The 56,339-nt window shown below is 45.2% G+C and overlaps 1 long non-coding RNA gene across 2 annotated transcripts; it reads left to right on the plus strand.

Annotated features, from left to right (window-relative positions):
* The first annotated feature begins 237 nt into the window (after positions 1–237).
* LOC129784158 (uncharacterized) lies at positions 238–54,942 on the plus strand. Of its 2 annotated transcripts, XR_008746591.1 has the most exons (4): positions 238–374; positions 494–554; positions 37,890–37,962; positions 54,405–54,942. It is a non-coding gene; the product is annotated as an uncharacterized LOC129784158 (long non-coding RNA). The 2 variants fall into 2 exon arrangements; XR_008746592.1 differs by lacking the exons at positions 37,890–37,962; positions 54,405–54,942 and adding an exon at positions 23,546–23,768.
* Positions 54,943–56,339: the final 1,397 nt, after the last annotated feature.

Consider the following 56,339-nt stretch of genomic DNA (forward strand, 5'->3'; position numbering starts at 1 on the left):
ATTTGGCTTAAACCCCCTTAAGCAAGTGAATAAAATTAATCAGCTGTCTTTTAACTCTGATTCATTTTTCCTTTAATTCAATTTACAAAAATGTGCAGGCAGAGTCTGAGCCTCTGGGTATATTAACATTAATAAAACACAATTAAGCAAATGTTATTATGTTGCCAGCAACAAAAGGAATGCCCCTGAGTATACAGCTTCCCCTTGCCGTAATAAATATGCAGACACAAGAACTGTGTCTGCAACCCATTGCTTAAGCTGTCTTAAAAAAACCAAAATACCCACTTTGGTTAATACAGAGAAACTAGCAGGAACAGGCTGAAAGTTAACACACCAAGATGTAGTTGTCTGAAGAGGAGAAGTGAGAGGGACAGGTAGGAAAGATTTGCCTTTTGTAGTCAAATTTAAAGGTTTGGACTTGATTGATTAGTGTGAGTCGCAGAGCAATTGACTGAGACCTTTGAGGATGATCACATTTTTTCATTGCTTCTAGAGCCAGCCACAGTCAAAACTCCACTCCCAGCAAGAAGAACAGAGGAATAAAAACTAATAAGGTAAGAAATCAGTCACTTTAATAACCAAAAAGGAAAACTGCTGAAAAGTGAAAATTCTAGTAGAATTTTTTGGGGGTGAAAACTGACTACTTAATGTGACAAAAAAATATAAAAAATAATATATATGTATGTGTATCCTGCATGTTTCAGAAGAACCCCTGATAAATCAGGATATATATAAAAAAGTTAACTTCTCATGTGATAATGCAGACTTTACAGCTGCAGAGTAGCTATGCACATGCTGTGTATGAGCTAGGAGGACTCTAATTTACCAAACTCTGCAGTGAAGTCTACTCATAATTATACCAATAGAAAAACTTCACATAGTGATACCCCTTTTCAAAGCACTGGATTAAGTGTTGTCAGGTAATTGTTAAAAATATCAACAAAATGCAAACATCTGGTCAAAAGCAAAGTTGGTCCTTTGGCATTTCATTCTGAATTTGGAAGTATATATTTCAAAAGATGGGATTTCACAGCTTGTGTTGTGTAGGGAATGTTTTCCCAGTGTTTTGACCCCAGGTACTGAGGTTATCTATTATTTATTCCTTTCTTGGACTCTTTTCCTCATTGCTTGTATCTCTGCCAAGTTAGGATAAATGTTTGTGCTAATCCACTGGATGACTCTGAGTCCTTTTATTGTTTCATCAAAAAAAGCACAATTCATTGTTCCTGAGAAAGGACTAGGGACTTTGTTTTGCAAGGATGCAATCCCTAAAGGCTTTCAATTGTGATTCTTTAATGAGTTATTCCTTTGGGGAAAGCAAAATTAGTTTGAAAGAGAGATGGTGGATTTTCCCTTATGATCAAGGTGGGATAAGCTGTAAGGCTCTTGGGTGCTCCTGCCCATAGCCGTCACTGCCAAGGGCAGCCAAGGGCCATCATGGTCTCCTGGTGCTTTGTGTTGGGCTGAGGTGGGAGGGTCATGTCCTATCTGGAGCCCAGGGCTCCACCTGCAAAGAAGCGATGCTCTGTTACCCAGAGGATAAGCTGGCCAGAGTGCATGTAAAGCCAGCCGCAATGCTGTTGGTTTGGGCACATTTTGTTGCCTGACCAGGTGGGGCTGCAGGGCTGGAGGCGAGAGCCCGCCCAGGGGCTTATTGCCTCCAGCCTCACGTTTGCCCTTTGCTGGGGTGAAATGGGGTCTTGGCACAAGGGGAGGGTCAACTTCGCGTGTGCACCTCTGTCTAGTTCCAAGTTTTCTGTAGCAAGGCCAGTGGTGGTCACTGCTCAGTGACATGAACAGCATCATCCACAAGAGCCAGGTGAAGCCAGAAAAGGATAGGAAAAGAAAGAGAAAGGTCACCTGGGTCCTGCAGTGCCTGGGGAAGGGATGGCCGCAGACCTAGAGCTATCACTGCTGACTTGGACTGAGAGCATGTGTTTACTCAATATGCAAGGCAAAAGGGAGTGTAAGGAGTGGGAGAAATAATCCAGAAGAGATAGGAAGCAATTCAGTAACAATGTATGAGCTATATAAGGAAAGCCTGAGAAAAGCTGGAGTTGTTTACTCAACAGAAGACTGACACATGGTAGCCATTTTCAAGTACGTCAGAAATTGCTAAAAAAATGTTTATTGTTCTTTATGGCTGCTCCGTTACAACAAGCAGGATTGGAGCAAGGGAGGTTTAGGTTAGAGAATTCCCAATGTTTTCTAATTGTTGGGAGAGCCAGGCAACTGAGCGGAGTGCCAAGGGAGATTGTCTACTGTTTGGACTTAGAGGTTTTGTGAAACAAGTAAAGTCTTATTGATCTGGAATGGTTTAGATATAAATTATTCTGACTTGATGCTTAGGGATGGACTAATGACTCCTTGAGCCTGTTCCAGCCCTATTTGCTGAGATTTCTACGCTGTATAAACTCCAGTGTAGGTCTGACCTAGCTGGAATGTTTTTGCCATTAAACAAAACAAAAGGCTTACAGATGGAATAGCAAATTACGTACTGCAAATTAAAGTTTTAAGTAATTATGCATGGCCTTTTCACATTGTATTTATACTTTATGAATGTTATTTTAGCTCACTGCGTATAAATAACAAGTTGAGAATTGCTGCCCTTAATTGAAACCATCTCTACTTTTCTATGAGAGAGATTACCATTTTTAACAGACTCTTTGTGATCCAGTGGGGGTTATTGGAGGATTTTTTTGCATTGTTGCTAGGCAGCTTGCTCCATGCCAGCAGACAGACACTGCTGGGTATGTCACGGCTAATTAAAAAAAATCTCTATATTTTTGAGTACACGGCAGCCCAAGTTTTTAAAGCTTGCTGCTCGGGATAAGGACAATTTAACTGGTATGCGGACCAATGAGACAAAATAATAGCAGTTGTGCAGTGTTCTAAAATAATTTGTTGTTTACAGACTCCTGGATCCACTGGGTGAATGAAGCAGCAAATATCTAAATACTATTTATTTGTGAGAAAAGAACACTGAGCTGAACTATTCTGGCATCGGTTTTGTTCAGGCAATTTCAAATAATCAAGTATCACATTCAAATACAAGAATAATAAATATAAGAATGCTTACCATGGAAGAACGTGGAATTTTTAAAGGAGCCTAAATTGTTTAATTTCTACAATGTTTTTTGCGGTTAAAAAGCTGTTCCAAGTTATTACCAGCTCTACCACGGCCTTTTTTTTTAGAAGGTTAGCCAACAGACTAGGTAAAAAGGCCTCTGCAGAATAAGCTGAGGAATTTTTGTAGCCAGACAGATTACTGCTAGGTGCTAAGCAGGAGCAAAGGCAGCATCTCTGCCTGGATGGTCCCTGGGCAGGTGCAGTGTGATATGCTGCTGCTTACCTGCAGCTGCTGCATTGCACATCACTGGAAACCATCCTGTGCAGTGAGACAAGGCTGCCTGGTTCAATAGATTTAAAGCATTTGGTAGCTTTTCTTCAGGTGACTTACACAGGGTATCAGCAGGTGCAATTAGCAAATATGAAAGAAGAGTCTTTGTATGATTTAAACGTGCAGAGGATCAGTTACGATTGGTTCGACCTCCGTTCACCCTCAAGAGAGCATCAGAAATGTATCATTTCTGCACAGAGGAGTACAGGCCAAAGGATTAATCTTCATTTAGTCTCTTAGGAAGTTACTATTTAAAAAAATTATTGAATGGCAGGCAGAGGTACAGGGATTATAGAAGCTGAGGACACCTGATACAGATATGGAGATTTATTGGAGGGAATAGATTTAACAGGTACTTGGGTTTTCTTTTTCTTTAGAGGGATTGCTTTTAATCTGGATCTAGTTCAGGGAAATGAACAGACTGAAAGAAGCTTTAAACTGCTTCTGCAGCTAGGCAAGAATTACACCTGTAGGGATCATTGTGGAAACTTGAACTTTTTCAGATGCCTTTTACATAAGGTAGGCAAATAGTCTTAGAGGGAAGCTTTGAACTGACAATGGAAGCTGCCACCTTCTTCTCTTCTTTAAAACCTTGTTTTACCTGTTTGTTTTTCTTTGCCCTATCCCTTCCTTCCCAACTATACTGTATTTCTTTTACTTGTTCATGTAAAACAGTTTTGAAGGAGACACTGGGGCTTATCATAATCATATGGCAGTTGGTCTTTGTGCCTGGCACTTCTTCCAGGGGTGCAGGTCTGGACTGGTGACCTTTCTTTCCTTGACAAAGGTAGATTTTTTTACCGTTGTGTCTGCTACTGGCCTCTGAGAAAGAGAGGTTCTGTTCAGTCTCTATTAAAAGAGGAAATCTGTGTTGAAGCAGAGATGTTGTTGGTTTCTTTGGAATCCCTGATGCCTTTTATAAATAGGATTCATGTGGACTGTGTCTGTAGAGAAGTGGTATGTTCAGTCCCAAACCTGGACTGGCCACGACTGACACGAGGATGACCTGAGCAGTGGCAGACACAAGGAAGCTGGATGTGGTGAAGTTCACGGTGAAGGTATGATGGCTACCTGAGAAATAGGAACAGCCATAACCGGTGGAGCAAAGGATTCACTTATCTTTTAGGGGGGGGGGGGGGGGGGGGGGGAGTAAAAAAAAAAATCTCTATCCTTCCTTGATCAATGGTGTTTTGGAGAAATGGTGTGTGTCAGGGCTCTCTCACCCCTGTACTGCTATAAATACAGCGTGGTACACGGCAGTGCGTGTGCAACCCAAGGTGAAGGTATTTACACTGGGAGCCCACTGAACATTTTAGAAGCCATTGCATTCCGTAGGAGCGTGATTATATTTGTAAGGCTTGAGAGATGCTCTGCAGGCACCTACAGGACTTAATATAAAAAGGCTGTGGTGGCTTATAGCTGCCTGGGAGCCCCTGCCTCTGTTTGCAAACTGGGGTAGCCCTGCAGGAGCTGGCAGTGCTGGGGATGGGAACTGTGAGATGGGGCCAAAGGAAAGCCTGGTCTCTGCTAGGAGGATGTTTGGGCTCTTCTGTGCCATAAAATACGTCACCAAATATCCGTGGTGGGGGAAGGAAGGGCAGATGGGGTAGAAAAGTATGATGGAAAAGATCTGTGCTGTTGAGGGTTCTGCGTGTCTGTTGAATTGTCAGGAATGCTGAGCATATACAGTTCCTGTTGCCACGAAGAGACTGTACTTACAGTCACTATTTTTAACACCCAAGGAAAAAACATTCTTACGATGGCATATTCCATTTTCTGTGTTCCTATAAACATACCTCATCTATCTCTACCAACATAGGTAATCTGCTTAGTGTTTATGTTATTTATTCCTTTGAATTCTGCTTAAAATGGCATCTATTGTTGCTTTCCAGTACTCGTCCTCTCCTTCTCAAATACTTTTTCTTTCTCCCCTTATTGTTCCCATGGAAAAAAGTAAAACAACCCCATTTTGTGCTGGGATTATTATCTGGATCCCTGCAAAACTCTTTTCTCAGCGATGAGGCTGAGACCTAGGAGCTGGAGGATGGTTTCTTGACATGCAGTCACTAAAGCACTGGGGATTTTTCATGCGGAAGGGTTTTTTTAAATAAACGTATAAATCCTGTTAGTATTAAAGTACTGTAGAAGATTCTCTCAAGTTCATTTTAGGACAGTCTCTGAAGATCTAAATCTCCTGGCAGAGATCTTTCACATCTACTTAGCAAGTCGGTCTGTAACATTTTGGCACTGCAGTGGCTCTCCTGTACACCATCTTTTCAATGCTGCATGGTGTGAACTTGCTCTCCAGAAGATGCTTCTGAAGGAGAGTTGGGTGGAATTGACTTTCTCCAGCGTCTGAGGGCGGACCCCAGAAATAACACTGACCTCAGCAGTGCTGTCCACCGGCCCCAGGCAGCTGCAGGCAGCACTGGCACAGCCCTGGCAGTGCTCTCGGCATGCGGAGGAGGAGGAGAAAGGTTAGACACCCCATCACTGTCAGCCAAAATGGGATTTTGCCTATTTCTGTGAGTGAAATAGATCCAGCACTGCAACCCTGCTACTGAAGGGGTGCTTGTTGTCCTTAAAGTCTCAGTAAGAGACAGAAAGTAACCTGATTACGTTAGGACACAATTAAATTACAGGAGGAATGCTGTCCAAAGTCAAAGATTGGCTATTCTCAGTACATTTATTTAACATTAAGGTCTGTTATAACTTTCACTGTGGAGTGAAGGATGGGTTCAATTAACTCCCTGATTTCTTGTATTGAAAGAGATTAGATTTTCCTAAACGCTATGGGAAAAAAGGCTATCATTTTATACATCTCCAGAACAGTAAACTATTCATATCAATTTCATTTTCATCAAAACAGAGGTTTGCCCAAACTGGAGATCAACTCACATTTTATGCACTTGCCTGTGTTTACTGGGATGCACTGGGCTGTGTTATATACCCAATGAGAGCAGTACTTCTCCAGCTCTTACCGTGTGTTGTGGCACCAACCTGTTTGCTGGCAGCCATGGAAGTGCACAGGTTATAAACTCAGATCTGCCCGCGTGCAACGGCACGCGTGTGTGTGCACCTTGAAGGGTCATTCCACAAGGGGGTGGTCTGGACTGCTCCTCTGAATGATGCCCCCAGGGAATATCCTCAGGTTTGATTTTTGGTGGCTTGTGAAGCAAAAGCATGATGAATACGTGTCCACCAGCCACTGCAACTGAGCTTTCAAAAACTGTTCCATAATACTTCTTTGCAGTGGTATGTTCAGGATCAAACATCAGAACTCAATTTTCTATAATTACACAGGTTTATGGAGCTGTCATCAACATGTCAAGACAGCTAAGAAATTAATTTGGCTTTTATTTCTAAAATAAGTCTTTTAAGGAGAATGTTGCCTTTCAAATATTTAAAAAGAAACAGAACATGGCCAGGGTAGAATGGGCTGGCAGTTCTTTTAATGGCTTGATTTATGTTTAATTAACTACTGATAAGAATGAAAATGCTCTGTCCAGATTTTGTGACTTACATACATTTCTCTGCATTGGCTATACCTTTGCAAATATACAGTTGGCATATATTAATTACAGCTTTGTGGTATTATAACTGGTGAAACAGAAGCCTGTGCATTTTGTGGATTAAAACATAACTGAAAAATTTTAATGGCTGCTGTTCCGTCATAAAATGGGAGCCAATGTCCTCTTAAATATCTACCTGTATCTGCACTTGGTGATAGAACCAGCAGAAGGGTGAATGCTAGAAATAATAAATAATTCTCCACAGAACTGCCAGTTTTATTTATTTTTTAAAAATGCTTTTGACACATCATTGAACTCTTGATGAGGGTCTTTTTTCCTGATTTTCTTAGGTTTTTGAATTTTGCAGAGGATCATATAATTTAGGAGAACAGTTTGCTCCGCATTGAAACAGTTTAACATGCAGAACTAGGGCAAACAGAAAAATATCAGCTCTCCAGTGTAGTGAGGGTCATAATCTGAATCTGATACATGGCACCCTTCCCTATTATCAGTGCTCCTTGGTTGGTGGTATCTCTCTCTAATTATACTGCAGCCTTTTCCCTCTTCTTTTTCATTTAAAATGGCCATTGCAGTATTTACAGAACAATGAGATGCCATATACTTGAAATGCATCCTAGGAAGGACACCTCTGTGAAAAGATGCAGCAGCTGGAGTTCCTCAGCTGGGGGTAGTCCACTGGTTGGGCCAAGTGGTGGGATTTGCATTCACGTTAGAAAGCCTTCAGGTCGTTAAGGATAGTGATGTGAGGAGAAAGGGAAAAAAAAGAAACAGGAGAAAAAGAGAAAGGTACTGTTACACCAACAAGTTCCTCCGTTTGGTGAAAGCATTTGGATTAGGAAGTTCAATAGGGTTACAGGTATGTGTTGGATGTCCTGCCCTTGGCTGGGACAGAGTTAATTTTCTTCCTAGTAGCTGGTGCAGTGCTGTGTTTTGGATTTAGTATGAGAACAATGTTGATAACACCCTGGTGTTTCAGTTGTTGCTGAGTAGTGCTTGCTCTGCATCAAGGACTTTTCCGTTCCCCATGCTCTGCCAGTGAGCGGGTGCACCAGAAGCCAGGAGGGAGCAGAGCCAGGACAGCTGACCCAAACTAGCCACAGGGATGTTCCATACCACAGAACATCATTCTCAGTGTATAATCTGGCGGGAGTTGACTGGAAGCTGCTGGTGGCTGCTGGGGGGCCAGCTGGGCATCGGTCAGGGGGTGGTAAGCAACTGTATTTGGCATCACTTGGGGTTTTTTTTCCCCATTGGATTTTATTCCTCTCTTTTCCTCTCTTCTTTTCATTATTATTATTATTGTTGCTGTTATTATAATTATTACTTTTGTTATTATTATTATATTTTATTTTATTTAAATTATTAAATTTTCTTATCTCAGCTCACAAGTTTTGCCTTTTTTCCGATTCTCCTCCCCATCCCACTAGGGTATCTGCGGGGAGTGAGGAAGCAGCTGTGTGGTACTTAGTTGCCAGCTGGGGTTAAACCTCAACGGTGGAAAAGTGACAGGGATCTTTTCTGTCCTCCCTTCTCTCCCCACTTCCAAACTGCTTCTTGCTGTTCTGTGCTTCTGCCTACTTCTGGAATGGAGGATGCAATGCAAGATGGTTTTGGAGATGCTGGGACTACCTCCCTCCGTCAACCCTCACTCAAAGGCTGCAGGACCATGGCAGCAGTGTACCTCATCCACTGTCCTCTTGAGACCTTCAAACCTACTGGTCCTTCCTGCCCAGCAGCTCTGCTTTGCCCTGGTGCACTTCTGGGGAGGACAGAGCAGAAGGTCCTCTCTGGGTCTTCTTCCCCACTGCCCCCACAAATGAGTCTGTGCTCATTGGGGCAGAATAAAAAAATGTGGGAAGAGAGGGGGTGCTGCAGACGGGTGGGAATTGGGCTGAAGGCACTGACACTGCAGGAGCAGCAGTGCCTCTCAGTTTTGGTGCAGTCTGGTACCACATGCCCAGACTCTCAGTTTTGCCATGGTTCCTCTCATACACTCTGCCATTAGTTCCCACACCGAGGGGTGTGAAGGAGTATGGGCACAGGTTAGGTTTTGCAGGCACATACACAGATGAGTTTTCAGAAATGCAAGTGTGTAATACTGCAGCAGAAAAATCGTAGCTGTGCTAGCAGTGAAGTAATCAAAGAAATGCTTCCAATTATTTATCTTGCTGCTTTTTGTCACTACATCTTACACCACACTCCATGGAGGTGCCTGACTTAGAGCCAGACCTTTAAGGTGCTGCCAGGGATAACTGTTCTCATGAAAGGAAGAGATCTGTAGAGAGATGCTTTAGCAGAAGAGGAGCTGAGCTGTAGAGCAATGATGTGAAGGGGAGGGCAGAGGGCAAGTGGATGGAAGAGAGGAGCTGATATAAGCAGGGATAGAGAAATACTTCTAGTGCTGTAGAGATGATGTCGTGTGTTTGTTGCTGCAAACAGCAGTGACACTAACACGCTGCTTCAATACCCAAAGACAGTGCAGCTATGAACCACAGACTTTGAGTTCACTAATATTGTAGTCAAGGGGTCCAACAGAATTTCTGCAAGCAAAGCTCCTTAAGCGGAAGTAATTAAAGTGAGGAAACAAGAGAGCTTAAAGTAACATGTCAGTACAAGGAGATATATTAAGAAAGTGCTTCATTAAAGGAGTGCTTTTTATGATGTAAATAATGTATTTTGCAAGTGAAAATGTATGTTTGCAAGTGTACCAGCAGAGGTTAGTAACAACATCAGTGCATTTTCCCATTTCTTTACCTTGGTTAGAAGAGTGACTTCAAGAAGTTATTTGTGGGTCAGTGGAAGCACACACTTTGCATTTGTGTGGGAGCTCCTATGCAGTCATATTTCCATCATGTCCTTGTGTGCCTGTGTTTTCATGCCCTGGGCCGTCGAGAATGACCTGTGAGCATTGCCTGCCACCCAGGGCCCCCAGCTCCTGCCACTGCGCTCCTGCGTGACCTTCTGCAGGTTGTCTAGGGTTGGCTTTTCAAAATTACCCCTGAATTCCAGCTGTTGGATGTCAGATGACATGATATGGTTTTCAGAAATGCAGATCCTCTGTGCCTATGATTCATAGTGTCAAGAACAGCCATGAAATCTGGAGCTACCATTGAACAAAAATCCAGTTGAAGCCAGTGGTTGTGGGTGGGTTTCACAGCCTTGGAGGTTAATGTAATTTTTTTAAGATTGATTCCCAGAATTACAGCCATTTAATTAAAAAAAAAACACAACCAAACACCCCAAACCCCCAAACCCATCAGAAGTAATCTTAACTTTTTTCTGCATTTCAGATGCCTCCCCAGCATAACAACCTTCTTTGGGTTTCTATTGGGGTTTTATTTGTCAATGTTTGTTCACTGCTTTCCAATACTTAGGAAAGTGCCTTGTAAACAATGAGAGCGCACTTCAAGTAGAGCTATTTGCCCTTCAAGTATCCCAAAACATTCCGCCAAACAATACATAGGAAATAATTTAATTACCAAGCTAAACCAGTTGCTGTACCTTACAGGAAGATTATTTGTCTCTTGCTACATACCTCATGGATCTTGTTATTGGGTAGCATTAAATGGAAATTGGTACCGAGGTCCCAAATTGTCTTTAATCAGGACATTATATCCCAGTATCCTGGGCTATGTCTGCTCTGAGTAATGAGATGCTCCTGGGTTAAACTTCCTTGTGCAGTTTCAGTGGAATATCACTTTCCTTATGTCTAACCCTGATTTATCACTGAGTGTCAGGGATGCTGCAGTCCCTTGATGTTCGTTGGCAGGATGAATGCGGTGGGAGGAAAACAAATTTCTTATCTAATAAGGCCTAATGTAGTATATGATTTTTTGAAAAGCTAGCAGATTACAGCATGTTAATTTAGAAAAACATGCATGATCCTTAGCTTCCTGTAAGAAAAGGGCAATAGGAAATGTGCTAAGATGACAGGTACTCTTTCAACAAGTAAATAAACTGATTGAAATAGGTCACTTATGCAAGGAAGGAATTAGACTTTGGAAGCACTTTTCCTCTAATTGTGAGTTATGTAATGATAAGTAACGAGTGCATCTTTTAAAAAAATATATGGGGCTAAGAGTTGCTCCAAGCTTGCATATTTTCATAAAAATACACACACCGGTGATGTGATTTCTCCCTCCATGCTATTTTTTCTGGAAGGATGTTTGCATTTACAGCCTTTCCAATGATTTTTTCTTTCTTTTGCATATTATTAATCTGCTAGTGATTGGATTAAATGTGAGAGAAGCAAACTGCTGCTTCTAGGTATAGAAGCATGGCTAGAGGTATCTCTAATAATTGTTTTACATACAGTTACCATGGAGACTTGTCTATAGGTCTTAATTTGGCACGACTGGTGTAGGAATTTTAGATTTTATAGAGGCTTGCCTGGGCGGAGGCAGGGCTGAGGGTTTGGCTGGGGTCAAGGCAGATGGAGAGCTGAGCCTATGGACTCAGGTCAGAGAAGGACCTGGAGAGGCAGTGGCATGGCTCAGGCAGGGACCAAGGTTGAGAGCCTGAGCTGAAAAGCATCTCCCAGGTGAGGGGTGGAGGCCCCGAGAGGGCTCATTGCAGCCCCTTCTCATGCATCTCCTTCCCCACGGCTGATCCCAGGTTACAGCTGCACCACACACCAGAGCTGCCTGTGGGCACAGGCAGCCAGACCCTGTTTCGGGGAGTGGACACAGCTGCAGAGTCCTGCTGTGTCTCTGGTTTTGCTTATGCAAGAACTGAAACCCACACAGGGTGTTAGCAGACACTCTTGCACCTGTAGGTTTTACCCTCTTACACTCCACTGGAGCACAAGCCTCTGTCCCTCTGCCCTCTGGGAAAAGAAATGTCTATTGCCATAGGCAAACTTGAAAAGCAAAACTAAAAACCCGAGCTTTGGGGAAAGTCAACTGGTGGAAGGATGGGATCAGGGATAGGTCTGGAGGTAGCTGGATTTTATAGGAGAGAAAAATCTGGGCTGAGAGGGAGAAGGAAAGGAAAAACCATGGGCAGGAAAGTGGAAATAAACTGTTTGCCAAGGAAGAAAGCAGTGACTCTGTGGAGGATTTGCCTGAAGCTCCCAGACCCCCAGACCACTGAGGTGGTGAGGGGTGGTGCTCAGCAGGAGGAGATCCAGGGGGCTCTCCTCCCTCTGTAGAGGACTGAAGGCAGTGGGTTGGTTAGCATTGATAACATGCAGCTGTGGCCTTGCCTCAAAGGCAGTGGGTTGATTGACATGGATGATGTGCAGCTGTAGCTCGTTCCACTAAGTAAATAGCACTGAGGGTGGGGGTTGGATGGTGGAGGAGTGGTGTGGTCTTGTCTCTGGAGGAAGGAGAAATAGCATAGGTAGTAGAATCTGACTGATGGTAAAAGTCTTGTTGCAGCCTACTAGTTTGTTTGTGCTGCAGCAACTGGTGTTTTATGTGAAGCTAACTGGGTTGGACTTGGCTACAATGTCCCTCCTCACCTGTGTTTTCTTCAAACTGAAGCAGTGAGTGACTTGCGGCTGGATGCAAGAGTTGTGTGACAGCCTGATCCCACAGGCTCTGGAGAAGAATCATAAATTTGCTAGGTGTGCTGGGCTGCCTGTTGGGTGGTTGTGCTGCCTGGAGGTATTGCTGCTACCTCTGGGGTTGTTTGCTGCAGCTGGGCTGAGAGGATCAACCTTTGCAAAAGGGTAAGAAAGAAATAAATAATCTGTCTTGAGGCAACATGAAGGGCCTCCCTGAAACAAAAGAAAGAGGTGCAAGGTGTCTGGGGACCTGAGCATTTTAGTCAGTAATGGATTTATGGTTTTGGAGCTGCTGCCTTCCACTTCACCCCAATGAAAACCAAAATGCTGCAATCTGGAAAATGTAATTCCTTTCCAATGTAGAGAGAATTATTTTTTCTTTTTATTACTTTTCAGCAGAAGAAAAACCTGAAAGAGATCACTTTGGACTGATATGAACTACATCGCTCAATCTAAATTAAAGTATTTGTTTCCATTTTAAATAACTTATTCCCTTTCCATAATTTAGAAGTAAAATTTTAAGCAGAAATTACCATTTTGAATCAAGTCAAGTCGGCTTTGTAATTAATAAAATTGGTCATTAGATTCTAGAAATGCTGAAATGAAATGTTCTGACACTCAGCCTTTTGGGGTGAGTGATGCTTCTGTTTTTTTCTCTCCTACCCTTAATTCCCTTTATAGTTGTTTTTATTGAAGTCTTTCTATACGCTCTAACTGGACTGTAACACATTGGTCTCTTGAGTGCCCAAATAGCGGAGTATTACTGATACTGTATGACAAAGGTATTTTTGTTTCTCATTTGTTGCTGGAGTTCCTAAAACTGGGCAAATTTGGTTCTTGCTTATGACCGTACTGTGCAGTTACTCTGTATTTACATTGTTTGCTTAAATGGTACTGAAATGCAAGCTTTTGAAATTGCTGTGGTCCCTGCCTTTAACAGAGAAGGAGGGGAAAAAAAAAATAAATCAGCTGAAGGTGATGCTATTAATGCCAAAGTCCATCAAGGAGTGGTGGAGAAGCATATAAATTATTTTCCAAGTAAGGGAAAAGGGAATTTAACAGTAGAACAGTGCCGTAGTACTTTGGCACTGTATACAAAAAACAGGAAAAAAGAAATAAAACACTCCAAGATAGAAAGAGAGATGATGAAAGATTCTAGGGCTTGCTAGGAGATATTTTTCACTAACAATTAGTAATGCATCCAAAGTAGACTTGATCATTTATTAACAGGAAAGAATGGTTTTATAGTTGAATAAAGTGCCATGAGTTTCGTGATCTCAGGTTAATTACTTAATCTGTGTCCCATATATTCCCTTTGTGACTGAGAGGCTTCATTAAAACTTTATAATCTCTATGATAGAGATAATATTTACCTTTGAGGAAATGCTCTAGAACTGAATTAACCATTTTGTAAATAGATTTGAGGCTATTGAGGAAGATGTGTTATGACCAGCTCTGCCAAACTCACTGTTGACTTTAAGAGATCTCAAGGCTTCATTTTTGAGGAAGCTGGTTTCAATCTAGTGCACTTGGTCTTAATTCATGAGTGGCTCCTAAATATTGTTATATGCATTATGAAGTTGTTACCTGCTTCCTGCCTGTAAATTAACTTTAGAAAGTTCCTGAAGATATGAGCTAGGTTAATGGTGACCAGAAGTGGCATGAATTAATATTGGTAAACTTATCACATCTACAACAGGCAAATCTGGAATCAATACAAAATACTAGTAAATATGCTGCAGTGGGCATAGCAGGTGTGGCATAGGCAAAGGAACATTTAAATACCTTCCAGCTGTAAACCATCATGCTACTGAGGCTTTCCCAAACATGTTCAGGTAAAGGTGAGCCATAAATGGTGATGGAGAAGGATGAGAGGGACCAACAATATAACTTGCTTGAAGGCTGCTTCAGAATGGGAAGGGTGGTACAGTTGGCCCCTTCATGGGCAGGTCTGTAATATGGACGTGGAGCTGGTGTGTGCCTTTGTCTGGGAGGGGGTAGGAGATTAGGGCAGAACAAAGACTCTGAAAAATTAGCCAGAAAAATAAAACAGTCCTGGAAAAGACAGCTCTGAAAACGTGTTTGGTAGCATCCAACCCATGGGAACAACAGTGTTATGAACTACAGCCTCATGAGCAATGCTGGATCTTCCATGATTTCATGGATCTTCATCTTCTAAGAGGAAGAATGATCTTGAAAAGTCATGCTGATATGCTGGCTCTACTCTCTGTTGCAAGTCAAATGTTGTGATAGGCAACAGGCACAGTAGGGAGAAATGTGAGCAGCAGCAGAGTCCAGACCAGTTTTATTCAGAGCAGATTCTAGCACAGGCGAGCATCTGGGTTTGGGGTTGTGGATTTTTCCAGTGGGGAAGACAGCCAGCACCCTGGGCACACAGGGAAGCACCTGTTGCCCTCCTCTCCTGAGCTGTCAGCAGCACAACTGTTCATGGGCTCTGTGAGGGCCACTGCAGCCGCCTGCTCGGACAGAGAGTGACCAAAAGAAGACAAGGTGCTACCTTTGGTGCAGCGAGCAGCAGCAGTGGCCCCACTAACCAGGCACAGACAGCACAGGCAGCTGCCCGCACGTGTGTGTTCTATCAAGGCCTTGGCAGCCCACCCTGTGCCCAGCGATGCCGGACTGTGGGCATTCGTCAGTCTCTGGAGTTTGATTCACTTGTTCAAATTCATCTTCAGGACAAATCCACCAGCCAGGTTATATAAGAACAGAGCTTGACTGGCCATCTGGGGAAATCTTGCTTGCAGAAGTAATTCAGACTGGCTTTTGTATGAGCAGTTTGCAGTTTCTTGTTGATTGGAAATTGGCTGAGAAATTGTAAACAATGCGTAGTGATTAACAGCAGTGAATCAAGCCACAAAGAATGGCCAAAGGGACTGGGGTTTCTTCTTCCTCTGCATCTTTAATTGTAACGAAACCCAAACATTTCAAATATTATGAAGTCAAACTTTCACATGATAATCAGTAGGTATTGCATTCTCTTACTAACAGAATAATAAAAAGATTAAAAGGTGGGCCAAAAATTGAACAGGATTCATGTCTGAAAACAGTAAACTGGCATCTGGCAGTTTGAAATGCTTATTCTGGGAGAGGGAGGAAACTTAGAAATGAGTAATTCACCAAACACCTCCTTGCAGGGGCATCAAGAGTCTGCAAACTAACGCTGACAAAAATCCAACATGATTTTTTGCTTTATATATATACATGTATATATGTATACACACACATCCATCATATGGGAACAAGTACACTTTCTCTGCAGGGCTGTGAGATGCCTTTTGTGCATGTGTGGGTGAACGGACCCTACCTTGGGTATCAGACCTTCCTTGGACGCTGCCAGCTAGCTGAATATGAATTATTTCACTCAGTACTTTTGGTTTGATAAACATCAGATAAAATTAAGACAAGTTCTGAGAGAGCTTTGCCTAAATCAGGATAATTTGCTTGGGAGGCCACTGCATCCTTCCTGGTCTGCCTCCCCTGGCAGTTGCTGTGTGTCCGGGTTCCATGCGTAGGACCAGAATGGTGGGCATGCACTCATCCCTAAACACTCCTCCTGTGTTCCCTGCAGTGAGATGTGGCAGGGCTCAAGCAGGTTCCTGAGGCACTAGTATGTGTAGCCTGCCCAGAGGCAAGAAACTTTGTTTCTTCCGTGGCCTGCAGCTGCAGGAGAGAAAGCCTGGAGTACCGCCTCTAGCTAGGCATGGCCTCTGGCTCTTTCCGATCATAGAGTCATACAATAGTTTGGGTTGGAAGGGACCTTTAGAGGTCATCCAGTCCAACCCCCCTGTCATGGGCAGAGACTAGATCAACTAGATCAGGTTGCTTAGAGCCCTGTCCAGCCTCATCTTGAATGTTTCTGGGGATGGGACACCTACCACCTCTCTGGGCAATCTGGTCCAGTGCTTCATCACCCTCATGATTAAAAAAAAAAAATATTCCTTATATCTAGTCTGAATCTACCCTCCTTCTGTTTCAAACCATTACCCCTTGTCCTGTCACAATAGGTCTTGCTAAAAACTCTGCCCCCATCTTTCTTGTAAGCCCTCTTTAAGTACTGAAAGGCTGCAGTAAGGACCCCTGGAACCTTCTCTTCTCCAGGCTGAACAACCCTGATGCTCTCAGCCTGTCCTCATAGAAGAGGTGTTCCACCCCTCTGATCGTTTCTGTGTCCCTCCTCTGGACCAGCTCAAACAGGTCCACCAACAGGCCCATGTCTTCCCTGTGCTGAAGGCTCCAGAGCTGGACACAGCGCTGCAGGGGGGTCTCACCAGAGGGGAGTGGAGGGGCAGAATCGCCTCCCTTGCCCTGCTGGCCACGCTGCTTTTGATGCAGCCCAGGATACGGCTGGTGTTCTGAAGTGTTCTGAAGATGGTCTCCTAAACCCCTCAGAACTGCTGAGCCTGTCTTGCAGGGCTTCCAGGGGGTTTGGCTTTGAGACTGAGCATGTTATGGTGTGCTTCCATCACCTGTGTGTGGCAGGCAGCTGCTTTGCTCAGGCTGTCACAGCACAGCCGCTCACAGTGCTGGCTGGCTCCCAGGTAGCTTGTGAGGGCTTTCTCAGAATTCCTGATTTGAAGGAAAGGTGGACATTTTTACCTCCGGTTAAAAGTTGACATTTTATGAATTGGATAAAACACCGCATCAGTGGGCTCCCAGAGTGATCACCATTTGGTTCTGGGTACCTCATACTTGGGAGGTGCAGACAAGCTCGTGGGGGATTTGCTGTGAGGGTGGTCAAGCACTGGCACCAACTGTCCAGGGAGGTTGTGGGGTCTCCATCCTTGGCAAACCCCAAACCCAGCTGGACATTGTCCAAGGCAACATGCTCTGGCTGAATCTGCTTGATGGCTCAGGGGGATGGAGTAGAGACCTCCAGAAGTGCCCACCAGCATCAGTGATTCTGGGAGTCAGGAGTGGCTGCAAAAGGGCTGGTTTCTGTAAAAAGACTAAGAGCTTCTCTGATCACTGGCTTTAGCTGCATCTTCAGGGGCTGGAGTTAGTCCCAGTTCCTTGGCTAGAGAGGGAGGGAATGCCTGGTGCGTGTTTCCTCTCCTGCCAGCCACCAAAGAAACAAACTGCAACAGGTCACTTGCTGTGCTGTATTTCCCTGCCTTTCCCACCCCAAAGCACCAACGGTGAAGATGGGCCAGGCATGAGTGTGAGCTCTGTGCAAACTCATGGTGCCTCTAACATAGGAGGCACAAAGACTGTAGAAGATGGTGTGTTGAATGAGAAACTCCGTGTGTGTATAAGCCCATGTACATATGGTTTTAAAACGCTGCATGGTCATAGGCTGCATTCTAGCGCATCAGCACCCCTCCTGATTTTCTGTTGTGATATGTACCAAGCACACTGACAAAGTGTGGTAAGTGATAACGCAGTGCTGCTTCATATTTGATGAGTGTGTTGTATGGAAGCTGAAGGCTGTGACACCAACGTCCTTTAGCTGGCTGGCTTTCCCCAGCCAAGGAGAAGACAGCTTGGGCTGGAGCAGGGAAACCCGTGTGCTACATGAATGAGGGCTGCAGCAGAGTTACACTGCTCAGTGGGTGAGCCGGCGTTCCCTGGCATGTTGTCTGCCATCCAGACTGCACGTCCCTAGCCACAAGTAAACCGTGACATCCTATTGCACCATTCTGAATGAATTTATTTGAAGGATGACTTGTAAAAGGGCAAAATTTAAAATGGAAAGTAAAGGATAAAGGTGGCAGAAATCCAAATGCTCATTCCTAACGCTGGCTGCTGGAAGTGGGTGGAAGCTTGTTCGCTGAGCCACGCTGCTTCGTGATTTCAGTGCCTGCATTTTCTCTAGACATCCAGTACCTGGCTTGTCACTTGACATGGCACTGCAGCATATGCTTCATGCACATATTATCTCCCTCTTTTTCTTCCCCTCCCCAGTGTGAAATCCATCCCTAGCTTTACTTGTCATTGCAGTGGATGGAGATCTACAGCCATGTGCAAACACCATCCATGCAGCAGCGTAGGGCATGAGGTGAAGTGCCAGTACATATGCAGCCCCTGCAAGGAGGTTTCAGGTGCTGACTGCTGTTGGCAAAGGAGGGAGGGACAGCAGGTGATGGAAGTGAAGGCATTTCCCACTTCAGAATGTGTACCAGGCACATTGGTGTCACCACTTGCATGCCTTGCACCTGCCTTGCAGTGCAGTTTCATTGGTGGGTGCGCGAGCTGGCTGTGGTCCCTTAGGGTTTGCCTTGACAAAGCAGCACAAGGGGTAAGTGTAGGAGGTCGGCAGCCTCCTCTTCAACAGCAGCTTCTGTGGCTGCTGCTGATTCCAGATATTTTATTTTCAAACCTCATCCCTGCCCTCTTCTCTCCCACTCTCCTGCTCTCCTGTCCCCAGCCATGAATATCAGCCTTGGTGCCTCTGATTTCTCTCCTGCACCCACACAGTGGAGAGGCCAGACCATGAAAGTGTTAAGACAGACATTGCAGGGATGCTTAGGGGGCTGGAAAATGACACTGGCAAAGGAGATGAGGAGCTGGGATGGGTTAGAGGAGGTAAAGAAGAAGGAGAGGATGAGGAGCAGGAATGAGAGTGGGACAGGGAAAGGGAGGGAAGGATGGGTACATCTAAGCCAGAAAGCCAGCAAGATAGGAGAAGAGAGCTGGTACAGGCTTTGACTGCTGGTCACCAATGCTGGGAGATGGGAATGGGCGGTTTAATGCTGTGGGGATGAAATAGTAGAGCTTCTTAAGAGCCAAAGTGATGTTTGACAGGACGTGCCCTGATCCTGGAGAGGTCCCATCTTGGCCACTGCTGGGAGAAAGAGCAGATGGAGACAAACACTGTCCTGGCAAGCTCCTTGGCATGTGTTTTCCCTTGTCCTGTGCTGAGAGACCCTCCTCAGCATCCCTGGTGGGGTTCAGGGAGCAGGTCCTTTTGTGCACCCCTGGGCAGCCCCCTCAGAGGTGCTGGAAGGTGCTAGGCAGTGCGCTGCTCTGCCCCAGCCCTGGTGTGCTGATGCTGTGCAGGCACTGCTGCCATGCTGCCACAGCAGCATGCTGGTTGGGATTGTAAACAGCTAAAGCAAATCTTGAAAGATTAAAAGGAGAAGGTGGTTTTCAAACAACACAATTAAATAAATGTTGCAAAATGAGCTTTAATGCTATGGTTCTGTGACCTCCAAAATGAATTAAACCAATTGCTTTTACACCCACCCATGGAACAAGACTTGATCAGTTACAACTCTCTTCTGTTTCACTAAATATTATGATTGTCAACAGCATGAGTAGAGCTTTTGTTTGATGAAGAGATAATCAACTAGTGAGAAGCATTTGCTAAATACTGAGACTTTAGAAGATTCATTTTTTTCAAAGCCTGTGGTACTCATGTGCTGGAATTAATGGTTTTCGGGTCTAATGAATATGTAAGGTTTCCCGCTGGTGGAAGGATGCTGAGATGTGGTGCTGGAGGAGCATGTACATTTGCAGCCAATTTCCCTGTGGTGTCCTGGCAATGCGCTAAGCATGGCACCATGGAAAAGCGCTACGCAAGGTATCAGCTGGAAATGGGAGCACTAAAAATTGATGTTGTCAAATCAGCGCTAGCAAGCAGGGTCTTTTCATTGGTTGTAAAGCCAGAATTAAATTTATACCTGTAGTATGCACTATGGTATGTATAGTGTATGATATAAGAACACCATCAGGTAGAAGATAACCGTAGGTGGTCCTAACTTCTCTTTTGACATGCAGATCTGCTTGTCATGCATTTCCAATTTACCTGCCCCACTGAAAAGTGGCTAACGGGACTTGCTTTGCCAAGAAAAGCCAGACTGTTTCTGATCTGAATAGCAAATCCAGCAGCCCTGGCAATCTGTGGGTCTGGTTTGTGACTTTCTTTCTTGGAAAGGAGAATTAATGAAGTTCTCCTCTCTGAATTTCTCTTCTCCTGAGCCTCTGTCCCCAGCTGTTTGCCACAATCTGCACTGGAGAGGGCTGTGCTGTGCCTGCCACTTATGGGAGGCCTGTGGGAGGTGGTGAATCCTCAGAGGTACAGGAGGAGGCTGTGTGCTGCTCCGCAAGTAAGAAATGATGTGAAAGACTGTTTTTATACTTCATCAGGTTTGTTTCATAACTTTTTATGTTTGTTTGTTGTCTGTAAGAACATTCTGCTCGATGAAATGGGCTCCATAAGGCATAGTAGCAGCAGGAGGGTTGTGACCGCGTTTCCCCGTAATGTTGTGCCTTCATGGGTGAACTTCCTTAAGATTCATAAGTTGCCTTTTTGCATCCCTTCTTTCCCCTTTTCCCTTTTGTATCACTGGGACTTCTGAAAATTAGTACTACTGACATTACTGGAGCAGCCAGGACCTGATGAAAACACAGCTCCGTTGTACTGTCCAGAAATAAAATAAAACCGGAGTGGTACCATCAGCCACATACTGCTCAGCAGGGCTGCGGCGTGCATGTGAATTCACATGTCTACATGTTTCATAGACTCTGGATGATCATATAATATTGGTAATTTGATGGGGAAATCGAAAGGTGTAATGGGCAACATGACATAATGCTATGTTTCCAGGGTCCTAACGTTCAAATAAAAAGCCTTTGTTCCAGTTGGGTGGTTTTTATTAAATTAAAAGAAAAAGCAAAAAAGACCCCTCCTTCAGTTTCTCAGCAAGGAAGGTCAAAGCCTCTTCAAAATTAGATGAGATAGAGATATTTTTAACCAGTAGAAGATTTCCTGTTTTTAAAGGCAGTAGTGCAAATTTGAAATAAGACAACATAAAATGTAAAGTGACTTCAATGAGCTACTTTGTGACCTTGGGCTCTTCAGAGCTGCTGAGTTAACTGTGCTTCTGGTGGGCAGCTACACAGCGGAAACGAAGGAAAATATGTTGTGGGGGTGAGGGTGCTCGGCTGTTTTGATGGTTTTGGGGTAGTGAGGTTGTTCATGTTGCCTTAGTGATGGCTTCCTTGGAGTTTTTGCTGGCATTCACAAGCATTTAGATTGGGTCTTCGCATGGGGCTGCTGGGATAGAATATGCTGAGCTGCAAATCCAACAGTAGGATGTGGACATAGTCACCTGTATTTATACTCTGCTGAACACTTCTGGTTGCTTCACGTGCATCCTGCTCAGTTTAGTTCATAAAAGCTTCTGTTCATTGAAAAAGCTCATTCAATTCAATCCATAGCCTAGATGGCTAAAGCATGGTGGAGCCTTAAACTGCTCAGAAAAATGTTTCTGGTGGTGTTACCTCAGACAGTGTCCCTTTTTCCAATATACCACCTTATCCCCCACATCCAGCTCGAGCTCAGCTCCTGAGAAATCACTGATTTGGAGCCCAGAGGCTGGTGCTGGCAGTTGGTACGGATGTACCACAAGTGTGGGTTTGCTGGTGCAGCAGGGCCAGGTACCTGGGCACTGGCTGGGGAGGGGCCAGGGGGGTCCCGGCTCCCTGGGAGACGCAGGAGCAACCTTGGTGCCTGCCGATTGCTGTAATGAAGCTTGCTTCGCTTATAAAACACCAAGATCTTGGCTATTGTTAAGTACAGAACATTTTTCAAAAAGACATACGTTGTTTGTTTTAAGCTTTTAATTGACTACTATTTATAAGATTATACATGAAGGAAGGAAGGAAAAACTTTAAAAATGCCCCAGGTTCATACTCCATAGCATGGAAATATGTCTCGACTGTTTACAAGTGCTCCTTGTTTTGTGTTCGGAGGCCGGGTTTTTTACTTCCTTTTGGACTGTTCTCCACTGGAAATGAGAATTTGCTGCCAAAATAGTCCACCTTTTCCTGAAAGACTTGGTATTAATAGTTTTGACAGAACATCTTGTTCCTGTGTAATACAGGAGTCGGTCTAGCAGTTGGTCCTGAACAGGGGTACAAAATGTGGTTGCGTAACTCTTTTATTTTGAGATGAAATATCTGCAGTTTAATAGAAAGAAGTCTGAGCTTATGCCAGCATACATCTTCTGAAGTTAGGAGGAAAGTGTTGGTGTAGCAGATTTCTGTGCTTGTTTTTGTTTAAAGAAGCAAGTAATTTTTATTAAAATGCAGTGTGAGGCTTGGAGCATTTCAGAAATACAGTTGTGGTGCTTCAAGTCCCCCGAAAGGGCTTTTCTCACCCCTGCCCTGACCCCCTGCCTACGTGGGCAGCCCCGGTGCTGGCTGCCTGCTGCCCTCACACCACCTGCCTAGCCCACCCGTAGCTCTGCTGCAGGATGGGGGCTGAACAGGGACCCCAGCGTGCCCACAACAGAGAAGCTCCGCAGATGCCTTTGCTGAAATATCATCAAGCTTAGACTCTCTTGACCTAGCACACATAATAGGAGTGATCCCAGACTTGGCTAAAAGCTCCTTTGGAAAGCCTCATGACATCTTCTAATTTATTCTTTCTTAGTTTCCATTGTTTGATTTCGGTTGCTACTTTTTATTAGCAGTCATTGTAGCCGTGTGACAGGGAATGAATGATCTTTGATAAGGGTTATTTGTTTCTTGTGGTAGGCAAAAAGAAAAAGCAATTTATATTCTTGCAAGACTTTTCCCAAGCAGAGCTCGGTAATTAATGCTGTAGACCGTAGTGCACTAAGTGAAATGGCATTTTGTAGGCTGTGACACCAACAGCTCCTGAATGTTTTTAGGCAGTTTTACTTTGCTCTGTATCTGTGCTTCCTGGGTGGCTGTACACAATTATTGCTATATATTATCTGATTTTTATAGCAATTAAACAATCTTGTAATTTATTCTGCTAGGAAAAGATTTCTCTGCTTATAGACAAAATGCTATATACTTATGTATATATCAGAAGTATATGCTCTTCCCTCTTCTGCATTTTACAACACATTTTATGCACGAAGGTTGAAATGTAATTGTAGAAAGAGCAGTTGATAATGGCTTCAGTAGAATACCATTTTTACCAGTCCCTGTGACTGTTAAATTCTATGATGCCCTTTTTCAGATTGCTGCCTTGCTTTCCTTAAATTAGTGGAATGGACCAACTGTTCAGTTTAGGCAGGCTTTAAATTGCTCCTCATATGTGTTACAGAAAACTGGGAAAGATTTGTAAGATTTGTAGAGTTTCATAATCCTTTTCACTCTTTTTTTTTTAAGGCCTACTCACTACCTCAGTACCAGTACCAGTTTGGAATTGGGCTTCTGTTCTACAAGTGAAAATAAGTTCCAAAGTCAAACAGAAACCTGTTTTGTACCTATTGAGTGAACAAAGCCAGAAAGAAGATACCTGGAAGGTTTAAAGCTGAGACAATAAAATTTGCTTTAACAACCCAAAGATGTAATTCTTTTTCCCTATCTTTACTTTTTATTTATAGACAACCTTTTCTAAATAAACCAGTCTGATAATTAATAATAATACAACATCAAGTGTCATTTGAGTAGGGGCATAAAGTGGATAAGGGATGAGGGATGAGGGTAGAGAAAAACTGCATTTGGTTCTGCTGGTAGTTCTCCAGTTGTGTTGATTTTGACCTTGTTTCTGAAGAGGAGGGCAACTGGAGATGAATGCACACAAATCAGAGAGAGGGGCAGAGCACAAAGCACAAGCACTCTGGCTCTGGTGTTTGCAGTTCAGCTAGTGCAGCTGCAGGAGGGTTATGAAGACTGCAGTGTTTCAGCACAAGTGCCCATGGCCCCACCATGTGCTGCCCAGGTGCTTACCCTGGGTGTCATCTATCCCAAGGTTTGCCAACTGATTTGCAGAAATGCAGAATGACTGCAGGAATGACTAATTTGTCTTGTCAAAACAGGCCAGTAAAAGCATATTTCTCTGAGACCATACTGTAAATCAGAAGATGAAAAGCAGGGGGAAATCTCATGCCAGGAGCTCATGATGGGGAAAAGAGAAGCTCTAACATGTAGTGTTTTAAAAGCAAGTGACAGTGTGTGGTCAGCCCTATGGGTGTGTTGGAAACCTGCTGATGAAAAGAGCTGCAAGCCTGAATTTTCACTTTTTTACTCATGCCTGAAGAAATGGCATCTATTTCTTATAGCAAGCAGCACCTATCAGAAAAGAACAGCAGTTTGGGGTTCATAGTTTTTTGTAAACTAGACCTATGTTTGTAGGCCTCTGTAAATTTGTCTTACTTTTTTTGTCTCTGAAAATAGCTGCTGAGCAGCACAGTGTCAGTGAAGCCAGATGGTTTGTACGACAGTGTAGAGCATCCTGCTCGTAGGGATAAGAGCATATCTTACTGCTGTTTTCACTGGAATCTGGGCTGAGCTCAGGGAGAAAACAGCAGGATAAAGTAGATCTATTAGGTAAAAATGGTGCCTCTTCCCAGCAGGGGAACAAAGCCTCAGAAGAATTTCACTGACCACAGTGAGTGCATCTTCTGTCAGGTTACGGAGCTCCTTCTTGCTTGGCTGGCGGTGAGACCAGCCTCGCGGTGTGCGTTTGGGGGTGATGCAGGCTCCAGGGTAGGCTCACTCCCACCCCACCTCGGGTACCTCCAGGCTGGCTGTCTACCTCAGACAACACTTGGCAGAGAAACAGGTGCTTCCCGGCCCACCAGCCCACCCATCCACAGCAGCCGAGGCGAGGGAGCGAGGCTGCCAGTGGGGCCAGGGGAGGTGGGTCGCAGCCCAGCGGCCGGCATTGGTGCTGTGGGTGGCTGCTTTTCCAGCCCTGTGCTGCCAAGGAACTGACAGCATCCGCTTCAGTTTTTAGAAGTATTCTTGTTATCAAAAACTGAGATCTGAAAGCGCTTACAAAACCCGAGAAACTAATTTTTCTTTGTTTGCAGTAATTTTCAGAAGCATCAAAGTAGCCTTTGGTAGAACCCCATCCAGCTTCCTCACAACATCTCCTCTTCAGCTGAGTTGTTTTCCACAAAGTCAAGTTCAAGAAATTACTTTCTCAAAGCAGGACTTTCAGTCACTCCTGAATTGGCTAATTGCTTTTTATTCATTTTATAAACAAAGAGATGAAGGAAGCTAACAAAACTATCAGCATATAACAGACAGAAGGAAACAAAGAGGATATTTATTAGTTAGCCAATATACAAACAGGCAGAAGGAGGATCATTTTACTGTAAGTTAATGTTTCAGCATAAATGTTAACCAAAACTGCTGTCTGCATCCCCAATGTAGAAGTAGCTCTGCAATATGGCTATTACTATGCTGTTAATGGTATTTAAAACAATATTTCTATTTGCAAAGTTAGATTGAAGATCTCTCTAGTTAGGACCATCTTTATTATAATTATGAAAAATAAATGCTATTTCTGTTCTCATTTTTTGGGGGGGATATCCTTTGACACTTGCATGGTCCTGCTCAGGTGGGTGGGAGATGTGAAGTGGCCAGAGGTGCCAGCCTGCAGGGCAGCACGAGGGTATGAGGCCACGGGCACTGCTTGGTGGTAGTAACAAAGTTCACCCTTAATCGTGAATTGTCTGCAAAGGAAATGATTTTCCACCTCAGGAACAAGAAAACCAAGCAACTAAATGATCATTTTGGATTCATGTCATCTGTGAGAATTTTAAAACGTCCAGCTGCTTTTCTGAAGTTGAGAGAGGGAGAAAACACACAAACAAATGTCGCAATTTCTCTCATGGTGGACACACGAGGTGGTGGTGAGCCTTGCACAGGAGCGATCCTTGTTCATGGGTGCTGAGCTGTGCAAGGTCTTAGGGGATGCAGAGGGAAAGATCCCATTTTGGTTAATTGGTTACTGATCTCCATGCTAAATTTGTTGCATTCAGTATTGCGATACCTTGCCTGTCTTGTTAGTTTAAAATTTAATATGAAATGAGACTGAGTGCTTTGGTTTGGGGATATAACCTACCCACACCTTGCTGGGGGCTTTGTGTCCCCAGAAGCATTGAGTTCCAGTCTGAAACAAGTTAAGTGGGAGATGAGCTGCTGCCGACTCACCATGGAGGTGCTCGATGTATGCAGGGGTGCGAGGATGCCTTTTTCACCAACTGCATGCAGCCAGAGGAAACTCATGTGTGGGATACAATTGAGGTGGACAGAGCCTATGCATGCCCCCCGTTCTTAAACTGTTGTGTCAAATGGAAAAGTTGGCTCAGATACACAGTGATCTTGCACAGACCCAGTGCAAAATGCTTCTGTACTGCATGGGAGATAGATATGTGCATGCAGGGCATGCACATCTAGAGCAGATGGATGAGCATCCAGATGACGAAGACTCGAATATTCTGGCTGGCCCCAGACCGAGGTGAGCAACAGGGTGAAGTAATCGCTAGACAGCAAAAGTGAGCCTCTCTGATCTCTTCAGTAGAAATAAGGACATATTAATGCTGGTGCACTGAGCCCTTTGAGAGCTGGTCTGAAATACCAGGAGCTGTTTCGGTCCCATAGCTCAAGTAAGAACTGGAAGGAGAGTGAGGTCAGGGAGGACAGTGAACAACAGTTACTTGGGAAAGGACAAGGCTGACCCAAGAACATCTGTGTATGAGCTGCTGTAAATAAAATAGGGTATCACTTAAAGAGACACTGGTAACTATTAGAGCAAGCAGCCCTGAGCCGTTCGTTATAAGATGTAAGAAGGGTTTTGGCAAGCATCCTGTAATTATCTTAGCTGCAGTGCAAGAAGTAGACTTGCTGACTTGGTCCCTTTCAGTCATACACTTTGTTTCTAAATTTCAAGTAATTCATATAGCTACACACTAACTATGCATATATTTTCCCATGTGGTACCATACACTATGTGATTGCATCACATACTTGCTCTCTCCTACATGTAAATGTGTGTATGGATACATGCATCTGTCTGTGAAGAGAGGAGGAGAAATGAAGGGTATTGTAACTGAAAATGTTTACATGTTTATGATTAACAGCACACAATTTTAACTCTGTGTCTGCTTCATTGAGTGTCTTTCTTTCAACAGAAATAAATTCTTGGGGTTTGTAACACTCTGTAGCTGAGCACACGGAAAGGTGACCACATCCTGCATGACTTTTAAACAGTGCACACTGGCAAGCACTGCTGAGTACTGTGGTTTTACATCTGCCAGCCTCTGTGAGCTTTAGATGCTGTAATCAGTCATTAGTCTAATGGGTCACTCTCATTTCCTCATCCAAACTTTTTTTAAATTACATTTTGGTTTATTTGCACATTTACTCCTATTGCAGGAGTGGATGCTCTTTCTGAAGTGTGAATATATCCCATAGCCATAGTTACAGCAGTGCTGGTAAGGAAAGAAGACTCCTCTGACTCCAAGCTGAGTTTTCTCTCACAGATGTTTTATGAACAAACTTTCTGTTTCTGTAGCAGGTGGTGGAAACTCAAAAATTGGCAAAGAACCCTATTCCAGCTCATCTCCTTTGTAGCTGACTGGTGAAAAATGCAGTGTGTTCAATGTTTGTCATATGTTATTTCAGATACGGATTAAAACAACACTTCTTGAATAGGTGCTGAACCCCCCTCTCCAATTACTGTCTTATCAAGGACCCTTGCCCATGGGCGTGCTGCTGAGAGCCTCATAGGGGATCACAGCTCCTCCTGTACAGCATCAGAACTGTGCAAAGAAAGCACCACAGGTCTGAAGGTGTCCTGGCTGTGTCGGAGCAATTATTTTCCTAAAAAAGCCATTACGTTCATGTCTGCTGCCCTGGAAAGTGTGGAGGGAGGTGAAACTGGGTGCTTTGCCCCATTGACCCCACATAATAATCGCAAGTCAGCAAAATATTTAACAATATCTTTCATCTGTGTGAATAGGTCTATTAGCTGGTGAGCCATGTGCAAAAACCCACTGACATGATTTAAAGCCTAGAAATGAAAGTATCAGTCTCTGGAAAAAATAAACCTAAGCTGGTAGGTTCCTGTTTGGAGGAGAACAGGGGAGAGAGGAGATGAAAGAAATCACCTTGCAGTGAATCTCTCACTTTTTGTAATTGCCACTAACTCAGTTTTTCATGGATTTAACTCTTGCAGATCTGAAATGTGATATGTATCATGCTTGTCTGCTAAAATTAGGTCAGAATTGAATTTGCTTCCCTGCAGGTAGATATTGAGTACTTACACATTTTTTCCCCTAAAAAGATGAAAAAATGATTTCTGACTGGTTGGTTGTGTGGTTCACTTAATGTTTGGATACATTTGTTTTTATTACAGCACTGTTGATGTTTCTGTTATTTTTATTCTTTGAGTGATGTGTTACTCCTATCCTGCTATTTCCTATTTTGTCAGCTCTTTCCTGGAGGAGGTTTCTCTGGAGTGTATTTATCTTTCAATTAGCAATGTTTTCTTTGCAGCCCTACTGATTAATTTATTTTGCCTAAGCATAAAACAAGTTGAATATGCAGAATGGCAAATGTAGGAGTGAATCAGCAAAGACTTCAGAACATTTTTCAAGCTTTTTTATCTCAGATACTTTCCTGGATTCTACTCAAGAGCCCTTTGTTGAGCATTCCCAAGGACAGGGTTGCTGGCTTTGCAGATTTGGTGATCTTCCACCTTAGAATACATGCTGCAGTGCTACCTCCTGTCTGAGAGCTGTGCAGAGCTGTTGGGGCTCTGTTGGTATGCATTGCTTTGCCATCGCACTAATAGGGATATTAATTGCAGCATGGCCATGAGCCAGTTTTAAAAACACATTGTGGTGTCTAGACGTATGAATATGAAACCCCCGTAAGTTTCTACACACCTCACACAGGTGGAGACTAGGGTGCGGAGGTATTTTTGACAGGTTCACTGAGTACCCACTGGAATCTTTAGCTGTTAACACCTTGTTTTCCATGCTCAGCCCCGGGGTGGTGGGGAACAAGGCTGCTGCACAGCAGAGCTCGTTCTCTTTGGTACTGTGTGTTTTGACCATCTAAGTGACCCTGCACTGGCTGACCCAACCTAGTCTTCAGCCAAGGACTTCAGCAGGGGACTGGTTTCAAGCCTTGCAGGGTTTCCCTGATTTGGGAAGACCTGTCATCTTAAAAAAATCAATGTTAACCCACTTTCATTGCAAAGGTAGCCTTGAAAATGCAGACTGGTTGATTAGGGGTGGCAACCTGTGTCTGTGCAACCTCTCAGCACTGCAGCTTTCCTTAGGCTGTCCCCACAAATTATCCATGTACAGCCTTAGTTCCCACAGTCACTGTCTGCCCTCCTTCCAGGTCTTGTCTAGGGCATAATTTCGATATCCTATCATTGAATAATAAAACAAACGAACAAAAAAAAGTTTAGGTTATTCCAGGGTCTGTGGTTGCCTTACTGGGCCTTGCTTACACATACATCTTTCCTTTGAACTGCTCTGGGCAGCCATAACATCTCTGAGCCTCATTCAGATGTTGTGCAGCTGGTGCACAACAGCAGTGTGCTGGGCTGTGCTGGGGTTGTGCTAGGCACACCCTGAGGCCAGGTGTGATGTCAATGATGCAGATATTGCTGAGGGAGTGAAGCTCTCAGCAGAGTCCTGTGGGAAGCCTTTGTGAAACTGAAGCTGCATGCTTTGCCTGCGATACACTTGAACACAGCATCTCATCTTTAAAATGCATGTCCCTGCAAAAAGCAAAACTTGTTGCTCTCCCATAGCTGCCTAAATAACATTCCTATGTGATAGGCCAGTGTATTCTGTACCTGATCTGCCACACTCTCAGGAGCATGCTCTCTGCTGAGGATGGGCTTTTGAAAAGCGCTCGAGCTGCATCACAGCCAGCTTTGGCTGTGGTCTTTGTGATCTTTGGCAGCTGGCCAGTTTGCTATTTTTACTTACAGTAAGTATCTCCACTCCCCACAAGTCACAAAATTTATCTTCAAATAAGCAAGGCTCTGCTGGGTGGGATGAACACTGAAGTCTGTGCTGGCACTGTGGGCAAAAGCAAATTCTGGCCTGAAGGCTGCTCTTTGCAGGGACATCCAAACCACTACAGTCCCACCTGTCTGCGTGGTTCCAGTGTAAACATCACCATTTATCATCACCTTATTCGGTCCAGATTTATTATAAATAGCAGTCCTCCTTTTCTAGTGCAATTTGTGCTACTCCTTGTCTCTCTTTCAAAGGCGTTTTGAGTAAACAACCTTATTTTAACAAAGCAGATGGAAACCTTTTTATAGCTGTCGAGGCACTGGCAGTATATACATCCCTCAGCTAGCTCTGTTCTTCAGTACCGTTCTTTGTTGTACTAAGGAAATGCCTGAAGTCACTAAAGTGTTGGATATAACCCATTCCACTTCAGAGAAGGTGGATTATCAGGGTCATAATATTGCTGAATTAGTTTTACAGCTACTCCAGAGGTGCCATTGAACAACTTGTATTGATTTCTCTTGCTTCTCATCAGGAGCTGTTATCTGAAAGCTGAAAATAAAGCAAAGCCATCAGACTTCCTCGAGAAAGGCAGTGGAAAACACCAGCGCCCAAGAATCATGTACCACCTTGTGCTGGTGCCTCTGTGTTGGCCTGGCCGTTGCATCTTCCCACCCGTGGGGTGATGCTCACCTCATGCCAGAGACTTAGCAGTGGCACTCAGACGACTGTTGCTTTTGAAGAATTGCCCTCTTGCAGTGGAGGACATTTGGCACAGGTACCACAGGAGGTCACAGTGTCCCTTTTTTGCCCTTTCCTCCAGCCCTATGGGCAGCTGTGGGTTTCTGACCTTCTTAACAGAAGGCCTCTTGCTGTGTGGACACATGATTAAATATGGGTTATTTTAGTTAATCTCTGTCTCATTGCACAGGTCTTTCCCAGGTAGCTAACATTTCTAGCAAAAAAGACCCAGAAAAGAATACTCCTTATCCCTCTGTATTAAGTCAAATATTTGTTTATGAGGCAGATGTGCTGATGAAAGGCTGGCTTCAGAGCTGTGGTGTGGCCTGGGCTTTCAGAGGGACACTCAGCTTCAACCTGGCTGAGTAAGTACTGCCCTGGATGCCTGCAGATCCACTAGGAGAAGCTCTAGCTTTATGCAGCATCTATGCAGTGTAGGTGTGGAGCTGCCCTGCCACCCCCAAGTAAGTGGGAGCAACACACGCTCACTCATCTTGTGTAAAGGTACCACAAGGTACCAGTCTTGTGTGCCTGGACCAGTTGTTTCTGAGCAGATACTGTGCCTGGGGACTCAGTGGTGTTCTCCTGAGGCTGGATCCAGCATGTGAAGCCCCCTGGTTCCTCAGTGCTGACAACTGTTTTGGTGGCAGAATGCTCTTCTGGTTGCACTGAGATGCAGTCGTCTGTGCTACTTGACTGTGAGCATCCTCCCTGCCAGGTTTTGGCCCATCCCAGCTAGTGGCTGGTTAGGGGAGTGACATGGTCATGGTGTTATTCTCAGGTAGCCTGGTTCCTGGGATTTGCCCAGATTGAATTCCCTTTGGTGCATCCCAGGAAATGCTCAGGTGCCATTCTGAAATTGCCAGAAGGGTCTGTAGCATTGCCCTTGCATGTCAGCACCTACTTAGCGGCTTTTTCAAAAGGTAATTTGAAAAGTGATGTAGCCATCCTCTGCACTGGCTCTGCAGGCAGTACGGAAATGAAGGGCTGGGTTGAGAGCTTGCCACTGCTGTTATGGGTATCTGACAGTGCTGCTCTGGCCATGCTTGCTTCCTCCAGAGCATGTTAATTAGATGAAATGTCATTATACGGTGTCCAATCGAACCCTTCTTTTATCAAATTCCATTAGGAGATACAGCTGTCATTCAGGTTCCCCTCTCATTGAGCTCCTTCAGTGATTTTGCTCCTTCAAACCCTATGAGAGAACCAATATGCACCCCTGAGATCTCCAAGTGCTGGGCTGGGTCAGAGGGAAGGACCTTCTGTTTCTGGGGCCAGGCTTTTGAGTGCAAGTTAATCACCTGGCCTGCACTTGTTTGAAGGGAAAAGATGAAGGGGAGGATGAATAAAACATTGTTAATTTGTCATGTGAAGTGCTTTGAGGTAATTTCAATATTTGACTTCTTGCCCATCTTTCATAAATTTCCAGCTTTGTCAGGAAAATATTACTTTTTCCACTGCTGATTACCCTCCTGGTGTGAACTGCATAATTTCTTACTCAGAAGATTATTGTAGCCACTTATTTTCTGGTTAAAGTGGTGTAAATAAAACAATTACACTGAAATTATTGGATTTTCTCTTTAACACATGAAGCACAGATGCAGAATACACAGTCCATTTAAAAAAATATTCCTACTTCCAATCCAATTTATATGAGAAAACAATCAACAAAAATAGACTTTTTTTACTATCTCTTTGCAGAGGAAAACATAACAAGGCCATATGCTGTATATGTGTCCACATTTTATGGGGAATTCATGCAAGGTAATGAGCTGCTGCTCTGTGCTAAGAGGCATGGGGTTGTCCCTTTAGTCCCGCTGAGGAGCTTTCAGTGTTCAAGCTAATTATTCCTACTGATAAAGCATCACGAGGAATGCAAGCAGCAAATGACAGTGCAGATGCCACAAGGGTTGTATTGATTCTTTTTGAGGGAGAAATCTGGACGTGAGAAGGAGGCTGGGTAGGATCCCCCCTGTGCTGGTGTCTTCTGGGCTGGATACGTGAGCAGAGAGCATCTGATCGAGCCACTGTAGGGTGGTGGTGAGTGAGCAGAAACCTACTGCATTTTGAGTACACAATTACACGTCTGCTTTATTCCTTTGATGAAGGCTTGTATGGCTTGGCTCTTCGTTTGATGTTAATTTAATACGCATCGGTCTATTCTTGTAGCTCAGGGTAACAGACAGCAGTTCCTTGCAGGATGATAAACAGCAAGCAGCCACACTCACTCCTGTGTGAATCCTAAGTTAAATGGCTTCTTTGCAAATGTGCTTAGCCTAAAGATGCATCCTCTGGTTTCTTATGGGGTAGTTTTCCTCTAGTGGGCAGAAATACAGAATCCCTTAATACATTTTGGACCCCTCATCAGTAATTAAGACATGAAACTGACTATTTGTGACACGTTTCTGGGTAGGTGAGAAGCTGCTGACATTTTCTCTGCCTGTCAATTCTGTGAAATGTCTTCTGATCTTGAATTTTGCCAGAGTGTTTATTGGTCTCCGGAGACTGCAGCTTGTGATGAGCTTTCCAATGAGCTGCGCCAGTGCCTCCCTGGTGTTGAAGGGTCATAAATGATCAATTCACTCATGAAATATCTTCACTGTTGGTCATATAGGGCTGATTAGTGTGAAATAATATAAGTTATAACGTAGAAACCCACCACACCTCTTGCCTTTCCACTTCAGTGGTGGGAAATTTTGTGTTTTCCATCTGCTCAGCAGATGACATGGAAAGAGCCATCTACCCTTTCTCTTGCCATAGGTGTCCTCCCTCTCCCTGCTCTCCAGCAATAATGTAATTGGATTTCTTGCTCTGAGAACTAGAAAAGCCACTTCCAAGTGGAGGGAAAATGTTCAGTTGTGGTTTTGCCATTACTAGGTACATCATTATTGTGTATTTTCCTAACAGCTGTGATCAGCTCTCATACTGCACAAGAAGTTGTACAGAAAAGGTGTGAGATAATATATAACATATTTACGCACTGTCTTGTGTCAGGGCCTACCAACCTGCCTGTGGAAGGAGGGATTAGGCTCAGGCACTTTTAATTATTATTACTCATGTAATTTTTCAGTCCCTTCCTCTAGCTGTATTGGAAAAGGTAAAGCTGGAGTTTCAAACCAGACCTTTGCAGGGAGATGTTGCATTACTTCCAGATGCTGTGTTAAATGGAATGGTTTTCATCAAATCTTGTTAATGATGACACATTTCGATGTGCAAATATGAAAAACGCAGGAAAGGAGCTGGCAGCCATCAGGGGACATGCAGGTTCCCGCAGGTTGTGGGCATTTGCAGCCGCAAGGCAAGACCATCCCTTCCCTCCCCCACATACCTGCCTGGCCCTGGGGCTGGCTGCAAGCTTCTTGCTGCAGTTACACCAGCAGCCAGAGCCTTTCCCCAGACTGCCCAAAGGGCTGCGGAGGGAGGTTGTGCAGATGCATTAAGAAAGAGAAGAATAACTTATTGTTCGCTTTGGCCAGTGAAGTTAGCTGCTATTTGTGCTCTGCTCTATCAGGCAATTAAAATGATGGATATAAGCATTTGATGTAAACTCTGTTACTTACAAAGAATGTACACATGGCCTGGTTTTTTTTCTAAATGGAGTAGGAACAGAGGCTGAAACAGAGATCAGCTTTATTGCTTCCAGGTCCTGCTCCTGCCCAAGGGTATCTCTTCAGCCAGAAAGCTTCTTTACTTTGTTTTTTCTCTGAGGTATGTTCCCAAGTCCTCTCCTGCATCTGCCTCACCTCCTGATACTGCTTTTTGACCATGGAAACCCTCCCTGTGCCTACGACATTTCTCACCTGCCTGTGTGTGACCTGTCTTTTCATGGGGGTTCCTTGGTTTGGTGATTGGACCCCACAAGATGATTTTGACTGCATCTCACATTCAGCCAGGATGAAGGCTTGCTCTCATGCAACAGGGTCTCAGCTAAAACAGGCCTTCAAGCACAGGGATTGCTCATTTGCGTGGGAGGGGCACTTCAGCTACCCACCTGCCAACACCTTGAGCTACCCACCTGCAAAAATACAGTTTTTCAGGCATATTGACCCTTTTTTTTTTTTTCTTATTCCCTCCTCTTCCCCGTGCATTTCATACATTTGTTGACATCCTTCCTTCCATCCTTTCTCCAAAGACAGCCTCTCACTGTGCACCCACTCCTCATAAGCAACGAGGGGCTCTCGGAGTGCCTGTCCAGCCGGTGCACCTTCCTCCTGGCCACCCACTCTCGAACCACCATCTCCCAGCTCCTCCCACCCTTCACACCTTCTCCTCCACCCCATCTCTGCCAGGCAGTTTATTTACTCTTCTCCAGTATTTACTCGTCTCTGTTTTAAACCCCTCTGTAAACAGACTTTCCCACTGCAGGGTGCAGCATCACAGGCTGAATACATCTTCACCTCTCATGAAACTGTACTGAAAGCTCTACCCCTTTCCTCTCCCAATCAGTCACCAACTGAGTCCCAGCTGTATATCCTCCACGAACACACCACCAGCGCTCCTCCTCTGCCCCCGGGGAGGCAAGCTGCCTAAACCAGAAATAATAAGGCAAGGAAAGTAGGTCATCTGCTGTCTGAGAACATGAAATACAAAATCCAGCCACTCAGTGCTGGATGAGCACAAATGAGAAAGCTAAATCAACTATCAAATCAAACTGATATAGAGCAGAAGTTTCCCTGAATTTTAGTGCAGAACGCTTTTCTCTTCTCTTGCCTCGCAGCACGGCTGTGAGCACGGCCAGCCTGCCTGCTGCAGGCAGCTCCAGCGGCCTCGGCTGGGATCTGCTTGGCTGCACACAGCAGCAAGGACTGCATCACTCCTCTGGATTTGAAGGCACATAGTTATACTGCATGTAATCCTTCTTCAGCATTGCCAGATGTTTTTTTAAAAATCCCTTTTCCTGCTCTTTGCCTCTTAATTTTGCTGGGAAGCATTCTGTAGCATAACTTATTTTAAATGTGGTCAGAAGCCACTGAAATTTCCTATGGAGAAACTGGGACAGGAAAGGGGAGGCACTATGCCATACGCACAAATTACAGTCCTTCTCTTCCAGCACCATCTCTCCTGGGCTGAAACTCCTCTGAGAAATGAAGGAAAACCATGAAATAGTCAGAAATGTAATAATCTGTTCAAGAATGAGTCTTTCTAGCTGCCATTACTTGGCGGGGGCTTATGCCCTAAAGCTCGAAGCTTTGTTGAGGTGCATGTGCAAAGAGCTGGAGAAAACGGAGCTTCATTTTTACAACCAGGCAGAGTGAGCACTGTCATCGTGTCTGGCCAAAGAGTCCCAATAATATTGAAAGGCGTTATTATTAGTGAATCACTGAGCACTTCACTGTCAGCCTGCTGCGAAGCTTCTGAAATTAGGAGATGGAAATCCATAGGAGATGGATTTCCACTGCTGTGTGATGGGTATCTGCCTTTCCCAGCGTGTTGCTCTCTGCCTGCTCTCCTTTCTGCTTGCTGCCTTTCACTAGGCAGAGCAGGCACATTTCTCCACACCTTCTCCTTGTGCCTCACTCATGCTCCGCAACCTTTTTTCTTTACAGTGTCCTCTGTGTTTTTTCTAGTTTGTACCAGACCCATCTCCTTTTTGAAATGCACACTTTCTCCCTTTCCTTAAGCTAAACGCTGAGGAATAAAGGAACATCTAATGTGATGGTGCAGTGTTGTAACAGCTGAGGAGACGTGAACAGTGTAAATGATCAAAGATGAAAGGGGAAGAGAAGCAGTTGGCCTTATTTTCGTCCTTTCATCATGACTGTATATAGCATCTTTGACTTTGTGTTTTCCTTGGAAATTACGCTGAGAAATGTTGACGGCATGAATGAAGTTACAGTTCCTGTGCAAAGCAGGAGTTACAGGAGATAAAATTAATGCTTCCTGCATCAAGCATTTGGCTGGAAGGTTGGTGATTCACAATTACCTTTGGGTTGTTGGTTTTTTTTTTAAATCCTAAAGAGATGTAAGCACAAGGCATGCTCTAAGTAGAAACCATCGTAATGCAAGAATAATGCAACTCCCTGTGTCTTCAGAGGTGGTCAATATGCTGTTCGTTGCAGGTTGCCATAGAGATGCAATATTATTTTCTTAGCTTGGTGATGTGCACTGAATTCTAATACATTTATAGGACTGGTATAAGTTAATATAAGTCTTTATGGTTCAAGAAAAGCTTTTCTTGCTCATCCTTCAAATAACATTTGAAATCAATTGTTTGTCTAATGCACAGATTCCTCCGGTTTGACAAAAGTATGGTGACAGAATAACATTATTATGTCTATGCAATGGTGTTTGAATGTTCTGACACACATTTTGACTTTGCTTATGAAAGATGCAGTTGCACAGAGGTGCACTGGCCTCACTAAAATGGGAAGTGAGGGGAAAGGAGGAATGAGAGCAATGGAGAAAACAAACCTGTAGCTTCCCAGGTGAAAAGTGTTTTCAGTTCCTTCTACACGGCCTGAGACTACATATGGTCAACTGTGTTCCAAAAGCTCATTTAAAATATTCAGTTATTGGTATGAGTCTCAGCACTCCTTGTCAGGTGTCTTGGGTGCCAGCTTTGAAACTGCTCCCTGAAATTATGAGCTAGTGGCAATAAAACCTGCTGCTGCTGGAGCGGAGGGTCCATGAGCAGTTGCGGTGGTCTGACATAGTAGCCAGTGGTGATGAGGCTAGACGCAAAACTCCAGTGTGGCTGCAGATGTCAAGCTCCCTACTCTCACCTCAATAAATAAGGAAGGAAGGAAATGTCTGTGGGCTGTCAGAGCCAGAGCTGTGATTTAGATGTATTTCTGGTGACAAAACTGAGTGAGAGGAATGTGCAGAAAGCTCAGGCTGCTGGAGGAGCATCTCTGTGGTCTAGTTTTGTTTGTTTGGTGGGCAAGGTATGTTTTGTTTACTGAAATAAAGCACACTGGCTGAACATTAAGAGGCTATAGATATCTGTTGCTGAAACAATGACTTACCTATCCACTCCTCCCTTGTCTTTCTCACAGAAGTTCTCCAGATCATTTTGGACCACAAACACAACGATTACCTGTGCAGGTGCTTGTGGCAGCAGACCTTGAGGTAAGCAGTATTAAATACCGATATTTGATTTGTTGAGTGATTAGAAGAGGTACAAAAACGAATTTTTAGACAACATTGCAGTCACAGCTACAGCCTGAACTGCTGAAACATTCCTTGGCGAGAAAAATCTGTACATCACCCAGCAAGTCTTTGCCCAGAAAACCATCAGTATGAGGTTGTTGGCCTGTTTCCTATGTTTTCCAGGGGTGGAGGATGCTGCAGGGAAAGAGGTGCTGGGCCTTCTCACTGGACAAATGGTTGGTGGGACCCCTCACCTGGCAGCCTGTCACATTGGCACTCGAGCACTCATGTGTCCCATCCAGAGGCCAGTCTGCCATGTGGAGTCTGTGCCTGCTGCCCAGGCAGTGCCACACCACAGCACTGCGGCTGCCACAGGCTGGGGAGCCCCGATGCCCATGTATCTGCCTGTGTACTTGCTCCCTCCTGTGCACCCAGGGATGGGGAGGACAGCTGAGTGCAAGCAAGGAGCCCAAACCCAACTGCCCTGTGCAGCCCACAGCCACACACAAAACCTTCTGCTCCTGCCCATTGCCAAGGGGCAGCCCCGTCTGTGAGGCCAGGGCATCACCTCTGGGAGGGATGATGTGCTGCTGGCCAGGCAGCCCCATTTCCAGAGAGAGATGTGCCAGCACTTGTGCCAGTAGTAATCTGAATTCTCCTATTGGAGTGTGTGAAGTGGGTGGCCGCTGGCATCTCTGAATGACTAATGCACCAGAGGAAGGCTAGTGCGTGCCAGTGTTTATAATGCAACCAAATGGCTCCGTCTGAGCCTTCCTTGAAAACCTGCCATGGCTGACCTACTTACTTTAAGGGCAATGTTAAGGAGTGAGGTTGCAGAAGGAGATGTTTTGGTGAACTCCAGGTTTATAATTTGAAAAAATGGCATGCCCTAGCTAAGCACCATCTACCCTCTGAAATCCAGCTGTTACACTTTCCAGAAGGTGTCCCCTGGGGCAATGATTTTAAGTTTTGCAAGTCTAGCCTCTAGCTGCTCCCTCCAATTGCCACATTTCCTTGAGAAAAACCTGCTTGTGGCTGCTGCCAGGGGCCAGGGGAGCCACCTGCCCTTGCTGCCAGCGCTGACCTTTCCAGCAGCTCTAATCTGGCTCAGGAACCACTTGTTCTTGATCCAGGGTGGGTGGCTCAAAGGACATGATATCTCCTACCACCCCCTATCTGGGATTTGCACAAGCTGCCCCTGAGACTCCCCTGGGGACCCCACACGAGTGCCCTCACCCTTTCCGTGGTGCCCAGCTCAGCAGCTCTCACTCCAGTTGTCTCCCACTGGCTCAGAGCTGCTGGGGATGAGGGATACAGGAGAGTGAAGGGCAGTGGTGCTGCAAGGTGCTGTGTGAGGAACCCTGCACTCAGCAGCACCCTCATGGTGGGGGGATCCCCTGGGAACTCCTGGAGGTCCCATACCGCCAATGTCCTGGTGTTTTGGGCAATGCTACTCTGTAATCCTGTTCACACGAGTGTTTGACATGCCATAGCAGTGTGCCTTCTTTCCCTTTCACGTGGCCAAGCCAATGGTGCCCAGAGCCCTGGGTGCTGGGGCTGGCTGGGACAACTACAAAAAGTGCAGCTGAGGACTGCATTCTGGATGGAGGCTCTGCATTGCAGGGATAGATTTACCCCAAGTTAGGAAAGCCTGTGCTCCCCTTCTGACCATTTTGAGAGCAGTCCATGGACAGAGGATGTTTTGGCAGTGCTGTCTCTTTCATCAGCAGCAGGTGTATCGGGACTCTTAACGTGCGAGAGCCAAACACAGCCATAATATGAAGGTGAAGCGCCCCGCTGGTGGGGATGCTGCCACACTGCACACTGGCGAGCAGGCGGTGTACCACCCTGAGCCAAGCTAGCAAAGCGCCTGCAGCCCTTTCAGCCCTGCAGCAAAGCAGCACCTCCACATGCCAGTAACATCTGGGCAAGTGTCAGATCTGGGGTTCAGGGCCCATCGTTCAAATACTTTCCTAACCTCATGCTCTAAGCAGTTTTTATTGTGTGTGTTTGGCATAAGATAGAAAAACTAGATACAGCCCAGCACGGCAGATCTGGGGGTTCCTGTATGTGGCTAATTAATACCTCTGCCACGGAGCTCGGTGCCCTGCATGATTTCTGAAGACTGGGAGCGTCCTACATCACACCGTGCCGCAACTGGCTATTGCTGCAGGCTGGCCACAGGCTTTGAGTGCTTTGCCTTGCTCTTACATATCTCTGCCAAGTCACCTGTGTCGTGTGTGCCAGATGGCAAGTGAAAGTGACAATCAGTGTTCGGTGGCACTTGTGTGACACAGGACATTGTTGTGAGGGGGTTTCCTTCTTCCATGATGCAAGTGCAGGATGCTGAGCAACCGTTTCCTCTGAAAGTGAGCTTAAGACGCTCGGAATATTGCAGGATACTTTTTTTTTAATCTGAATAATTGATTTAATAATTACCTGGTAACTATTTGATTTAATATTGAATGACTGATTGCATCAGAACTGAACCATGCTGGCTGTTGTACAACTGCCCTGGTATGAGCCAGGCCATTCCATGCAGGCTAAAGGCAGCCTGGCCAAAAAGAGGAGAAAATAAGTGTGTTTTATTCAAGGTCACACAAATGTTTTGGGAATGATATGTCCCTCTTATGTGTCCAAACCTAGTGTTCTCTTCCCCGAGTCAAACTTTCTGACAGTTGAGCACAGTCCATGTCCTTATCTGGGGTCTGGAACACGCATATGATGAAAAGAAAATCTCTAGCCCGATCTGCAATGAAAGGTCAGTGGATAAATTGTTTTTTTTATATAATATCTGTGGTTTTGGTCATGAGAGCATTATTTCACTATATTAGAACTGCTGTCATTCGATTAAGTACTTATATACCAACTTACAATTTTCCTGGTATCCTAAATGGTTAAAAGATTGGGCTTAGTCTAGACTGTAAGTATAGATGTGATAGGCTTCCTGTTTCTTTAAAAAGCTTTAATTTGTATCAGCTCATTTGACTTCCTTTATAGATAATATCAGCCCACTACTTTTTACATAGGGAGTGAAATATTGGCAGTGCCTGGACACTAGTACTACTTCATATTGGATTGCAGAATTTGTTTACATTTTCTCTTGTGAAACCATCTGCTAAGTGGATTCTTGATCTTTTTCTGGTAGTAATCTAATCCAAATGGATGGGGGCTTCACAAATATGAAACCCCAAGGTGATGGATGGCATGTCTTTACTACAGGGAGTTAAATTCAATTGTACTCCAAAGGGTTACTAAAGCTGAAGTACTCTAGGAATGCAAACTCAGGCTTATAAGCCCCACTGCGATCTAGCAATGTATTTTTCTTCTTTGTAATGCGCATTTGAAGTAGCTGGACTTTCCCCTCCTGGACCCTGTGAAACATCCAGCGGCAGTGAGTGAGCACAAGGCACGTTGCTTCTGAGGAGCTTTACTATGGGAAGAGGTCCCTGATGAAGGACACCCCATGGGTAGGAGCATTCCTTCTTGGGTGCATATTTTGGGACCAATTTGAATTTATTTTTCAATTTTAATTTTATTTTTCAAATGAGCCTTGCTTTGGGACTCTTCTCTCACCGTGCCAAATGCCCTCACTTCTTGCTGTCTCTGTGCTCAGTACCCAGCAGTGGGCTCTGAAAGCCCAGAGCAGGTTTCTTCGCCGGACTGTTTCACGGTGGATCGCTGTTGTACAATATGTGCTAAAGGCTGGGTTCTGTGCCAGGTGCTGGGGGCCGCAGCTTGCCCCTGCCTGCTGTGTAGCGGGGTTAGCAGAGCCCAGCAAAGTTTGCACTGCTGGGAGCTTGCTGCAGGCTGCGGGGATGACTAACAGAGGCTTAGGTCTGATTTCTTAAGCTGGCTTAGCAGCATTCACTTCAGTCTCCAGTGCGTGTCAATAAAATCAGTCAGGCCTTGTATCTGACCTACATCTGTGTGACTGCTGCGGAACTGGTACCCGCTTGCACCAAATGAGGGCTTGCACTGCCGCATCCACCGGAGAGCTCCAAGATCAGCTGAGAAGCCCAAGGACTTGGCACTTTGGTTGCTTGTGGGTAGGATACAGATGGCTTAAATCCTAGCATAGCTGAGACTTGGCATGCCAGCTGCGGAGAGTGATCTCACCTCCTGCTCTCACAGTCTGCTCCCTCCACAAACCCTTCCCTGAGGCATCCTTGGGTCCCCAGGGTGCACACCTGAAGATGTCCGTGCTGACCCAGGAGTTCCCATGCTGGGGAGATGGGCACCTCTCCCACCTGAGGTTTTGTTCCTGTTTGGGTAGGTGTTTGTACCTGTTAGGTAGGTGGCAGCTGAGTGCTGGTTAAGCCCGCTGGGGAGAACCGGATGAAGTTAAACACATCTGTCATTTGCCAGTGGATTCAATGGGTAGAGCAACAGCCCAGGGAACAGAAAGCCTGGGTTTTACATTCAGGAGTCTTAATAAGGCACAAAGCCTTGCCAGTAGGTAAGTGGGATAAAATCTCTGTAATTGCATTCCTCCTTGTAGATCCAGCCACACGTATACTGCACAAGAGTAACCTGCTGCAGTCCTAGGGCAAAACTGACAAATTCATATCAGTAATCTCTGCGGCTGTTTAGAAACACACCTATACGCTGGCTTGACCTGCGGGTTCACAACCTGAACCAGAGAGCAGCATAGCTGGGACTACTGTGTGGTTGTTAAAGTTGTCTAACATTTTCCATTAAAGCATCATAGTTTCTCTTTCTTTTGACTTTGCCCATATTCAACTGTTGTGGCCAGCATTTTGCATACCAGGTGTCTTCCTCAGGCTGAGGAAATCTGGAAAATTTCAGACAAAAGGATGTGTTCATTTGCAAGGATGAGGTAAGAGGAGCATTCAGGTGAGATGTCCATCTGAGAAACGCTGGAAGGTCTTTCTCTGAGTGGTTCCTAGGTCTTCGGCCTGGGAGCAGGGTTTCCATCTCTGCCATCCCACCATGTGTCAGGGAGCAGCTTTCTGCCTGTCCCAGGACAAGGACTCACATGAAGGCAAGTCTGGGTACACACTCCCATTCCAGCAGCCGAAGCAGCTGGGATTTCCCAAGTGTGTTGGACACTTGCCTAACTCTGAGGCTGGGCAGTGATCAAGTATGTGCTGCCTTGGGCACCCCAGTGCCCTGAAATGAAGGAGGAGAAGCTGCTTTTCCCTTCCCTTCCTAGCCACGATGCAGTGCCAGAGGAAGGCGCTAATCCTGGAGGAGGTGCAGGAGATGGCAAGCAGGGGGTCAGACCAGCACACTGATTTTTCTTCTAGGACGTCCAGAAAAAACACTACTGCTCCTCATCCTGTCCTTCACACCCAAGCCAGTGTGCGCTGTACCCTCCAAAGGAGAGAACAGAAGGTACAGATACTGAGCCGAGTTGTTACTCCCTGGTTCTGCCCCAGCAGCAGCAGCAGACCCACGTCCTGTTTCACTCCTCACTCACCTCTCCCTTCCCGCTTCCTTGTGTGCTGGGGGAGGGAAGTAATCGCATCCAGGTGACAGGAAGGTGTCAGCTTTGAGTCTTCAGGTACCAGGGAGCACCCAGCCACTTTCACACCTCCTTTTGCCCACCCGCGTTGTGAACAGGCCATCACCAGTGCACTGGATCTGCAGTTACTCTGCTTGATGTGGGCAATTACCCACAGCAGTGCCAGGGTGTGAGGGTGAGTAGGAGAGATGTATTTCCTAATGTAGATTAAAAATGTCATTATCAAATCAGACTGGAAAGTCTGCCAGCACAGATAGCAGTTTAGCGATTTGGAAAATTTCAGCCAAAAGGATGTGTTCATTTGCAGGGATGAGGTAAGAGGAGCATTCAGGTGAGACGTCCATCTGAGAAACGCTGCAAGGTCCAGCCTTGCTCATCCACGCATTTCTAATTTATCCAATTATTGTATTAGAGGCAGTGAGGAAGGGCAATAGCCTCTTTTGTACCTGCTTCTAAGAGTGAATGCCAGAAGAGAGAGAGAGAGAGAGAGAGGGGTTTTTTTTATTGTTTCTTTTTTTCTCCCCTGTTTCCCTATGACTATATCCCACTGCAGTTTTGTGTGGTGGGGTTTGGAAAACTTCGGTACTGCATCTAACCAGAAACAAATGTAGATATGGCTGTGGCAGTTACGGGTTGTCATCAAGGCATCTACCCAAATGCCCACCACCAGAAAGTGGCAAAGATGCAGATTGTGTCAGAGGATACTGGGAAGATGCAGCACTGAAGACAGATGTCTTCTTTCTCTGCGTAGACACAAGAGCTCTGAATGCACTACTGATTCCTTCTACTGTCCCTAAGGGTGCTGAATAGAGCATTAAACCCAGCAAGGGAAAAAACAGGCCTTTTTTCCCAAGAAGGAGGGATCATTAGAGTGCTTGAGGGCTTGTTCTCAGGGCTGTGCATGTTCTCACCTTTGTTTCTTTTTGATCACTTGTCAGCTTCCTAGGCTGCATGCTCAGTCCAGCCTTGCTCATCCACGCATTCCTAATTTATCCAATTATTGTATTAGAGGCAGTGAGGAAGGGCAATAGTCTCTTTTGTACCTGCTTCTAAGAGCGAATGCCAGAGGAGAGAGAGCAAGAGTACCTGTGGCTAGCAAAAGGAAACAAAATGGACAAGTGCTGTTGCATAGTTAATGTAGGTTGTTTGCAACATTCTCTAAAGCTGTATGGTAAATTACAGAATAGGCTGTGTAGGGTAAGAGCAGGAAGAGGTTCCTGCTGGAAAGACTATGTTTAGGGGAAATAAGTTGTATTAATTAAAGCGTGTTCGTAATGTTTTGTTTTGTTTTCTTTTTTCTTTTTGGCTGAGTTGCTTACACTTTCTAAGCTGTTTCTACTCAATCAAGTCCTTATTTTCAGAGGGATCCTGGAGATTTCCTGGTACAACCCTGCCATTTCTTCTTGTGCTGACCAGACTTTAGAGCTGAGGCATTGCCCCCCATGTCCCACTGCAACATCCACCTGCCTCAGCGCTCACTTGCTCTTTGCATTGTCATCATCCTCGGCTTTGGGTCAAAAAGCTGTTAGGGGACAGTAAAAAATAAAGATCTTCAGTTCCTTAATGGCACTTTAATAGCAGTACCCATCACCAGAACTGAGCTTACTTCCCAAACACAACGTAGCTGCTGTGTACTGGCTGTGCTGTTGGCGGACTGCTGGAGTGTCATGCAGCATTGACACTGGAACTGAAGCTATCATAGCAACCTTTGCTTATAATCGGTTTCTGAAATGTTTCCCTTTTGGGTCTCAGAGCCCAGCTGTCAGCCCAGCTGTGCTATGAGCAGTGCCTGCCTGGGACTGCAGGAGGTTTCAATCCCCACCACGTTCACATAATGACAAAAGAAACCTGAGGGGGTGCAAAGTAAGAAACCCAGAGGCTGCTGCTCCTTCCTAAGGCTTTCTCCTGTCCTGCTTCTGCCTTGCTCTTCTCCGCCACCGCCCTTGTGGTGACCAAGCCCTGCAGCTGAGATGCCCCTGTTCCTCCCCTGGTGCCCTCTGAGGACGTAACCTAGTGTCCCCGGTGTGCTGCTGGGCCACCACAGAGGCTGCAGCTCGGGGCTGAGGTGTGACCAAAGCTTCTGTGAAGCTGTGCACTGCTCCCCCAATGCCCACCGCAGCAGTGCCTTAATGGATTGGCAAAATCCAACTCCTCTCGTGCACTTTCCTCAGGGCTGGGACCTTTTCTGTTAGTAGCCGATGACTGGAAGACCTAAGTAACACATCCAGGGCTCTGCTGGCTTCCCAGCTCAGGTCACAGGTTTTTTACACTGCTCTCTTTTGACCCCAAAGACGTTTTACAAGTCTTATAGATTGGGGAGTTATGGCTGGGGAGCAGGAATAGGTCCTCTGTGATTTCTGCCACCAGTAGGACTGAAAGCCTTTCTGGAAACATGTTACAGACAAGGGCTGGCTAGGTGAGATGTCCAGATCTTAAAAAGATGTAAGACACAAGTCCTGGTGGGATTTTCCAGGGAACCTTTGTAAGATCTCTTACTTGGCATACCCCAGTGCTTGTGTCTGCAGAGGGAGCATCCTTGGGGTGACCGAGGGACAGCATGGGGAGATGGAGCATTTGCTTGTTTGCAGTACAGAGGAAGTGTAACCTGTGGTGTGATGTAAATGAGCAGGCAAAGGGGAAGATGCCCTTTTGTTTCCGTTCTTCCAGCTGCCTGCAGTCAGTACCTTTCATTTCCATCTTACGGACTGCTCACCCCTATCTCAAAAGAAATTGAAAGCCTATAATTGAAGAGCTGGTTGCTAGCTAGGTGAAGTCTTTATGCCTGTCAACTCAGAAGCAATAACTCAGCTTAAAAAACGAAACCTGCAATGCTCTGGGGCAAATGATATGCTTAAAAAAACATATATTGTTTTAGGAAGAATTTTTTTAATAACATGGATTTAGAAATAATGTAGAAGATGATCTGATTCGTGGGTGACAGTGAGAATTTGCAGCTGTAGGAATGAAATCCCGCAGACCAAAAAAGATACTTGCAAAAAATGTAATCTGAAGCAAGGATGTGTATAAGGAGGTTGGATGAAGGCTGGGATGAAAATCAGATTTCATGTTTGATGACATCTTTAGACTTCTATCTTTTCCAGGGGAGAAGAGACTAATGAGTGCAATAGCAACTGGTAGTTCTCTCCTGGCCATTTTAAATTATTGTCAAGCTCTGATGCTCTTAAATGAGATTTATTACCTCTCCCAGAGTAATGTACAATGAATCCTCTGCTGAGGCTTTACATGTCTGTAGCCTTCAGTGGAATATTTCTTCAGTTACACGGTCATCAAATTGTTAATAGAGACAAAATGCTACCCAGTCAAAAGCAAACATTTTAAACCAGCTCAGCTATTGTTGAAAGATTTATTTGAAAACATGTAATTTATCAGTTAGGGGACTCTTTTGATTTGGACAATTTAGCATGCACTGTGTGGGTCCTGATTCAGCAGGAAAATCGGTATCAGGATCTCATTTTGGAAAACAGAACAGGTGAAACAGTGGTCTTCATTTTTAAGCAGAAATTGCAAATATAGTAGAGGTTAATGTGACCAAGTACTGGACGCTGCTCTAAACATAATGAATTTGGGATAAAGGTGTATCTTGTCAGAGCTTTGGGATATGTTGAGAGAATTATGTTGTTGGTCCAAGACTTGCCAAATACTTTCCAGACAAATGTTGAAATCCTCAAGGGCCCTGTTAAACTCTTATAATTTCAAACACTAAAGTTGCATATTGCAGAGTTGAAGGTGCTTTCAATCTGATAAATACCAGATTTCTGGCTTTCTTTGATCTAAAAATAGCCTGGCTGGGGCCCCCAGCATCCTTCACAGTACTGCTGTATCTCCCCACAGCAACTTGTGCTGGCAGGGGGAAGATGCGCAGCCGTGCTGGGGGAGAGAGGACCCCTCTTCCTGCCCAGCAAGCGGACAGCAGCAACTTCCAGCTCAGCCCTTCTCCTCTCCACGGGGAAATCCAGCACCAGATTTAGGTCACGTCAGTGGTTGGTGTCAGAATGTGCTTTTTGTGGTATTGCAAGATCCCAGCTGTGCACTGTGAACAGTCATTTCTGAGACCTAAGGTTGGAAGAGAAATAGAGAAAGTTTTCTGAAATGGTTTTCTGATGAGGATAGGGCTGAGCATGATCTTTCTCACCAGGAGGCTCCCTGAACATCCCCCATGGGAGTGCCCAGGTCCCAGCCAGGCTGTGCAACCACCAGCAGCATGTCCGACAGACATCACTCTGTCTTCTTCTGGGCCATGGAGAACAGGAACAAGCAGAAGGTAACACAGGACGTGAGAAATACTTTTCATGGATGCCTGGAGTCAAACCAAGGTCTCCTACTGTATTTCAGCTCCGTGCCATTAGGAACCCAGCATGTGCAACCTGTAGCATTTGCCAAGTGATGTACATATTGATTTGTGAGGAAGATAGCTTCTAGACTAGGCTGGATTGGACATGATGCTGAAACCTTGCTCCATTGATTTATCTTTGCAAGCTAGAAAATATCAGAGAACTTTCTTAATGATTTTTTTGGTTTCTACATGTCTTGAGACAGATCTGTTGGTCCCAGTAACAAACCAGGTCACAGATCCTGTAACCTCACAGGGGCTGGTCCACAAGCCCTGCATTTTTTTTGCTGTAGGTAAAAATCTTGAATTTATTTCCATTATAAGTTAGGTTCTGACAAGGAGATTTCTATGGCCATCAAGTCATCCTGTGGATGGCTTTTTTTTAACATATCTCATTTTGTTCTCAGATCACATAAAATTGTTGATGATGATGGAACTTTGCATTAAAGCAATTTGCAAAGGACACCAGTCTAGCTGTGAGTCAGCATGTGGGTGCCAGGGCATTTATTTCTGATGCTATCCTACTGTGAGAGACTGGTGCTTGGGCCTGTATTTTCCAACATCTGTGAACGTTTCCCTTGACATCTTCAATAAGTGGACCAGATCATTGTGTAGACTTAGGAAGAGGAAATCTGTACGAAGTAATTTCCCTCCAGCACTGCTGCAGAAGGATCCTTCCTACTTGTGTCCACTTCACTCAAAGCACAGACAAGAGAACACTTCCTTAGTGTTCCTTAGACGGCAGCTGCTAATGCTGAAATTAAACAAACAAACAAACAAACAAACAAAAGGGATAAATTCCTGTTCTATTTGTTAAATTGGTATATATGTTATGGCAGCAACCTGTTTTGGGGTGCATGCCCTTGGTTGAATGGCACAGTACACCACCAGTGCCCTTTCCTCTCTTTCCTCCCTGTGAAGCCCTCAAAGGTTTTAACTGCAGATGCCACTAATACTTTTTTCTCTAGTCAAGTGTTCTTATTAATTCTGGCAATATTTCTGACAAGACACACATGCAAGCAGGTAAATTTGCTTCGTGTGTTTCTGCTATGCATTTCAGCCCTGCTAGATGCCTGACAGTTGTATATGTACGGCAGTATGGTCTCCCTGGCTCTGTCCTAAATATGAGCCTGGCACCATGTCTCACTCACATCCAAACAGTTGCTCTTGGAACCAGGATGTTCTCCAGTTGAGATGTTTATATGGTGCTCATCATTATGGTATGCTAAGTGCTCATTTTCAACAAAATTTATTTTCATATCATAACTTCTATTTTTTAGGATACAATGCTTGGAACAGATAACCAGATTATTTTTTTCTTTGTGTTCCCTCAGTTTATTAAATATATTAATTGCTGTTATTATTGAATCATCTTTGCTCTTAAGCTTTGTTTATCTTTTAAAAAGAGCAAACACATTGTCTTCAAGCATTAATTAAATGTGAAACATTTTGCCCCAAAGATTTGCGAGCATCACAAATTAGGATTCAATAGAATCAGAGTTCTACATCAAAAACTGTTAAGCACCATAAATACCATTAATGCCATATACCACCTGCTTTTGGCTAAGGATTCTAATAACACAGAGAAGCCGTGTGCTGCTGGGGCTGCCTGGCCTGGGCCAGTCACGTTCCTGTGCCCGACTCTCCTGGCAGAGCCGAATCTGTGCTGTCGCTGAGTCATCCGGTCCACAGCAGCTGAGGTCTATAGGATCTGTTTGCACTTTGAATTAAAATATTAACAACCTGCTTTGCCTTATGTGAACACCCATAGCGGGAGCAGGCTTCTGCATGATCCACCAGCGTGCAGGTCCTGCTGAGCAGGGCATCTATAGACTGCCTTCTCATGAATGTTATTTAACTCATTTACTGTGTTTGGAGGGATATAGGAGTCTTGATGGGAGACATACGAGACCCCTCATCACTTCTGTTTGACTTGTTGCATTAGCAAAAAGCTGCAGCAGTTATCTCCAGGCTGAGACGATTGACTAGAAGTGATTTTTCACTAGGTGACATTTGCAATAATTACATGGTGCTTTGCTTGCTCAAGAGGAATTAATCAGCACGACCTTCGAAAGGCTCCGCGGAAAGTGGCTCTTGTAAAAACAATTATTTGAACCTCCTACTACAGCTGCTCCCGGTATAGCTAGGAAATGAGAGGAGTGTACGGTGCATACAGTAACTGCTGGGGCTGCTGAGAAGACAAGCCCAGCCAGGTGGGAGAAGCAGTAAACTCGAGGGAAATCAGCTTTCCTTCTGAAATCCTGCCTATTCTCAAGATTTCTCAAGATCTGCTTCTCTCTGCCAGGCTGCGGGTTGTGGAAAAATCAAAACAAGTGGATGGGGGGTTAGATCTATTCCACAGCCTGGAGCAGGGCTGTGGGTCTGACCACCCTGTTCCAGTCTCTGGAAAAGTCTTCTGGGCACCACCTTATCCCAGATTTTACAGCAGCATGTGAGACAAGCAATTACCTCACATGCTTTCTGCCCTGAGGACAGGACTTTCCCCATAGTCCACTCATGCTGTGGCCCTGACGAATGACCAGTTTGTACTACAGTGAAAGTGGGGAGCTTCCTGGGGGAGCTAGGGGTGGGGTCAGCATCCCCCATCATGTCCTGGGACACAGCTTAGTCACTTGGGTGCAGCATCCCTGCTCCATCCTGCAGTAACATGTTGGACTCCCTGCGTTTCCTCCCTTCTTCCACCCCAGTGACCCTGAGGGGTGTTTTAGCCCCTGGGTGCCGTGGAGCAGCCAAGGTTTCCAGCGAGTGGAAGGGTTGGGGTGGGAGGAGGGCTCCTGGGAGCTCTCCTGAAGCCTGGTGCAGCACAGGGCCCCCCTGCCACCCCCGCCAGGTCAGCCATCAGTTTTTGCAGCACATTACTTTCCTACACTTGTGGTGCACCATCGAAAGCTTTGCCTTGCAGGGTGATTGCTACGTGACTGCTTTCCTACAGCTGCCTGCTGTGAGGGTTATGCTTTGTGATGCTGGCCACGAAGCTTCGCTCCATCAGACCTACAGACCCAGGATGAAGCCCCAAGGGTGTCTCCTCTCCTTGTGCTCATGGTGGTCCCGGCTGAAAACCAAGCTGGGGTTGTCTGTCAGGGTGCTAGCTTTCCAGGTCACTTCATTAGGATTTCAACAGGGCTTTGGCTGCTTAAACACCCTGTTAAGAAAGAAAGGGTCCTACATGACTTTTAACCCTGTCTGCTTATCCTGACCACTGTCCCAATGCCTGGTGTAAAAGCATCCCCATGCCAGGTACCTCTCTCCTGTAATGCCTGCTGATGGACGGAGATGTTGGTCCGCGAGTGCTGGGTCTGAAGACACCTGCTTCAAACCCAACTGAGCCGCCGCACATCCCAGCCCAGGTTTCAATTTTCTGAACCCAGACCTTTTTAAAATAGGGTAATGCCATCTGGAAATAGCAGCCTATGGCTAACTGATTTATTGAACAGCCTAGCAGAAACAGCTAGCAACAGTTACCCAATATAAATAATTTTTTAGACATCCCCACACCCACCTTCTTGCTTTCAAGCTGAAACCAGCCTGGAATATTTAAAATGAGAATTTTTTTTCAGTGAAATTATGCTTATGCTCTTTTAATTAAAAAAAAAAAATCAAAACAGACTTTAGACAAACAAATACATAAAGAATCATTCTTAAGCTGAAAGAAAGCTGGGAAAATGACTCATTTTGGGTGATCCTGAAAAGGAAGCCAGAAGTCCTGTCTCTTGTTCCAGCCAGTAAAACTTGCTGTCTCATCAGAGAAATTTAATTAGCTTTTATTTTAAGAAGGGGTTGTAGATGTGTTATGTGAGCATGGCACCAGGGCAGTCTGCTGCTGTCCAGGACCCCCTGGCCCCCCAGGTTGGGTCTCAGCCTCTGCTTGCCAGAGGAGGTGCCGGGAAGACAGCCAGTGGCACAGCGTCTGGCAGGGAGGGGACATCATTTTGGTTTATCAGCTGTTTGAAAGAAAGCAGAGTGCTGCTTTGGGCCTGTCCTGGGCTTTACACATGCTGTGGAGATCCCTGGTGCTGGTGCAGGGCTGTGCGACGCAGCAAGAGCTGCCGCTTGGTCGCAGAGCCACACTGGCACCTCGTTTTGCCAAACCTGGCCACATCACCAAGTCACCCCAGCTAAGGGCAGCTGACGGGTGCCAGGTTAGAAGTCTGGCTGAGGCACAGCATGATTTCTGCAGCACCCATCCCCACAGGCACCCTCCCCATCAGTAGGGCTGCTGGCTGCTAGAGAGCCAGCCGCTCAGGTAGGGGTTGAAGCCACGGTTCTGCCTCCTCTTGTCTTCTCAGCAGCACTGGAGGTCTCTCTGTTTAGCTCTTTAGAGAGCAGTGGCTGTCTTTCCTTATAGATGCCTTGTATGAAAGCTGGCTGCACTCCAGTGGGAGTCCCCAAGCTGAGCCTGGGAAATGCCCTCTCTTCTGTCTGGGATATCCCCCCCTCTTCCTTGGGACTGTGCAGACTTTTTTTCACTGTAGGCTCTGTTTCAGTGAAAAGACCCCAAGGGCCTGAAGAGTTGCTTTTATCTGCCTTGCAGGTAATGCAAAGCCCACGGAGGTGTCCCCCTGATGCTTGACGTCCCCGTTAGTAAGACAGGCTGCTGCCCATCATTTCCCCAGGAGTGCAGCCTTGTAAGGCAAAGGATGAGCTCTGCGAGCGTGCCAACGGTTGGAGTTAAACTCCCCGTACCTTCTGAACTGGAGCCCAACCATCTGCTGTACAACTGTGGATTGGTCCGAGAACTGCTGGTGACTCAGTGGAGGAAGCTGAGTATGGGCGGTCTATTTTTAGCTGTCAGTAAATGCACTAAAGTGGCTTACTGCTGAGTTGAAGACGGGATGGACAATCCCTGCTTGCCCTATTTAGGGAATAAATGTGAAATACTTACATCCATTTCTAGAACCTAAATTATAGGTGCTGCTGGGGAGAAGGGTGCTGGGGAGGAGAGATCTCTGGCCATCCCACTGCGTGGCTCAGGACAGGTTTGGCTTTGCTGCTGCTGCTGCTGCACAATCCAAAAGGCAACCAGCACGTTTGCAGAAGGAAAAGCCGAGGAGGAATGTGGGCACTCACCTGGAAGCGTGCTACAGCTACCTGGCAGTGCTCAAGTCTGCTCAGCCCTGCTTGGAAAGGATGCAAATAAGTGATGGGTAACAATGAGCCCAAAGGGACTGCTAAGCTTTTCTTTTATGAAGGGGAGTGGTAAGAAAGAAAATTATAAACCAGATTTGATATATTTATATATATCAAATAAAAAGTAATAAACATATACAACTAATAATATATGTATACAATATATATATGTAAAAAACCTTCTGTTAACCTTGTATCAGAATACAAGAATATATTCCAGGATACTGAAAGTTTGTAGATTTGCAGCTAACAAAGATGTTTTAGTCAGCCAGCAGAGAATTAGCCTGCAGGTACAGCAAACGTCAAGAGTACAGAAAGGGTGCAAGAAGGGTGAGCCGTTAATGTGTATGAAAGGACACACATGGAGATGTTAGTAAATTTTAACAAATCCCATTTCTGCCTGAAATGTCTTCTGTTACTGTTGACAATAACTCTGACTTTGATTGAAAAGGAGAAGAAAAAAGTAACTTTTCTTTGTATGTGGCCTTGCCTGTGCCACATTGGCACAGTTCCCTCTCCGGTCTTTGTTTTCAAGGCTTCCACACAACAGAAGAGCAAGAAGCCTTGCAGATGGGGTAAGAGCTGACATCCCATGGGAGGGTGTTGGCAGGGGTGAAGTGCTGTCCCCACAACTGCCATAAAGCTCTTCTGGGAAATGGGCTGGCCAGGGCTGTTGCTGGATAAGACGACATGAAGGAGTGACCAGACCAGCACAGCAAGTGAGCCAGATGTTAAGGAGGGCAGCAAACAGGTCTCGGTAGGGCACTGGCGTGACGGTGGCTGGGGCTGAGCTGGGATCTTCCTTTACGAGGAGTTTGCCTGGTGGGAGCTGGGGTAGAAACTAGGCAAGACATTTGGGATTTTGTCTGTGGATTGTTGCTGCCGTTGCATCTGTTCTCTAAAAAGAGACTAAGAAAGCCTATTCCACCTCCATCTGTCAATGGCAGTGGGAAAGGCTGCTCTGCCGCAGGCACTGCTGCTCCTTAAAAGCTTCCAAATGCTCCTTCGCTGAGATGTTGTCAAGGTTTATTTCCTCGCGGCAGCTGTGGTCACAGAGCAGTGTGATGGGTTCACAGCGGTAGGAGGAAGAGTATCTGTACTGAAATGACTTCGGAACTGTAAAGCAATTCAGTACACATTTTAAAAAGTTGGTGGGGAATAGAAAGGAGGAGTGACCTCCTAAAATGGAAGAGGATAAACAGCCTCTTGGATTTTACTCATTATTTTCTAAGCATTAGCAGTGATTAATGGAGATTTAGGGGCATCCATGCCGTGATTAATATTTGGAGGGATAGGGGTGGTGTATTAATTTAAAAAATGAACTTTCTCTTTGGCACTGTTATGGGCTGGAGCTGCAGAGATGGCCTGTTGACTCTCTGAGACTATTCACATACAGTCACTTGCAAATCAGTCACATGGGGTTTTGCCTAGCAGGTACTTGAGACCCATCCCTGCCGGCATCCTCGCAGGCACAGCAGCAGGAGCTTGGTCCTGCTGCCCTGCCTGCACCTGAAGCTGTGTCCGAAGGCAGCTGAGCTGGATCAGCCTCTTCCAACCCCATGTGGTCCTGCTGGGACTTGCACCGCTGACACTCAACGTGGCATCTGGCTGCTGCTCATCCTCACCTGCCTTCCCCTCATCCCTTGTGTGGCTGGAGGAACAGGGCTTGTTTGCCTGCTTTGGCAGAGGAAGACACAGGAGGTATGGAGAAATAACACTGTGTGTTTTCCTTATTCTATTATTGGTGTAAATCCTGGTGAGAAACCAAAGACTGAATGTTTAAAAGAGCTTTAAAAAAAGAGTTTAAAAGAATGTTTAATTAGAGACTACATAGGTTTGGCGGCTGAATCACCTGACAATAATCTCTTTAAATTGCTGGGCCAGGATTGGAGTCACATCTCTAGGAACACCACATTATAAAAAATCAATATTAAAATTAGTATTCTTAAATTTTCTCTACAGAGAGTCTGTTTGGGATTGCTTTTCCTTGTGGTTAGCCTTTAATTGCTAGATGTTCCTCACAGAGAGCTGCAGCTTCTGCTTGCTCTGCACTTCCAAAGCACCAGCCCAAGGCTGGCAAGGCAAGGTACCAGCACCGAGAAATCTTGTGTTGCCATGAAACCCCATCTTTATACAGCACTTATTCCTTCTTTTCAAAAGCAGGCTTGCAATCCTCTTCTTTCTGTGGCTGTATAAGACACTGTGCTGGTTGTGAGCTGCTGTGCCGAGCCTGGTGCTCCCTGCTGTGCGCGGCTGGAGGTGGCACTGCCAGTGCAGGCTCACAGCACCCAACAGACGTGGCCATCTCGGAAGCATTGCTCCCTTCCCTCCTGTGCCTTTGGGGTGTTTGGGTCTCAAAGTGTACCAGGGCTGCTCTGCAGCAGACTCTTGATTTTTCTTTCCCCAGTGGTTGCCCAAAACAGGATTGTTTGAATGTTTGCACTTTTAGGGGTTGATTTCAATCCTCAGCTCTGACTGCCTATGCTCATTATGCCTTGCTGAATCCAGAATTAGAAAGGATTTTCTTTTCATTTTGCACTGGAAGAAATTGAACATTGGTAAGAGCAGTGATTCCTGTTGGTGGAGGTGGGGGAGATGCTGTCTCCTCTCCCGCTGCTGCTTCTCTCTTGGCTTCACTAGAGCTTCCATCTGTGCAAAATCAGAGAGAGGACTGTGAAACACCCTAGCACACAGAATGGAAATGCCTTCCTCTCTGGGACTTCAGTGGCTTTGGATGGAAATCCTGGGTTGTTCCAGTGCTGGGCATTGCACAGCCCAGCCTTATCTGTCTTGATATTTTGGTTCCTGTCTGAGACCCAGCAAGATCATCACACGTCACATATACCCCTGAGACCGGCCTTTAGGTGTATTTTTTACTTTGAATCACTTGGATATATAATTTGACTCTTCTCTTGCATTTGTCATGGACTTGCATAGTCTGGGGTCTCTTGCACTGGGATCTTTTCACTGATGTTTTCCTCTGGCTTTAGTTTTGCACAGTTTTACTTATAAAATCTTTTGTGAAGCTATCTGCTACTGCAGGTAGCAATTCTTGTTTGTATGAAAGCTGCTTGCCACAGCGGAGAAATTCCCATTGGCTCTGAGCATACCTGTTTAGTATTAAAATATAGAGCTTGGCTATTTTTGGCACCTGCCTTGCAACGGTCTGCTGCAGAGAAGGGATCAGTTCTCTGACTGCTGCCTTTGTAGGCGATGTGCCCCTCTCTTAGACCTGGATGTTCTGTTGCAAAGCAGCTGCTTATGGATTTGTATTTTACTACTGCCACTTCCCCTCTGTCTTTAGAGATTTGTTTCCTTCTATAGCTCCGATGACCAGCATTTTATTTATTTTTCTTCTGTTATGTGGGA

Source organism: Falco peregrinus, chromosome 3, assembly GCF_023634155.1.
Source record: "Falco peregrinus isolate bFalPer1 chromosome 3, bFalPer1.pri, whole genome shotgun sequence".
Taxonomy (NCBI): domain Eukaryota; kingdom Metazoa; phylum Chordata; class Aves; order Falconiformes; family Falconidae; genus Falco; species Falco peregrinus.